We start from the raw sequence: 69,062 nt of genomic DNA, 5'->3' as shown, positions 1-69,062 counted from the left end.
GTCCGCGCTCTCTGCCCCCCCTCTTCCTCTGTCCCCCCTCTCTCTATGTCCTCCTCTCACTCTGTCACCCCCCTCTCTTCCCCCTTGCCACCCCTCTCTCTGACCCCCTCTCCCTCTGTCCCCTCTCTCTGTCCCTCTCTCTCTGTGCCCCCTCTCTCTGTCCCCCCCTCTCTGTCTCCCTCTCTCTCTGTCCCCCTCTCTCAGTCCCCCTCTCTCTCTGTCCCCCTCTCTCTATCCTCCTCTCTCTCTGTCGCCCCTCTCTCTGTCCCCCCTCTCCCTGTCTCCCCTCTCCCTGTCCCCCCTCTCTCTAACCCTCTCTCTGTGTCGCCCCTCTCTCTGTTCCCCCTCTCTCTGTCCCCCCTCTCTGCCCCCCCCTCTCCGTCACCCCTGTCTCTCCGTTCCCCTCTCTCTGTCCCCCCTCTTTCTATCCCCCCTCTTTCAATCCCCCTCTCTCTGTCCCCCCGTCCCCCTCCCTCTGTCAACCCCTCTGTCCCCCTCTCTCTGTCCCTCTCTCTCTGTCCCTCTCTCACGGTCCCCTCTCTCTCTCGCTCCTCTCTGTCCCCCTCTCTCAATCCCCCCGTCCCCCCTCTCTCTCTGTCCCCCTCTCCGTCACTCTCTCTCCGTCCCTCTCTCTCTGTCCCCCCCCCTCTCTCTGTCGCCATCTCTCTGTCCAACCCTCTCTCTGTCCCCCTCTCTCTGTCCCCCTCTCTCTCCGTTCCCCTCTCTCTGTCCCCCCCCTCCCCGTTCCCCTCTCTCTGTCCCCCTCTCTCTGTCACCCCTCTCTCTCTGTTCCCCTCTCTCTGTCCCCCTTCTCTGTCCCCCCTCTCTGTCCCCCCATCTCTGTCCCCACCCTCTCTGTCCCCCCTCTGCCCCCCTCTCTCTGTTCCCCCCTCTCTCTGTACCCCCTCTCTCTGCCCCCCCTCTCTGTGCCCACCCTCTTCCTGTTCCCCCCTCTCCCTGTCCCACTCTCCCTGTCTCCCCTCTCCCTGTCCCCCCTCTCTCTAATCCTCTCTCTCTGTCCCCCTCTCACTGACCCCTCTTTCTGTCCCCCTTTTTCCCCGACACCCCTCTCTCTGTCCCCCCTCTCTCTGTCCCTCTCTCTGTCACCCTCCTCTCTGTCCACCCCTCTCTCTGTACCCTCCTCTCCCTCTGTCCTCATCTCTCTGTCCACCCCCTCTCTCTGTCCCCACTCTCTCTCTGTACGCCTATCTCTGCCCCCCCTCTCTGTCCCCCTCTCTGTACCCCCAGCTCTGTCACCCTCCTCTCTTTCCCCACTCTCTTTGTCACCTTCTCACTCTGTCCCTCCCTCTCCCTCTGTCCCCATCTCTCTGTCCACCCCTCTCTCTCTGCACCCCTCTCTCTTTCCCCCTCTCTCTACCCCCTTCTCCCTCCCCTATCACTCCACCCTCTCTCTCCCCCCACTCTCTTGTCCCCGTCTCTGTCTGTCCCCCTCTCTCTCTGACCCCCTGTCTCTCTCTGACCGCCCCTCTCTGTCCCTCCCTCTCTCTGTCCCCACTCTCCCTGTCCGCCCCCTCTGTCCCCCTCTCTCTTTCCCCGCTCTTTCTTTCTTCCCTCTCTCTGTCCCCCTCTTTCTGTCCACCCCGCTCTCTGTACCCTCCTCTCCCTCTGTTCCCATCTCTCTGTCCAGCCCCCTCTCTCCGTCCCCCCCCTCTCTCTTTCTCCCCTCTCTCTGGCACTCCCTCTCTCTGTCCCCACTCTCTCTCTCTGTCCCCCTCTCTCTGTCCCCCTCTCTCTCTGTCCCCCTCTCTCTCTGTCACACCTCTCTCTTCGCCCTCTGCTCCCCTCTCTCTGACCCCCTCTGTCTCTGTTCCCTCCTCTCTCTGTCCCCCTCTCTCTGTCCCCTTCTCTCTGTCCCCCCCCTCTTTCCCCCCGCTCTCTGACCCTTCTCTGACCCCTCTCTCTCTGTCCCCCCGTCTCTGTTTGTCCCCCCTGTCTCTCTGTCCTCTCTCTCAGTCCTCTTCTCTCTGTACACCTCTCTCTGCGCCCTCTGCCACCCTCACTCTGTGACCCCCACTCTCTCTGTCACCCCTCTCTCTTCCCCCCTGCCCCCTCTCTCTGACACCCTCTGCCTCTGTTCCCTCCTCTCTCTGTGCCCCCCCTCTCGCTGTCTACCCGCTCTCTGTCCCCCTCTCTCTGTCCTCTCTCTCTCTGTACCCCCGTCTCTCCCTGTCCCCCTTGTCTCTCTGTCCTCTCTCTGTCCTTCTCTCTCTGCACATCTCTCTCTGCACCCTCTGCCGCCCTCACTCTGTGTCCCCCACTCTTTCTGACCCCCTCTGTCTCTCCCGCTCTCCGCCCCCCTCTCTCGGTGCCCCTCTCTCTCTGCCCCTCCTTCTTTCTGTCCCCCCGCTCTCAGTCCACCACCTCTGTCCCCTTCTCTCATTCCCCCTTTCTCTGTCCCCCCTCCGTCCCCCTACCCCACCTCTACTGCGCTCCCATCTCTCAGTCCCCCCTCTCTCACTGTCCTCACTCTCTCTGTCCCCCCTCTCTCTGTCCCTCCTTCTCCCTGTACCCACCTCTGTCCCCGCTCTCTCTGTCCCCCTCTCTCTGTACCACCTCTCTCTGTCCTCTCTCTCTCTCTGTCGCCCTCTATCCCCCCTCTTCCCCTGTCCCCTCTCTCTCTGTCCGCGCTCTCTGTCCCCCCTCTTCCTCTGTCCCCCCTCTCTCTATGTCCTCCTCTCACTCTGTCACCCCCCTCTCTTCCCCCTTGCCACCCCTCTCTCTGACCCCCTCTCCCTCTGTCCCCTCTCTCTGTCCCTCTCTCTCTGTCCCCCCTCTCTCTGTCCCCCCCTCTCTGTCTCCCTCTCTCTCTGTCCCCCTCTCTCAGTCCCCCTCTCTCTCTGTCCCCCTCTCTCTATCCTCCTCTCTCTCTGTCGCCCCTCTCTCTGTCCCCCCTCTCTCTGTCCCCCCTCTCTCTGTCCCTCCTACTCTCTGAACCCCCACCAGCTCTCAGCCTACCCACTCTGTATCACTCTCTCTGCAACCACTGTCCCCCTCACTCTGTCACCCCATCTCTCTTTCTCCCCCTCTCTGTCCCCCCTCACTGTTCCCCCTCTCTCTGTTCCCCTCTCTCTGTTCCCCGCTCTCTATATCCCTCTCTCTCTGTACCCTCTCTCTCTGTCCCCCTCTCCCTGTCCCCCCTCTCTCTCCGTTCACCTCTCTCCGTTCCCCTCTCTCCATTCCCCTCTCTCCGTTACCCTCTCTCTGTCCCCCTCTCTCTGTCACCCTCTCTGTGTCCCCCTCTCTCTCCATTCCCCTCTCTCTGTCCCCCTCTCTCTCCGTTCTCCTCTCTCTGTCCCCCTCTCTCTGTCACCCTCTCTGTGTTCCCCTCTCTCCGTTCCCCTCTCTCTGTCCCCCCTCAGTCTGTCCCCTCTCTCACTGCCCCACTCTCTCTGTCCCCCTGTCCCCACCTCTCTCTCTCCGTTCCCCTCTCTCTGTCTGTCCCCCACCTCTCTTTCCCCCTCTCTCTGTCCCTCCTTCTCCCTGTACCCCCCTCTGTTCCCCCTCTCTCTGTCCCCCTATCTCTGTACCACCTCTCTCTGTCCTCTCTCTCTCTGTCGCCCTCTCTATCCCCCCTCTTCCCCTGTCCCCCTCTCTCTGTCCGCGCTCTCTGTCCCCCCTCTTCCTCTGTCCCCCCTCTCACTGTCCCCCCTCTCTGTCCACATCTCTCTATGTCCTCCTCTCTCTCTGTCACCCCCTCTCTTCCCCCCTGCCACCCCTCTCTTCCCCCCTGCCACCCCTCTCTCTGACCCCCTCTCCCTCTGTTCCCTCCTCTCTCAGTCCCCCTCTCTCTCTGTCCCCCTCTCTATGTCCTCCTCTCTCTGTCACCCCTCTCTCTGCCCCCCCCTCTCTCTCTCCCCCCTCTCTGTGCCCCCTCTTCCTCTGTCCCACAATCTCTCTGTCCCTCCTACTCTCTGAACCCCCCCGCTCTCAGTCTACCCACTCTGTACCACTCTCTCTGCACCCCCTGCCCCCCTCACTCTGTCACCCCATCTCTCTTTCTCCCCCTCTCTGTCCCCCCTCACTGTTCCCCCTCTCTCTGTCCCCCTCTCTCTGTCCCCCCTCTCTCTCCGTTCACCTCTCTCCGTTCCCCTCTCTCCGTTCCCCTCTCTCCATTCCCCTCTCTCCGTTACCCTCTCTGTCCCCCTCTCTCTGTCACCCTCTCTGTGTCCCCCTCTCTCTCCATTCCCCTCTCTCTGTCCCCCTCTCTCTCCGTTCTCCTCTCTCTGTCCCCCTCTCTCTGTCACCCTCTCTGTGTTCCTCTCTCTCCGTTCCCCTCTCTCTGTCCCCCCTCAGTCTGTCCCCTCTCTCACTGCCCCACTCTCTCTGTCCCCCTGTCCCCACCTCTCTCTCTCCGTTCCCCTCTCTCTGTCTGTCCCCCACCTCTCTTTCCCCCTCTCTCTGTCCCTCCTTCTCCCTGTACCCCCCTCTGTTCCACCTCTCTCTGTCCCCCTATCTCTGTACCACCTCTCTCTGTCCTCTCTCTCTCTGTCGCCCTCTCTATCCCCCCTCTTCCCCTGTCCCCCTCTCTCTGTCCGCGCTCTCTGTCCCCCCTCTTCCTCTGTCCCCCCTCTCACTGTCCCCCCTCTCTGTCCACATCTCTCTATGTCCTCCTCTCTCTCTGTCACCCCCTCTCTTCCCCCCTGCCACCCCTCTCTTCCCCCCTGCCACCCCTCTCTCTGACCCCCTCTCCCTCTGTTCCCTCCTCTCTCAGTCCCCCTCTCACTCTGTCCCCCTCTCTATGTCCTCCTCTCTCTGTCACCCCTCTCTCTGTCCCCCTCTCTCTCTCTCCCCCCTCTCTGTGCCCCCTCTTCCTCTGTCCCACAATCTCTCTGTCCCTCCTACTCTCTGAACCCCCCCGCTCTCAGTCTACCCACTCTGTACCACTCTCTCTGCACCCCCTGCCCCCCTCACTCTGTCACCCCATCTCTCTTTCTCCCCCTCTCTGTCCCCCCTCACTGTTCCCCCTCTCTCTGTCCCCCTCTCTCTGTCCCCCCTCTCTCTCCGTTCACCTCTCTCCGTTCCCCTCTCTCCGTTCCCCTCTCTCCATTCCCCTCTCTCCGTTACCCTCTCTCTGTCCCCCTCTCTCTGTCACCCTCTCTGTGTCCCCCTCTCTCTCCATTCCCCTCTCTCTGTCCCCCTCTCTCTCCGTTCTCCTCTCTCTGTCCCCCTCTCTCTGTCACCCTCTCTGTGTTCCCCTCTCTCCGTTCCCCTCTCTCTGTCCCCCCTCAGTCTGTCCCCTCTCTCACTGCCCCACTCTCTCTGTCCCCCTGTCCCCACCTCTCTCTCTCCGTTCCCCTCTCTCTGTCTGTCCCCCACCTCTCTTTCCCCCTCTCTCTGTCCCTCCTTCTCCCTGTACCCCCCTCTGTTCCACCTCTCTCTGTCCCCCTATCTCTGTACCACCTCTCTCTGTCCTCTCTCTCTCTGTCGCCCTCTCTATCCCCCCTCTTCCCCTGTCCCCCTCTCTCTGTCCGCGCTCTCTGTCCCCCCTCTTCCTCTGTCCCCCCTCTCACTGTCCCCCCTCTCTGTTCCCATCTCTCTATGTCCTCCTCTCTCTCTGTCACCCCCTCTCTTCCCCCCTGCCACCCCTCTCTTCCCCCTGCCACCCCTCTCTCTGACCCCCTCTCCCTCTGTTCCCTCCTCTCTCAGTCCCCCTCTCTATGTCCTCCTCTCTCTGTCACCCCTCTCTCTGTCCCCCTCTCTCTCTCTCCCCCCTCTCTGTGCCCCCTCTTCCTCTGTCCACACTCTCTCTGTCCCTCCTACTCTCTGAACCCCCCCGCTCTCAGTCTATCCACTCTGTACCACTCTCTCTGTACCCCCTGCCCCCCTCACTCTGTCACCCCATTTCTCTTTCTCCCCCTCTCTGTCCCCCCTCACTGTTCCCCCTCTCTCTGTTCCCCTCTCTCTGTTCCCCCCTCTCTGTATCCCACTCTCTCTGTCCCCTCCCTCTCTATTGCCTCTCTCTCTGTCCCCCTCTCTCTGTCCCCCCTCTCTCTGTCCCCCCTCTCTCTGTCCCCCCTCTCTCTCCGTTCCCCTCTCTCCGTTCCCCTCTCTCCGTTCCCCTCTCTCCGTTACTCTCTCTCTGTCCCCCTCTCTGTGTCCCCCTCTCTCTCCATTCCCCTCTCTCTGTCCCCCTCCCTCCGTTCCCCTCTCTGTGTTCCCCCTCTCTGTATCCCCCCTCTCTCTGTCCCCCCTCTCTCTCTCCGTTCCCCTCTCTCTGTCCCCCTCTGTCTGTCCCCTCTCTCTCTGCCCCCCTCTCTCTGGCCACCCGTCCCCACCTCTCACTCTCTCCGTTCCCCTCTCTCTGTCCTCTCTCTGTCTGTCCCCCACCTCTCTGTACCCATCTCTCTGTCCCCCCCTCGCTCCGTCCCCCCTCTCTCTGTCCCCCCTCTCTGTCCCCCCTCTCTCTGCCCCCCCTCGCTCTGACCCCCTCTCTGTCCCCCCCTCTCCTTCACCCCTGTCTCTCGGTCCCCCCTCTCTCTGTCCCCCTCTTTCTATCCCCCTTCTTTCTATCCCCCTCTCTCTGCCCCCCCATACCCCTCCCTGTGTCACCCCCTCTGTCCCCCTCTCTCTCTGTCCCTCTCTCACTGTCCCCTCTCTCTCTCCCCTCTCTGTTCCCCTCTCTCAATCACCCCCGTCCCTCTTCTCTCTGTCCCCCTCTCCGTCACTCTCTCTCCGTCCCCCTCTCTCTGTCCCCATCTCTCGGTCCAACCCTCTCTCTGTCCCCCTCTCTCTGTCCCCCGTCTCTCTCCATTCCCCCTCTGTCTGTGCCCCGTCTCTCATCGTTCACCTCTCTCTGTCCACCCCCTCTCCGTTCACCTCTCTCTGTCCCCCCTCTCTCTGTCCCCCTCTCTCTGTTTCCCCCCTCCCCGTTCCCCTCTCTCTCTGACCCCCCTCTCTTTCCCCCCTCTCTGTACCCCCTCTCTGTGCCCCCATCTCTGTCCCCCACCTCTCCGTCCCCCTCTCTCTGTCCCCCTCCCTCTCCGTTCCTCTCTCACTGTCCCCCCTCGCTCCGTCCCCCCTCGCTCCGTCCCCCCTCTCTCTGTCCCCCTCTCTCTCGGTCCCCCCCTCTCTCTGCCCCCCTCTCTTGTCCCCCCTCTCTGTCCCCCCCTCTCCGTCACCCCTGTCTCTCCGTTCCCCTCTCTCTGTTCCCCCTCTTTCTATCCCCTCTCTCTGTCCCCCCGTCCCCCTCCTTCTGTCACCCCCTCTGTCCCCCTCTCTCTCTGTCCCTCTCTCACTGTCCCCTCTCACTCTCCACCCCCCCGTCCCCCTCTCTCAATCCTCCCGTCCCCCCTCTCTCTCTGTCCCCCTCTCCGTCACTCTCTCTCCGTCCCTCTCTCTCTGTCCCCCTCTCTCTGTCCCCCCTCTCTCTGTCACCCTCTCTCTGTCCCCATCTCTCGGTCCAACCCTCTCTCTGTCCCCCTCTCTCTCCGTTCACCTATCTCTGCCCCCCTCTCTCTGTCCCCCTCTCTCTGTCTACCCCCTCCCCGTTCCCCTCTCTCTCTGTCCCCCGTCTCTGTTCCCCCATCTCTGTCCCCACCCTCTCTGTCCCCCCCTCTGTCCCCCTCTCTCTGTACCCCCTCTCTCTGTGCCCCCTCTTTCTATCCCCCCTCTTTCTATCCCCCTATCTTTGTCCCCCGTCCCCCTCCTTCTGTCACCCCCTCTGTCCCCCTCTCTCTCTGTCCCTCTCTCACTGTCCTCTCTCTCCCCCCACCGTCCCCCTCTCTCAATATCCCGTCCCCCCTCTCTCTGTCCCCCTCTCCGTCACTCTCTCTCCGTCCCTCTCTCGCTCTCCCCCTCTCTCTGTCCCCATCTCTCGGTCCAACCCTCTCTGTGGCCGCCTCTCTCTCCGTTCCCCTCTCTCTTTCCCTCTCTCTCTGTTCCTCTCTCTCTCCGTTCACCTCTCTCTGTCCCCCCTCTCTCTCCGTTTACCTCTCTCTGACCCCCCTCTTTCTGTCCCCCTCTCTCTGTCTACCCCCTCCACGTTCCCCTCTCTCTCTGTCCCCCCTCTCTGTCCCCCTCTCTCTGTACCCCTGTCTCTGTACTCCCTCTCTCTGTACCCCCTCTCTCTGTCCCCCCTCTCTGTGTTCCCCCTCTTCCTGTCCCCCCTCTCCCTGTCTCCCCTCTCCCTGCCCCCCCTCTCTCTAACCCTCTCTCTCTGTCCCCGTCTCTCTGTCACCCCTCTCTCTGACCCCTCTTTCTGTTCCCCTTTCTCCCTGTCACCCCTCTCTCTGTCCCTCTCTCTGTCACCCTTCTCTCTGTCCACCCCTCTCTCTGTACCCTTCTCATCCCTCTGTCCTCATCTCTCTGTCCACCCCCCTCTCTGTCCCCACACTCTCTCTGTACCCCTATTTCTGCCCCCCTCTCTATAGCCCCCTCTCTGTACCCCCAGCTCTGTCACCCTCCTCTCTTTCCCCACTCTCTCTGTCACCTTCTCACTCTATCGCTCCCTCTCCCTCTGTCCCCATCTCTCTGTCCACCCCTCTCTCTCTGCACCCCTCTCTCTTTCCCCCCTCTCTGTTCCCCCTCTCTCTACCCCCCTCTCTCTCCCCCCCTCTCTCTCTCCCCATCACTCCACCCTCTCTCTCCCCCACTCTCTTGTCCACCTCTCTGTCTGTCCCCCTCTCTCTCTGACCCCCTCTCTCTGACCGCCCCTCTCTGTCCCTCCCTCTCTCTGTCCCCGCTCTCCCTGTCCGCCCCTCTGTCCCCCTCCCTCTTTCCCCCCTCTTTCTTTCCACCCGCTCTCTGTCCCCCTCTTTCTGTCCACCCCGCGCTCTGTACCGTCCTCTCCCTCTGTCCCCATCTCTCTGTCCACCCCCCTCTCTCCGTCCCCTCTCTCTCTCTTTCTCCCCTCTCTCTGGTACCCCCTCTCTCTGTCCCCACTCTCTCTGTCCACTCTCTCTGTCCCCACTCTCTCTGTCTCCCTCTCTCTGTCCCCCTCTCTCTTCCCCCTCTCTCTGTCCCCATCTCTCTCAGTTCCCCCGCTCTCTGTCCCCCTCTCTCTGTCCCCCCACTCTCTGTCCCCTCTCTCTCTGTCCCCCCGTCTCTCTCTGTCCCCCGTATCTCTGTCCACTCTCTCTGTCCTCCTCTCTCTGTACACCTCTCTCTGCCGCCTCTGCCGCCCTCACTCTGTGATCCCCACTCTCTCTGTCCCTCCTTCTGTCTCTCCCGCTCTCTGTCCCCCTCCTCGGTGCCCCTCTCTCTCTGCCCCTCCTTCTCTCTGTACCCCCGCTCTCAGTCCGCCCCCTCTGACCCCTCTCTCTTCCCCCTCTCTCTAACACCCCCTCCGTCCCCCTGTCCCCCCTCTACTGTGCCCCCTTCTCTCTGTCCCCCTCTCCCACTGTCCCCCTCTCTCTGTCCCCCTCTCTCTGTTCCCCTCTCTCTGTTCCCCTCTCTCTGTATCCCCCTATCTCTGTCCCCCTCTCTCTGTCCCCCTCTCGCTGTCTCCCCCCTCCCCGTTCCCCTCTCTCTGTCCCCCTCTCTCTCCGTTCCCCTCTCTCTGTCCCCCCTCTGTGCCCCCTCTCTGTCCCCCCTCTGTCCCCCCATCTCTGTCCCCACCCTCTCTGTCCCCCCTGTCCCCCTCTCTCTGTCCCCCTTCTCTCTGTACCCCCTCTCTGTGTACCCCATCTCTCTGTCCCCCTCTCTGTGTCCCCACTCTTCCTGTACCCCCTCTCCCTGTCCCCCCTCTCCCTGTCTCCCCTCTCCCTGTCCCCTCTCTCTCTAACCATCCCACTCTGCCCCCCCTCTCTGTTCCCCCTCTCTCTGACCCCTCTTTCTGTCCTCCTTTCTCCCCGTCACCCCTTTTTCTGTCCCCCCTCTCTCTGTCCCTCTCTCTGTCACCCTCCTCTCTGTCCACTCCTCTCTCTGTACCCTCCTCATCCCTCTGTCCACCCACTCTCTCTGTCCCCCTCTCTGTACCCCCAGCTCTGTCACCCTGCTCTCTTTCCCCACTCTCTCTGTCACCTTCTCACTCTGTTCCTCCCTCCCCCTCTCCCTCTGTCCCCATCTCTCTGTCCACCCCTCTCTCTCTGCACCCCTCTCTCTTCACCCTCTCTCTACCCCCCTCTCTCCCCTATCACTCCACCCTCTCTCTCCCCCCACTCTCTTGTCCCCCTCTCTGTTTGTGCCCCTCTCTCTCTAACCCCCTCTCTCTCTCTCTGACCGCCCCTCTCTGTCCCTCCCTCTCTGTCCCCACTCTCCCTGTCCACCTCCTCTCTCTATCCCCCCTCTTTCTTTCCACGCTCTCTCTGTCCCCCTCTTTCTGTCCACCCCGCTCTCTCCCTCTGTCGCCATCTCTCTGTCCACCCCCCTCTCTCCGTCCCCCTCTCTCTTTCTCCCCTCTCTCTGTCCCCCTCTCTCTCTGTCACCCCTCTCTCTTCCCCCTCTGCCCCCTCTCTCTGACCCTCTCTGCCTCTGTTCCCTCCTCTCTCTGTCCCCCTCTCTCTGTCCCCCTCTGTCTGTGCTCCCCTCTCTCTCTGTCCCCCCACTCTCTGTCCCCTCTCTCTCTGTCCCCCCATCTCTCTCTGTCCCCCCGTCTCTCTGTCCTCTCTCTCTGTACACCACTCTCTGCCCCCTCTGCCGTCCTCACTGTGACCCCCACTCTCTCTGCCCCTCCCTCTGTCTCTCCCACTCTCTGTCCCCCTTTCTCTGTGCACCTCTCTCTCTCTCTGCCCCTCCTTCTCTCTGTCCCCCCGCTCTCAGTCCGCCCCCTCAGTACCCCTCTCTCTGTCACCCACTCCGTCCCCCTGTCCCCCGTCTACTGTGCCCCCGTCTCTCTGTCCCCCCTCTCTCACTGTCCCCACTCTCTCTGGCCCCCCTATCTCTGTCCCTCCTTCTCCCTGTATCCCCCTCTGTTCCCACTCTCTCTGTCCCCCTCTCTCTGTACCACCTCTCTCTGTCCTCTCTCTCTCTGTCGCCCTCTCTCTATTCCCCCTCTTCCCCTGTCCCCCTCTCTCTCTGTCCGCGCTCTCTGTCCCCACTCTTCCTCTGTCCCCCCTCTCTCTGACCCCATCTCTGTATGTCCTCCTCTCACTCTGTCACCCCCCTCTCTTCCCCCTTGTCACCCCTCTCTCTGCCCCCTCCCTCTGTTCCCTCCTCTCTCTGCCCCCCTCTCTCTCTGTCCCCCTCACTCAGTCCCCCTCTCTCTCTGTCCCCCTCTCTCTCTGTCCCCCCTCTCTCTGTCCCCCCTCTCTCTATCCCCCCTCTCTCTGTGCCCTGTCTTCCTCTGTCCTCCTCTCTCTCTGTCCCTCCTTCTCTCTGAGCCCCCCGCTCTCAGTCTGCGCCCTCTGTACCACTCTCTCTGCTCCCCCTGTCCCCCTCACTCTGTCACCCCGTCTCTCTTTCTCCCCCTCTCTGTCCCCCTCACTGCTCCCCCTCTCTCTGCTCCCCTCTCTCTGTTCCCCCCTCTCTGTATCCCCCTCTCTCTGTCTCCTCTCTCTCTGTCCCCCTCTCTCTGTCCCCTCTTTCTCTGTCCCCCTCTCTCTGTCCCCTCTCTCTGTCCCCTCTCTCTCCATTCCCCCTCTGTGTCCCCCTCTCTCTGTCCCCCTCTCTCTCCATTCCCCTCTCTCTGTCCCCCCTCTCTCTCCGTTCCCCTCTTTGTGACCCCCCTCCCTGTGCCCTCCTCTCCATTCCCCTCTCTCTGTCCCCCATCTCTCACCGTTCCCCTCTGTCTGTCCCATCTCTCTCTGCCCCCCCTCTCTGTCCCCCCGTCCCCACCTCTCTCTCCGTTCCCCCCTCTCTGTCCTCTCTCTGTCCCCCCCTCTCTGTCCCCCCTCTCTCTGACCCCCTCTCTCTCCGTTCCCCTCTCATTGTCCCCCCCCGACCCCCTCTCTCTGTCCCCCCTCTCTCTGCTCCCCCTCTCTCTGTCCCCCCTCCGTACTCCCTCTCTCTCCATTCCCCTCTCTTTGTCCCCCCTCTTTCTATCCTCCCTCTCCCTGTCCCATCGTCCCCCCCTCTGTCCCCCCTTTGTCCCCCTCTCTCTGTCCCCCTCTCTCAATCCCCCGTCCCCTCTCTCTCTGTCCCCCTCTCCATCACTCTCTCTCCGTCCCTCTCTCTCTGTCCCCTCCTCTCTTTGTCCCCCATCTCTCTCCGTTCCCCTCTCTCTATCCCCATCTCTGTCCCCCCACTCTCTGTCCCCTCTCTCTCTCCGTTCCCCTCTCTCTGTACCCTCTCTTCCTATCCCCCCTCTCTGTCCCCCCTCTGTCCCTCTGTCTCTGTCCCCCCTCTCAGTCCTCCTCTCTCAATCCCCTCCGTCCCCCCTCTCTCTATCCCCCCTCTCCCTGTCCCCCCTCTCTCTGCCCCCCCTCTTCTCTATCCCCCTCTCTCTGTCCCCCTCTCTCTGTCCCCCTCTTTCCCTGACACCCCTCTGTCTGTCCCCCCTCTCTCTGTACTCTCCTCTCCGCTCCCTCTGTCCCCATCTCTCTGTCCACCCCTCTCTCTCTCTCTGTACCCCTCTCTCTGTCCCCCAACTCACTGCCCCTCTCTCTGTCCACCCTCATTTTCTTCCCCCTCTCTTTACCCCCCTCTCTCTCCCCATCTCTCCCCTACCTCTCTCCCCCCATTCTCTTGTCGCCCTCTCTCTCTGTCCCCTCCCTCTCTGACCGCTCCTCTCTCTGCCCCCCCTTTCAGTCCGCCCCCTCTGTCTTCCTCTCTCTTACCTTCCCTTTGTTTCCCCCACTCTCTCTGCCCCCTCTTTCTGTCCCCCCACTCTCTGCGCCCCCATCTCTCTTTCCCCTTCTCTCAATGTCCCCCTTCTCTCTGTCCCCACTCTCTCTGTCCCCCTCCCTCTGACCTCACTCTCTCTCTGTCCCCCCCTGTCTGTACCCCCTGCTCTCTCACCCTCCTCTCTGTCCCCACTCTCTCTGTCACCCTCTCACTCTGTCCCTCCCTCTCCCTCTGTCCCCATCTCTCTGTCCACCCCTCTCTCTTTGTCCCCCTCTCTCTCTGTCCCCCTCTTCCTCTGTCCCCCGCTCTCCCTGTCCTCTCCTCTTTCTGTCCCCCCTTCTGTACCCCCCTCTCTGTATCCTTTCTATCTGTCCCCCTTCCCTCTGACCCCCTCTCTCTGTCCCCCTCTATGTACGCCCTCTCTGTACTCCCCTCTCTGTCTCCCTTCTCCCTGTACCCCCTCCCTCTATTCCCCCCCTCTCTCTCTATCCAACCTCTATACCCCCTTCTGCCCCCCACCCTCTCTGCCCCCCTCTCTCTGTCCCCCTCTCTCGGTCCCCCTCTCTCTCTGCCCCTCATTCTCTCTGTCACCCTCTTCCTCTGTCCCCCTCACTCTCTGTCCCCCTTTATCTGTCCCCCTCTCTCTGTCCCCACTCTCTCTGTCCCCCTCTCTCTCTCTGTCCCCCTCTCTATCTGTCCCTCCTTCTCTCTGCCCCTCCGCTCTCAGTCTGCCCCCTCCGTACCACTCTCTCTGCTCCCCTCTGTCCCCCTCACTCTGTCACCCCATCTCTATTTCTCCCTCTCTCTGACACACCCCTCTCTGTCCACCTCTCACTGTCCCCCCTCTCTCTGTCCCCCTCTCTCTGTCCCCCTCTCTCTGTCCCCCTCTTCCTCTGTCCCCCTCTCTATCTCTGTCCCCTCTCTCTGACCCCCTCTTCCTCTGTCGCCCTCTCTCTCTGTCCCCCTCTCTCTGTCCCCCTCTCTCTCTGTCCCCCTCTCTCTCTCTGTCCCTTTCTTCCTCTGTCCTCCGCTCTCCCTGTCCCCTCCTCTTTCTGTCCCCCTTCCCTCTCTCCACCCCTCTGTCCCACTTCTCCTTGTCCCCTTTCTATCTGACGCCCTTCCCTCTCTCCCCCTCTGCCCCCTCTCTATCCCCCCTCTGCCCCCCTCTCTCTGTCCCCCTCTATGTACGCCCTCTCTGTACTCCCCTCTCTGTCTCCCTTCTCCCTGTACCCCCTCTTTCCCCCGTCTCTCTCTATCCAACCTCTGTCCCGCTCTCCCTGTTCCCTCCTCTATCTGTCCCCCCTTCTGTCACCCCTCTCTCTGAACCAGCTCTCTCTCTGTCCCCCTCTCTCTGTCCCCCCATTCCCCTCTCTCTACTGCACCCCTGTCTTTCTGTTCTCCCTTCTCCCAGTCCCCACCCTCCCTGTCCCCCTTCTCCCTGTCCCCCTCCTCTCTGTCCCCACTCTCTCTGTCCCCCTGTCCCCCCTCTCTCTGAACCACCCCTCTCTCTGTCTCCCTCTCTCTGTACCACTCTCTCTGCCCCCCCTCTATCTGACACCCTCTCTCTGTCCCCCCATTCCCCCATCTCTACTGCACCCCCGTCTCTCTGTCCCCCCTTCTCCCAGTCCCCACTCTCTCTGTTCCCCTTCTCCCTGTCCCCACCCTCTCGGTCCCCTTTCTCCCTGTCCCCACTCTCTCAGTTCCCCCTCTCTCTGTCCGCCTTCTCCGTCCCTACCCACTCAGGCCACACTCTCTCTCTGTCCCCATCCACTCTGCCCCCTCTCTCTGTCCCATCTTTCTCTCTCCCCTCTCTGACCCTCTCTCTGTACCCCTCTCTCTGTCACCTCTCTCTGTACAGCTATCTCTGCCGCCACTGCCCCTCCTCTCTCTCTGTCCCCCCGCTCTTAGTCTGCCCCCTCTGCCCCCCTCTCTCTTACCCCCCGCTCTCTGTCCCCTCTCTCTGTCCCCCTCTCTCTATCCCCCCTCTGCCCCCTCTCTCTGTACGACCTCTCTCTGTCCCCCCTCTCTCTGTACGACCTCTCTCTGTCCTCCCTCTCTCTCTGCCCCCTCTCTCTGTTCCCCCCTCTTCCTCTGTCCCCCCTCTCTCTGTCCCCTCTCTCTGTCCCCCTCGCTCTGTCCCCCTGTCTCTCTTTCCCCCTCTCTCTCTGTCCCTCCTTCTCTCTGCCCCTCCGCTCTCAGTCTGCCCCCTCCGTACCACTCAATCTGCTCCCCTCTGTCCCCCCTCACTCTGACACCCCATCTCTTTTTCTCTCCCTCTCTGACACCCCACACTCTGTCCACCTCTCACTGTCCACCCTCTCTCTGTCCCCCCTCTCTGTCCCCCCTCTTCCTCTTCCCCTCTCTCTCTGTCCCCCACTCTCTCTTCCCCATCTCTCTGCCCCCCACTCTCTCTTTCCCCATCTCTGTACCCCCCTCTCTGTACCCCCTCTCTCAGTCCCCCCTCTCTCTGTCCGCCCTCTATCCCATCTCTCTGTCCCCCCTCTCTATCCCCCCCTCTGGCCCCTCTCTCTGTCCCACTCTCTGTACCCCACTCTCTGTCCCACTTCTCCCTGTCCCCTTACTATCTGTCCCCCTTCCCTCTCTCCCCACCTCTGTCCCCATCTATGTACGCCCTCTCTGTACTCCCCTCTCTGTCTCCATCTCACTGTACCCCCTCCCTCCTACCCCCCTCTCTATCCAACCTCTGTCCCCCTCTCTCTGTCGCCCCTCTTCCTCTGTCCCCCTCTCTCTCTGTCCCCTCTCTCTGACCCCCTCTTTCTCTGTCCCCCTCTCTCTCTGTACCCACCTCTCTGTCCCCCTCTCTCTGTCCCCCTCTCTCTCTGTCCCCCTCTCTCTCTGTCCCCCTCTTCCTCTGTCCCCAGTTCTCCCTGTCCCCTCCTCTTTCTGTCCACCCTTCTGCCCCCCCTTCTGTCCCCCCCCCTCTGTCCCCCTCTCTCTGTCCCCCTCTCTCTGCCCCCCATTCTCTCTTCCCCGTCTCTGTTCCCCACTCTCTGTACCCCCCTCTCTCACTCCCCCCTCTCTCTGTCTGCCCTCTACCCCATCTCTCTGTCCCCCATCTCTATCCCCCCTCTGCCCCCTCTATCTGTCGCCCTCTCTGTACCCCACTCTATGTCCCACTTCTTCCTGTCCCCTTTCTATCTGTCCCCCTTCCCTCTCTACCCCCCTCTCTACCCCCCTCTGCCCCCCTCTATCTATGTACGCCCTCTCTGTACTCCCCTCTCTGTCTCCCATCTCCCTGTACCCCCTCCCTCTTCCCCTCCCTCTCTTCTATCCAACCTCTGTCCCGCTCTCCCTGTCCCCTCCTCTTTCTGTCCCCCCCTTCTGTCACCTCTCTCTCTGAACCACCTCTGTCTCTCTGTCCCCCTCTCTCTTTCCCCCATTCCCCCCTCCCTACTACACCCCCGTCTCTCTGGCCCCCTTCTCCCAGTCCCCACCCTCTCTGTCCCCCTTCTCCGTCCCTACCCTCTCAGGCCACACTCTCTCTCTGTCCCCCTCCACGCTGCCGCCTCTCTCTGTCCCCTCGCTCTCTATCCCCCCCGCCCCCTCTCCCTGTCCCCCCTCTCTCTGTACCACCTCTCTCTGTCCTCCCTCTCTCTCTGTCCCCCGTCTTCCTCTGTCCCCCTCTCTCTCTGTCCCCTCTCACTGTCCCACTCTTCCACTGTCCCCCTCTCTCTCTGCCCCCTCTCTCTGTCCCCCTCTCTCTGTACCACTCTCTCTGCCCCCTCTGGCCCTCCTCTCTCTCTGTCCCCCCGCACTCAGTCTGCTTCCTCTGTCCCCCTCTCTCTTTCCCCCCTCTCTCTTTCCCCCTCTCTCGGTCCGCCCCTATCTGTCCCCCTTCTCCTTGTCCCCTCCTCTCTGTCCCCACTCTCTCTGCCCCCCCCATCTGTCCCCCTCTCTCTGTCCCCCATTTCCCCCCCTCTACTGCACCCCCGTCTCTCTGTCCGCCCTTCTCCCAATCCCCACCCTCCCTGAGCCCGTTCTCCCTGTCCCCACCCTCTCTGCCCCCCTTCTCCCTGTCCCCACTCTCTCAGTTCCCCCTCACTCTGTCCCCATCTCCGTCCCTCCGCTCTCAGTCCACCCTCTCTCTTCGTCCCCCTCCACTCTGCCCCCTCTCTCTGTCCCCTCTCTCTCTATACCCCCTCTGCCCCCTCTCTCTGTCCTCCCTCTCTCTGTACCACCTCTCTCTGTCCTCCCTCTCTCTCTGTCACCCTCTCTCTGTCCCCCCTCTTCCTCTATCCCCCTCTCTCTGTACCCTCTCTCTGTCCCCCTCTTCTTCTGTCCCCCTCTCTCTCTGTCCCCCTCTCTCTGTACCACTCTCTCTGCACCCTCTGCCCCTCCTCTCTCTTTGTCACCCCGCTCTCAGTCTGCCCGCTCTGTCACCCTCTCTCTTTCCCCGCTCTCTCTTTCCCCCTCTCTCTGTCCCCCCTATCTGACCCCCTCTCTCTGTCCCCCCATTTCCCACTCTCTATTGCACCCCCGTCTCTCTGACCGCCCTTCTCCTAGTCCCCACCCTCTCTGAGCCCCATCTCCCTGTCCCCACCCTCTCTGCCCCCCTTCTCCCTGTCCCCACTCTCTCAGTTCCCCCTCTCTCTGTCCCCATCTCCGTCCCTCCCCTCTCAGGCCACCCTCTCTCTTCGTCCCCCTCTGCTCTGCCCCCTCTCTCTGCCCCCTCCCTCTGCACCACCTCTCTCTGTCCTCCCTCTCTCTCTGCCCCCTCTCTCTGTCCCCCCTCTTCCTCTGTCCCCCTCTTCCTCTGTCCCCCTCTCTCTCTGTCCCCTCTCTCTGTCCCCCTCCCTGTGTCCCCCCTCTCTCTGTCCCCCCTCTCTCTGTCCCCCCTCTCTCTGTCCCCCCCTCTCTGTCTCCCTCTCTCTCTGTCCCTCTCTCTATGTCCCCCTCTTCCTCTGTCCCCCTCTCTCTCTGTCCCTCCTTCTCTCTGACCCTCCGCTCTCAGTCTGCCCCCTCCGTACCACTCACTCTGCTCCCCTCTGTCCACCCTCACTCTGTCACCCCATCTCTTTTTCTCTCTCTCTCTGACACCCCACTCTCTGTCCACCTCTCACTGTCCACCCTCTCTCTGTCCTCCTCTTTCTGTCCCCCCTCTTCCTCTGTCCCCTCTCTCTCTGTCCCCCTCCCTCTCTGTCCCCCTCTCTCTCTGTCCCCCTCTCTCTCTGTCCCCCACTCTCTCTTCCCCCTCTCTCTGACCCCACTCTCTCTTCCCCGTCTCTGTTCCCCCCTCTCTGTACCGCCCTCTCTCAGTCCCCCCCTCTCTATCCGCCCTCTACCCCATCTCTCTGTCTCCCCTCTCTATCCCCCTCTGCCCCCTCTCTCCATCCCCCTCTCTGTACCCCACTCTCTGTCCCACTTCTCCCTGTCCCCTTTCTCTCTGTCCCCCTTCCCTCTCACCCCCCTCTGCCCCCTCTCTCTGTCCCCCTCTATGTACGCCGTCTCTGTACTCCCCTCTCTGTCTCCCTTCTCCCTGTACCCCCTCCCTCTGTCCCCCCTCTCTCTCTATCCAACCTCTTTCCCCCTCTCTCTGTCCCCCCTTCCTCTGTCCCCCTCTCTCTGTCCCCTCTCTCTGACCCCCTCTTTCTCTGTCCCACTCTCTCTCTGTCCCCCTCTCTCTGTCCCCCTCTCTCTGTCCCCCTCTCTCTCTACCCCCCACTCTGATCCCCTCTCTCTGTCCCTCTCTCTCTGTCCCCCTCTTCCTCTGTCCCCCGCTCTCCCTGTCCCCTCCTCTTTCTCTCCCCCCCTTCTGTCCCCCCTTCTGTCCCCCCTCTCTGTCCCCCTCTCTCTGTCCCCCACTCTCTCTCTGCCCCCCACTCTCTCTTCCCCATCTCTGTTCCCCACTCTCTGTACCCCCTGTCTCAGTTCCCCCTCTCTCTATCTGCCCTCTACCCCAACTCTCTGTCCCCCCTCTCTATCCCCCCTCTGCCCCCTCTCTCTATCGCCCTCTCTGTACCCCACTCTCTGTCCCACTTCTCCCTGTCCCCTTTCTATACGTCCCCCTTCCCTCTCTCCCCCCTCTGCCCCCTCTCTCTGTCCCCCTCTATGTACACCCTCTCTGTACTCCCCTCTCTGTCTCCCGTCTCCATGTACCCCCTCCCTCTTTCCCCCCTCTCTCTCTATCCAACCTCTGTCCCGCTCTCCCTGTCCCCTCCTCTTTCTGTCCCACCCTTCTGTCACCCCTCTCTCTTAATCACCTCTCTCTCTGTTCCCCTCTCTCTGTCCCCCCATTCCCCCCTCTCTACTGCACCCCCATCTCTGTCCTCCCTTCTCCCAGTCCCCACCCTCTCTGTACCCCTTCTCCCTGTCCCCCTCCTCTCTGTCCCCACTGTCTCTGTCCCCCTCTCTCTCTGAACCACCTCTCTCTCTGTCCTCCTCTCTCTGTACCCCTCTCTCTGCCCCACTCTCTCTGTCCCCCTCTCTCTGTACCACTCTCTCTGCCCCCTCTGCCCCTCCTCTGTCTGTCCCCCCGCTCTCAGTCCGCCCCCTCTGCCCCCTTCTCTCTTTCCCCCCTCACGTACCCTCCTCTCTCTGTCCCCCTCTCTCTGTCCCCCCATTCCTCCCTCTCTACTGCACCCCCGTCTCTCTGTCCCCCCTTCTCCCTGTCCCCACCCTCTCTGTCCCCCTTCTTTATTTCTCTGTCCCCCTCTCTCTGTACCCCTCTCTCTGTCCTCTCTCCCAATTCCCCCTCCCTCTGTCCCCATCTCCGTCCCTCCACTCTCAGTCCACCTTCTTTCTCTGTCCCCCTCCACTCTGCCCCCTCTGTCTGTCCCCTCTCTCTCTATCCCCCGTCTGCCCCCTCTCTCTGTCCCCCTCTCTCTCTGTCCCCCCTCTTCCTCTGTCCCCCTCTCTCTCTGTCCCCTCTCTCTTTCCCCCTCTCTTTGTCCCTCTCTATCTGTCCTCCTCTCTCTCTGTTTCCCTCTCTCTCTGTCTCCCTCTTTCTCTGTCCCCCTCTCTCTGTCCCCTCTTCCTCTGCCCCCCTCTCTCTCTGTCCCCCTCTCTCTGTACCCCTCTCTCTCTGTCCCCCTCTCTCTGTCCCCCTCTCTCTGTCCCCCTCTTCTTCTGTCCCCCTCTCTCTCTGTCCCCTCTCTCTGTCCCCCTCTTCTTCTGTCCCCCTCTCTCTCTGTCCCCTCTCTCTGTCCCCCTCTTCCTCTGTCCCCCTCTCTCTGTCCCCCTCTTTCTCTGTCCCCCTCTCTCTATCCCCCCTCGCTCCTCTGTCCTCCTCTCTCTCTGTCCCTTCTTCTCTCTGCCTCTCCACTCTCAGTCTGCCCCCTCTGTACCACTCTCTCTGCTCCCCTCTGTCCCCCTCACTCTGTCACCCCATCTCTCTTTCTCCCCCTCTCTGACACCCCTCTCACTGTCCCCCTCTCACTGTCCCCGTCTCTCTGTCCCCGTCTCTCTGCCCCCACTCTGCCCCCTCTCTCTGTTCCCCACTCTGTGTACCCCCCTCTCTCAGTCCCCGCGCTCTCTGTCCACTCTCTGCCCCCTCTCTCTGTCCTCTCTGTACCCCACTCTCTGTCCCACTTCTCCCTGTCCCCTTTCTATCTGTCCCCCTTCCCTGTCTCCCCACATCTGTCCCCCCCTCTCTATCCCCCCTCTGCCCGCCTCTATGTACCCTCCTCTCTGTACTCCCCTCTCTGTCTCCCTTCTCCCTGTACCCTCTCTGCCAGTAACCCCTCCCTCTGTCCCCCCTCTCTCTATCCAACCTCTGTCCCCCTCTCCCTGTCCCCCCCTCTTTCTGTCCCCCCTCTTTCTGTCCCCCCTTTCTGTCCCCCTCCTCTCTGTCCCCACTCTCTCTGTCCCCCTTCTCTCTGTCCCTTTCTCTCTGTCCCCCTCTCTCTGCACCCCTCTCTCTGCCCCCTCTGCCCCTCCTCTCTCTGTCCCCCTCTCTCTGTACCACACTCTCTGCCCCCTCTGCGCCTCCGCTCTCTCTGTCTCCCCGCTATCAGTCCGCCCCCTCTGTCCCCCTCCCTCTTTCCCCCTCTCTCTTTCCCCTCTCTTTGTCCCTCCTCTATCTGACCCCTCTCTCTGTCCCCCCTTGTCCCTGTCTCCACCCTCTCTGTCCTCCTTCTCCCTGTCCCCACTCTCTCTGTTCCCACTCTCTCTGAACCCCTCTCTCTCTGTCCCCCTCTCTCTGTCCCCCATCTCCGTGCCTCCCCTCTGTGTTCATCCTCTCTCTCTGTCCCCCTCCACTCTACCCCCTCTCTCTGTCCCCCCCTCTCTGCCTCTCTCTCTCTCTCCCCTCTCTCTCTCTCTCCCTCTCTCTGTCCACTCTCTCTCTCTCCCCCTCTCTCTGTCCCCTCTCACTCTATTCCCCCCCTCTGCCCCATCTCTCTGTCCCCTCTCTCTCTTTCCCCTCTCTCTCTGTCCCCCTTCTCCATCTGTCGCCTCTCTCTGTCCCCCTCTGTCTGTTACCCTCTCTCTGTCCCTCCCGGTCTCTGTCCCCCTCTCTCTTTGTCCCCCCCTCTCTCTGTCCCCGTCTCCATCTGACCCCGTCTCTCTTTACCCCTCTCTCTGACCCCCCTCTCTGTTTCCCCCCCCCCCCCGTCCCGCCTTCTCTGTCCCAGCCCTCTCTCTGTCCCCTCACTCTCTTTGTCCCCCTCTCTCTCTCTCTATCCCTCTCTCTCTATCCCTCTCTCTCTGACCCCCCTCTCCCTATCCCCCTCTCTGTCCCGCCTTATTGGTCTCAGCCCTCTCTCTGTACCCCCTCTCTGTGTGTCCCCCTCTCTCTGTCCCCCTCTCTCACTGTCCCCACTCTCTCTGTCCCCCTTTGTCTATCCGCCCTCTCTGTCTCCCCCCCCATCCCGCTTTCTCCGTCCCAGCCCTCTCTATGTACCCCCTCTCTCTGTCCCCTCACTCTTTCTGTCCCCCCTCTCTCTATCCCTCTCTCTCTGTCGCCCCTCTCTCTGTCCCCCACTCTCTGTCCCCCACTCTCTGACCCTCTCTCATTATGTCCTCACCTATTTCTCTCTCTCTCCCTCACCTTATCTCTCCATTGCCCCTCTCTCTCTCTCTCTCTCTCTCTCTCTCCCTGCTCCTTCACTCTGTCTCCACCTTCTCTCACTCTCGATCCGCCTACCTCGGTCTCTCTTTCTCCCCACCTCCCTCTGTTTCTCTCTGACTAAATCTTTCTCCCTCCTGCCCCTCCCTACCTCTTTGACGCAGTCTGTCTCCCTGACGCGTCCCTCTCCCTCTGATCCAGAGACTGGGGAGGGGGGTAGTGGTTGGTGCTGTGGCTGCATGTGGTTGGAGGGGTGGTCGTGAGATGATAGAGAAATGTGGGAGGTGAAAGGATGGGTAAAAATGGAGTAGAGACGGAATTCCGGGAGGGAGGGAGACGGCAGGAGAGAGAGAGAGAGAGTGCAGGGGATGGGGGAGAGGAAAGAGTGGAGGCAGGTGGAGAGAGTGGGGGAGAGGAAATGGGGAGGTCAGGTTGGAGTGGGGGGGGGGTGACAGAGGGAGTTAAACCCAGCTGCTGAGCTCAGGGCGCGGTGCCCTCCACTTCCCTGAGGACCAGGACTTGGGGCTGAGTCTGTCTCTCTCCAGCTCAGCTTCTCCAACACAAAGACACACAACAACATCGGTCACTCTGCTGCTCGGCACGCTTTAATCAAAATTTTTATTGGTTACAAATGGAAGTGATGGGTACAGTCAGTGGGATGGTGCCTTTTCTCCCTGGCCTTTGAGTTGTGAGAAACATTGAAATGTTTCCCTGTAACCCCCCTGAGGGGTAAGGATGGACAAACCAGCGCTACCCTCAGTCTGTTACCATAGCGACAGGCTGCTCCATCCCTGAAACACTGAACTGAAATGAGAAAATCCCGGATGGATTGATTAATGAAGGAATTTGATGGATGGATGGATTTGGGTGAAGGGATATTTCAGCACATTCTTCAGCTGCTGCCTGAACTTAGTCTGGGTCACAGCATAAATCGCGGTGTTTGTGCAGCAACTGAGGAGCTGCAGCATGAAGCCCAATTCCCGCACAAAGGAATGGAGAGACACAGACTTATACCCAATCGACCACATCCGTCTCCATATAGAATACAGCATTAACGTTGACCATAACAGGATGAAATTGGCCGAGATCACAAACAGTAAAATGATGGATTTTTTTCGGTTTCTCATTTCAGTGTCAGACTGAGCGTCCCCATTGGTGTGAGTGCGGAGTCTCCTGCGGGCTCTGCTGGTCACTACAATGTGTCTGACGGTGAGAACATTGAGCAGCAGAATCAGGAGAAATTGGACACACGGAGTTAGAATGTGGTGGAGGGACTCGATTGTGACCCAGACAATGGAGACTACAACAGCGCCTGTTACATCACAAAACCAGGGGGCGTTCCTCAGCCGATACTGAGCCATGAGCATAAAATACCAGGAAATGTTCTTTAAACAGCTCAGCACAGTCACTGCTCCCAGAACCACAGCCGCCGTTTTCTCACTGCAATATTTACTTTTCAGCTTCTGGCAACAAATGGCCACAAACCGATCAAAGGTGAAAGTCACGGTGAACCAGACAGAGCAGTCAGTGGCTGCATAAACCAGGACGGCGTGGATATTACACACGGGGACGAAGTCCTTCAGGAAATAAAACTGTTGCCGATAAACAATGGGAATGTGTCTCAGGGTCAGGTCGAGGATAATGACCAGGAGATCCGCCACTGCCATGGCCTCCAGGTAACGTCTGACACATGGAGACAATCCACAATCTTTATAAAGCAGGACGTAGATGGTCACTACGTTAACTGTGAGGAAGGAAAACAAACTGTGAGGAAGGAAAACAAACCCTCCCAAACCCTCCCTCCCATTTACCTCTCAGCCCACCGGCCCACAATCCTCATTCCTGAAAATGGGATTATGCCCGAAACGTTCATTCCCCTGCTCCTCGGATGCTGCCTGACCTGCTGTGCTTTTCCAGCACCACCCTCCCAGTCAGGAAACAGTCTGACACCGGCATACTCACGGGATCAGGCCTGATGGGTCATGTTTCATGAAGCCCCATCACCATCCCTGGGTATAGCCTGTCCCACCGGCAGGACAGACCCACCAGCGATGGGGACTCCCTGGGATACAGTCAGGGAAGGAGTTACCCTGCAATTCCCCAACATTGATTCCAGAACCCAGGAAGGCACATGGTAACAGGTCACCCTGGTCAAGGAAATCGCCTGAGGATGGATATCTCCTGCCCCTCACCTGTCCTCTCGGTGATAAATCAGTTCCCCTCTATGTTGAAACAAATCAGAGGAAGCACTGAGGGTGACAAGGACACAGACCGTCCTCTGGGTGTGGGACTTAAACGTCCATCGCCAAGAGTGTCCCCACAGGCCCCCACTGACTGAGCAGGGAGAGACTTCACATACACAGCAGCCAGACTGGGGCAAGTGATGGGGGAACCAACAAGAGGTAAACATTCTTACCAAATCCCTTCTCCCAGATGGATCTGTCTCTAACAGTATCTGTCGGAACAGCCAGCACACAGTCCTGGTGGAGGGCAGGTCTCAGCCTGATATTGAAGACCCTGCCCATTGTGTTATGTGGCACTCCCTCCTGTGAAGTAGGACATGCTTCTAAAGGAGAAAGTGAAGACTGCAGATGCTGGAGATCAGAGCTGAAAATGTGTTGCTGGAAAAGCGCAGCAGGTCAGGCAGCATCCAAGGAGCAGGAGAATCGACGTTTCGGGCATGAGCCCTTCTTCAGGAATGCTCATGCCCGAAACGTCGATTCTCCTGCTCCTTGGATGCTGCCTGACCTGCTGCGCTTTTCCAGCAACACATTTTCAGCTCATGCTTTTAAAGGACCGAGCACATGGAAACTGGCCATCCATGAGGCACTGTGGGCTAGCAACAACTGCAGCATCAATGGCCTTCCCTCCAAAGTAAAGTCAGAAGTGGGCTGTTACTGATGGTTCCAAAACGTTCTGCACCATTCCCAACTACACCTATACTGAAGCAGGCTATTCAGCCCATCAAGAGTTTTGTACACGACAACATCCACCTGGTCCGGGACCTGATCCATTTCTGTCGACGGGCTGGTCTGCCGAGCGCCTTTCTGTGTCTCGACCAGTTCGTCGCCTGAATCCAACTTTTATACGCCACCGCAGTGTCTGGTTAAAGTTAACGGGTCCCTGATGGGGCCCCTTCGTTTCGGGAGAGGAGTACGTCAAGGCTGCCCCTTGTCTGGCCAGATGTATTCCCTGTTCGTGGAGCATTTCCTGCGCCTCTTGCGGAGGAGTTTGTCAGGACTGGTTCTGCGCGGCGCGGGCACAGGGTTGGTCCACTCGGCCTATGCCGACGACGTGCTCCTCACTTTCACTGACCCGGCTGACCTGGGGAGGATGCGTGAGTGCCAGGCCATGTACTCGGTAGCGTCTTCCGCCAGGATCAACTGGGCCAAATGTTCCGGACTACTGGTCGGTCCGTGGCGGGTGGACTCTCAGCTAGAGGAGTTACGGGGGTTCAGCTGGAGTACCACCCATCTCCTCTACCTGGGGGTCTACCTCAGCCCGGCTGAGGAGTCCTGGCCGGCCAACTGGCAGGAGCTGGAGGCCAAAGTCTCAGCTCGCCTGGGCCGATGGACAGGACTGCTCTGAGTGCTATGTTACAGGAGTCGAGTGCTGGTCATTAACCAGCTTGTGTCCGCCATGGAACATGGTCGAATCACATCGCGCCTACCCTCCGGCAGGACTAGCAGCTGTCATCAGGGAGCCGTTGCTCAGGAATCCGCATCTCCGTACTCGCGGGTTCGAGTGGCTGTTGGAGGGGAGGGCCGTGACAGCGAGGGTGACCAGGGTCGGGGACGTGCTGGGTGCCGGGGGCCTGGGCTGGACGCTGCTGCAGGACATAGCGAGCAGGGCAGCGGTAGATGTCCGGTACGTGGCCACCTCCATCCGACGCCTTAAACGGCGGTGCTCGGACCCGACGTAGTGCACCAGTTGGAGGACGCTCAGGTGTGCGGTGGGATCCCGTCCGCCTCACCCCAGCCTGGACGGAATTTCACATTGGCCCCAAGATACCATACTTCCAGCGGAAGCCTGTGTCCCACAACCTGGACCGCCTCCGGAATTGTAATTTTGTCCCTTTTAAGGACGTAAAAAGGCGGGCTCTGTATCGACTGCTGCTGCACACCTCCTCTTCTTCATCCACTGTCCAGACACGCCTTGGAGTGCCCATTTGCCACCGGGCGTGGGGAACCCCAGTGGAGGGTTCTCTATGCGGGAGTCCCCACCCCTTTCTCTCGGGGATCTGGGGTGGAGGGTGCTGCACGCAGCAGTCCCCTGCAACCACAGATTCCGGTGGTTCATGGACTCCCAGCCCAACTGCTTGTTCTGTGGCGCTGTGGAGTCCGTGGACCACGTGTATATTGGGTGTGGGCGTTTGCACTCCCTTTATGATTTTCTCAAAAATCTCCTCCTCTGCTTTTGGTTGCACTTCAGTCCCACGCTCCTGATCTTCGGGCACCCGGTACGGAGGAGGGGGAGCAGTTCTGAAGACCACTTCGTTGGTCTGCTCCTGGGCATGGACAAACTGGCCCTAAACCGGTCCAGACCGTGGAGGGGGTCGTTAGGGCCGACTGCCTGACCCTCTTCCGCGGTTATGTTCGAGCCCGGATGTCTCTGGAGAAGGAGCACGCGGTGTCCACAAACACCCTGGAGTTGTTCAGGGAGATGTGAGCACCGCAAGGAGTGGAATGCATGATTTTCCCCCTCCAACTCTATTTTGATTTAATCCCTGCCCTCCCCTTCATTGTTTGATCACACAGCATTGCCCTTTGATGTGAAGGGCACTGCTTGTCACTGGCCACTCGGGTGTTTCTTTCCTTCCTGGTGGCGAAAACTGAATAAAGATTCATGCACCTTGTGTCTTTCACTGTGTCTCACACCTGCATACACACAGCATGGAAGCTGGGGAAAAGTAAGGACTAAAAAAAAATAAACTGAAGTGTGAGGCATCATGTTCACTAAAAAAAACAAGAGTTTTAAACAGGAACAGAATGAGGCCATTCGGCCATTTGAGGCTGTTACTCAGCAATTGGAGCAGATCTTTTAATCTCTCAGACTGCTTACACAGGAAATGGAGGGAAGATACAGCCTTTCAAAGCTGCTACACAGGAATAAGGGGAGGGCGGGTTACTGAGCGAGAAGCAGGAATAAATTAGGGAGAAATCAGTCTCTATCAGTTTAACACAAATTAACGACTGCAATGACACAGTGACCAGTGCTGGGACCTCAACTATTTGCAAACTATATCAATGGTTTCCAGCAATGGAACAAACATGTTCGAATTAAATTTAAAATGTCAGTAAGATCGAGAGGAACTGAAGTTATCAAGGGGAGGCAGAGAATCTGTAAATGGATAAGTAATGGACAACTTGGTAAATCGAATATAATGTGGGGAACTGTGAACCTGTGATTTTTTTTCAGGGAGAATAGCAGACTGTGTATTACAGAAATAGAGAGGGATTACAGGACTTAGTGATACCATGTGTACTGGAGGTTCACTCTGACCTGTCCAGACATGGGAAGTGTGGCCCCATCTCTCTGATGGTCTGCTTCCTGATGTTCCCAGTGGCCCCTATACTCTCAGTACACCGGATATTTTGATGTGGTTGGTTGGTGGTGGGACTGGGTGAGGGGGAGGATGTTTTGACCCCTGTACCAATGGGACAGTCTTTATCTGAAAGGCGATCATTCCTTTCTCCTTGGAGACCCGAGAACAATGTGAATGGCTGCCTGTTTCTGAATGAAGAGGCTGTGGCTGCTGCCAGGACAGTGGGTATTCACCAACATGATGTACTGTGTCTGGACACACTGTAACATTAATGGGGTGAGACACGGAGGGTCCAATCTCAGGAATGGGAACTGAAGGCATTGCCAGATCAGCTGAAAGGGTCAGATATAGCACATCCTCAATCCACCTCACAGAACCAGCCCAGATACCATCAACCCAGAGGAGATATCTATTCACCGTGGAACACTGTGCAGACCAGGCCAGTGTCCTGCTCAGTACAACCCAGCAATCTGTCCAGATTCATCCATTGAACTGGTCAATACAGCACAGCAATCTGTCCAGAGTGGAACACTGCACAGATCATGTCAGAGCATTTATCTTTAAACCATGTGTCGAGTATGGGAAGCTGTGTTAGAGACAAAAAACTGCAGATGCTGGAATCCAAAGTAGACAGGCAGGAGGCTGGAAGAACACAGCAAACCAGGCAGCATCAGGAGGTGGGGAAGTTGTCGTTTCGGGTGTAACCTTTCTGCAGGAGTCCTGAAGAAGGGTTACACCAGAAATGTCAAATTGCACACCTCCTGATGCTGCCTTTCTTGCTGTGTTCCTCCAGCCTCCTGCCTGTTCAGTGTGGGATGAAGTGGAGACCACACCCATGCATTGATTGGTAAACCCGGATTAGATATCTGTCCAGCACCAGGAGTTGTGCAGTGATCACAAATTTGTAACCTGTAGCAGTTACCCTCCCAACATGTAGGACTGTGTACACCACCCCAGCGCATTTATCTGTAACCCAGGAGCAGTAACCCTCCCAGCATGTAGGACTGTGTGCACCACCCCAGTGCATTGATCTGTAACCCAGGAGCAGTTACCCTCCCAGCATGTAGGACTGTGTCCTCCACCCCAGTACATTTCTCAGTAACACTGTGTTAGATCACTGCCCAGTGTGGGGAAACCTGCAGCCCATGCTCACAGTGACAGGATGTGCAGCTCCCATCCATTTCACAGCTCCATATCTCCATTGTGCCATGACTGTGGGTGTGAAACTCACTGCTAGAGAGAGAGAGAGATGGTGGGAGAATCAGTTTAAATAATAACAAATGGGAGTGGTATGGGAATTAGACAGAGAGGGGGAGACTGAGAGACAGTGTCATGGAAGGATGTGTTCCCAGGTTTCAGAATGCTGAAATGAAAACATTTTGACAGAATCCTGTGACATGAGCCAGTGTTTCCAGGACTGATGGGTGAACAGGATATCAGTAGGAGTTCAGATGATGAAGTGTATTGGTTGGGTATTTGTTCTGCAGCTTTGTATCTGGGAGTACGGTCAGCAGAGTCTTTGACTCATTGAGTTGAATCTAACAATAAGTTGTCTCAGTGACATTTTCATTGAGTGTGACAGTGGGATTGTCTGCACAAGGCTGAACTACTTTCCTGGTGCTATCTTATCGAACTCACCTCATTAACTACCCACCCCACTCCATGGTGCCTCTCTCATTCAATAGCAGCCTGATTCTCCCACCCATCATGGCTGGAGGTACTCACCATTGCCCGGATGTCCCTGGATATTCCGTGATCCCTGGCATTGGTGCCATCTTTAAAAGGCCAATGGGCACACGGTTGAGCTTTCTCAGTTCGGCGCTGCCCTGCACAGTTTACCCCGAGCATGGCAGATAAGGGACAATTACACCACGGTTTGTCGACAGCAGCACGGAGGTCCTGGTGGATGGGCTAGTACAGAGGGGGCCATTCTCTTCCCAGAGGGAGCCACACCACCAGACCCACCGAGCATGGTCTGAGCTCACCACCCAGCTCAGTTCAATATCTGGGGTCTGAAGAAATGTCCAGCAATACAGGACAAGCATCAATAACCTTCCCCGCTGTGTCAGGATAAGGGTCACCGTATTTTGTCTCCTCCCTCACACTCACTGTATATCTGTTATAGCACCGACCCACCGAACAAGGCTCACTCTCACTACTGCATGCAGCACCTTCCCCCCACTCCCATCTCTCTCTCTCTCTCTCTCTGTCATCCCTTCCGATACACTAATGACACTGCCTGGATACAACACTGTGGACTGACTCCCTCCGGACACCTCACCATGAACCTTTCCCCCACCTACACCAGCACGAACAGCAAAGCCACCCACTCTCACAGCCCCCCCCCCCACCCCCCACCCCCGCCCTCCCCTTCTCCCATTCCAGGAGAAACATCCTGGAATAGGACAGAAAGGGCCTATCTGGGTGGTGGAGTGCCCGATATCCGTTCCCTCCCCCCCTCCCCCCGCCATGTGGGGAGGACCCTGGTACGAGCCGGAGAGGACTGGGACGCCTCGTGTGGAGATTCTGAAACATCCACGTCCCACCGACCGAGTAATGAGCAATTTTCAGTGAAGGACAATTCTCACTTTAAGCCCACTGGCAGTTCCGTTTCCCCCCGGCACAACTTAGAAGCCGTGCCCCTGATGCCATCTTCCTTTTGAGCCGAGATGGTACAAATGGAATCCTCATGGTCTTGGTGTGCAGAAGGCTGGGCTCACATCACATCGTCTCCATCACATCCCAGGATGGGAGTACGAAGGCTCCCTCCTACACCTCCTCCTGTAAACAGCTCAGATACTGAAACTAATCTGTGATAATAACTGCTCTCCCCACTTGTCCTGACATCTTCAATAATCAGTGCTCATATACATCCAACGCCCTCTGCTCCTGCACCCCCATTATAAAGGTGCACCCTGTTTCAAACTGTCCTTTATTGTCTTTCCTACCAAAATGCATCACCTCACACAGCTCTGCACTGATCCCCATCTGCCATACACCTGAACAATACACCGACGTCTCACTTACCTGTTACAGTTCCACACTCTCCTCCATAGACTTCAGAGTTCTTCCAGGTTCGGTGCCATCAACAAACACTGAGATTGTTATATCGTCAAAGTCCCCATGAAACAACTGAAATCGTGCCCCACACTCATGAGTGTGAACAAGTGAAATACTGATATATTCCCACGAATGGAGTTGAATAATGACATGCTGTCAATGGAGCAACACAAATCCTGACACATACGAGACGGAGTGGATGAAATATTGAAAAACCACAGAGCAAGAGAAATCCGGATAGGTTCCACTTATCTGTATTCATCAGGGTATAATGTGATGAAGTTGAAATGTGTATACTGTAACTTTAAGAGAGGGTGAATGCTGTTCTGAACTGAGAGCTTACAAGCACCTGTGATATGAGAGGATGGCAGACCCAGAAACAGTATATTGCTATAGAGCTGGAGTCGGGTAATAAGCAGTTAAGAGAGAGGGTATCTTTCAGTTCACTTTCAGTGTTAAAAAATACATTGTTCTTTGTATCTAAAAGTAAATTTGGGAGTTATCTGTCACTCATATTTTCGCGAGCCGAATTGAGCATTTATTTATGTTTAGTTTAAGTTACCAGATGAGCTTCATGCCGTGTCCTAAGAATTGCTGTATGTGTATCTGTGTGTCTCTGTGTGAGGCAGGTCTGGAAGTCTCTGTGGTGCTTAAAGTGATGAAATGCCACCCTCTGCTGGCCTCCACACGCCACTGTAAAGGCATTGGCAGAGGGTGAAAATCAACAGGGATACAAGTCAGAGAGGGGGAGGGAGAGGGCAGCTGCTCACAGCAGCATCCAAACCGTTGTCTTATCCATTTACTGATCTAAATGTCCTTTAAACGTTTTAATGGTCCCTGCTTTAACCACTTCCTCTGGAAGTTCATTCCACACACAAGCCAGCTTCTGTCTAAAATAATTACCTTTCCTGACTTTTGTAAATCTTTTTCCCTCACACCTTAAAATATCCCTCAGTTTTGAATCCCCAACTCTAGGGAAAAGACGTCACCCCTTCAGCTTATCTGTAACCCTCATTATTTTATAAACCTCTGTAAAGTTACCCCTTAATGTCATAATCTCCAGAGAAAAAAGTCCCATCCTATCCAGCCTCTCCTTATAGCTCACTCCCTCCATTCCCAGCAACATCCAGGTTAATCTCTTCTGAACCCTCTCCAGCTTAATAATATCAAGATAAATAATATCAAAGTGAATAGTTTCTGGGTCTAAGGGTAGGGGAGACCAAAACTAGAGGGCAAATGTTTAAGGTGAGAGGAGAAACATTTAAAAGTGACCGAAGGGGCAGCTTTTTCACCCAGAGGGCGGTGTGCCTATGGAATGAGCGGGCAGGGTGACCTGACTGGACACAGTATTCCAGAAGGGGCCTCACCAATGTCCTGTACAACCACAACATGACATCCCAATTCCAATACTCAAAGGTCTGTCCAATGAAGACAAGTGTGCGAAACACCTTCTTAACCACACTATTTATATCAGATGCAAATTTTGAAGAATTATGCTGACGGCCTAGATCTCTGTTCTACAACACTGCCAAAGGCGCTACTTTTAATTTTATAGGCCCTACTCTTGTTTGATTTACCAAATCCAATATCTCGCATTAATCCAAACTAACTCCATCAGCCCAGTGAGTGTTATTACCACTTCCTCACCTTCCCCGTTTAATTTTAAATTTCCTTCCCCCTCTCTAGGAGGTCTGTACACTCTGGCCTTGATTTTCACAAAGACCCTGAGCTTGGTTTGCCTTGTGTGGTTAGGGGGAAGAGGGACAGATTGAAGACACAGTCAGCGGGGAGGAGAGGCTGGACAGTAATCAGGAGCCAGGTATCATTTCATGGTTTTAGGAAGAGGGCAGTCGCACCTGAGAGTTCGGTAATACCGCTCGGTGCTTTGGGGCCAGAAATTATGCTCTTTCTCCGTCTCTGGTGTTCAATAATAAATATCTATTCAAGACCCTTCATTGGGCAGAGTGGGTCTGCAGGATTTCTTTCCCTAATATTGCACATTACAGATAATAGCAATTAAAGATGGTCATAGTAAATTTCAATGGCACAGCACGTGCACTCAACATCCTACAGTTGAGGCAAATATTTTGTACCTGTTTCACAATACAAAGTGTTTTGTGTGGTTCAGTAATGGTAACCTGATTATAATCAATCCACACCAAGCTGAAAGCTGTCACTTGAAATATGACCGAAAATCTGGGTATGTTAGTGTAGTGGGTAGTGTCCCATAGCTCTGAATTTGAGTCCAATTCCTGATCTTGTGTGGTAATGTTCCTAGCTCTGGACTTGAAGGTCTGGATTCAAGTCCTGCCTGTTGCAGAGGTATGTCACAGCATGTCAGAACAGGCTGATGAACAAACACACAGGAGAATAATGTTACAGCTTTGTGGGTATTGCCGAGTGGTGCTGGTGTCCCCAACTCCGGGCACAAAAGTCTCGGTGTAAATCCCACCGAAGTGTCTTATAATACATCTGAACAAACTGATTAAAACGGATTTATAAAACACAGCCATTCGTGTTGATTGGAGTCGCATTTCGTAGCAGGACAAGTTTATAAAGTCAGAATGGTCATGGATAGGGTGAGCAGTCAGGGGTTTTCTCCAGGCTAGGGGCGTTCAAATCTAGACAGCGTTGGTTGAAAGAAAGAGGGTAAAGGTTTTGATGAGGCCTAAAGGGCACCATTTCATGCAGAAGGTGGTGTGCATATGGAATGAGCTGCCAGAGTGTGGGATATAAATGAATTAATGTTATTTCTGCAAGTATAAATTCTGATACAGAATAGGAATGAGAAAATACATATTCAGCAAAAAGAAAGCATGAGACGTGAATACAGAACAATGGTGGATATATGGGCAAACAGGAAAGCATCTGTTTCCCCCTTACACGGGGACACAGGAACAAACCCTAATCAAAGAGGTCAAAGTAGCCTCTGGATGGAAATAGATGCTGATAGAAGAAAAGATATGCCTAATCAATAATCTATAATAGACTGACGTCAAACACCCTTATGGGAGTCAGAGATAAGAGTTTGTCACGGACAAAACAGGATAAACAGAAGTTGTGGGATAAGTCTTAAGGAAATGAGTGACGTAAGCGAAGCAGGGAACAAACAATGGAATAAGGAAAAATATGGGGATTCAAACTGTATAAATTTCGAGAGTTTGTTGGATTTGGTGTGCATTTTGTCATTACCTTACCTGGTAATGAGACAGGGCACCCACCTATAGGTGTATAAATAAATGGCTGATTCAGATATTTGTCTCGAACTGAAATTATTAAAGTGAGTGAGCTTTTGTTTCTCACAATTGGGGGCTCGTGTCCGGGATTTTCTTCCATCACCGGGGGGAGTGGCTGGCCTTGGACACTGGGAAGACGCGTCCCGTTCCCCATTGAGGAGCGGTCTCGTGTCCCGGTTTGGTCTGCTCCCTTGGGTGACTGATGTGAATCCTATAAGAGAGACATCTGAATCAGACAGTGATAGGAGCTCGATAGAAAATACGGTGACAAAAGGGGCCAGGCAACTCTGTGCACAGACCAAGGTAAGAAAATTGACTTTTAAGTATTGCCTTGGTGGCCGGGATTGAGTTTTAGTAGTTAATAAGGGACTAACGAAGGAACTCAATATGGCTTGTGCTTTGGGTAAGAAAAAAGCCTCCGGGGAAACAAAGTAAGGAAAAGACAATGGAAATGGAGGCGGGGTCCCTTACAACATTCCTCCGGAAAGTCCTTTGGGCAGGATGTTGTGGAAATTGGCAAAATAATACTTGTGCAAGGGAGAAAGATGATTAAATATTGTTGCTTTGTATGGACTAAGGACTCCATTCTTCGTCCCGCTGTCTTCTGGCCAAAGTACAGATCGGACGAAGACTGGGTTTGTGAATATCTGAGTTTATATGTCAATGTGCGAGAGAGAGAGAGAGAATGAAAAGAGCTGTACAGCTGGTAGGAAGTTTAACCCTTTGTGATTTGGTTTGAGTGAACATTTGTTTGTTGGTGATTGAATGTTTGTGTTTTATTCCCTGGAGCTTGTGTTCCAGGACTGTTTTGAATCTGATTTTTGTTATGGAAATTTAACATGATTTCTTTTAAGGTTAAGGATTCTATTGTGATTATGAAGAAAAAAAAAAGGAATGATAACTCCTGTTCTTTTTACAGATCATGACTGCCTTACTATCAGTTTCTAACTAATCTCTTTTATCTTTACATAAAAGCGATTTATGGAGGACAGTTGAAGTTTCAGTTCAACATTAGATTGTAGTAAAAGCAAACTTCTATGGTTAATATCTGTGACCTTGGATTCAGCCATTGTTCATGCATTAGAAGTTTTTTTTTAAAAAACTTGAGTAGACAAATTCTTTTAAGGCAAGCTCTGATTATTTTACGACTTATAGTATTGAAATTGAGCAATGATTGGTCAGGACTATTTAAGGAAACTAATTCTGGATCTAAATTAAAGGACTAAAACTGGGTAATTACAGTGAATTGCAAAATTGGGAACTGTATGCATTTTGCATTTTGACTATTAAATACTGAAGAAATGAACGTAAATATATATAAATATATTTATAAGTTAGGAACAGGCTTTGAAGGTTAGTCAAGCATGAATTGATGAATTGGTGTTTGAAGTTATGGGGAGCTAGAAATATTGCAATATTTCTTTAAAAAAAAGAAAAAGGGGAAGAACGTAACGACTTATCCCCTTTGGGAGGTACCCATAGGGACAAAGAGATTGGGTTTGTAAGTGCCCCCCTCACCAGTGGGGAGGTCAGAACATTTAAAAAGGAAATGGAGGTCCTGGTTGAGGATCCGGTGGGGTTGTCTGAACAAATTGATCAATTTTTGGGGCCCAGTCTGTATACCTGGGCTGAATTAATGTCTATTTTGAATATATTATTTACTGGGGAGGAAAGGGGACTTGTACGAGGAACTGCCATTAAAATATGGGACAGGGAACACCCGATTGGAGATGGGGATGCTGGACAGGGAGACGTGAAGTTTCCCCTCAGAGACCCCCAGTGGGAAAACCAAAACCCGGAGCATAGAGAAGAAATGAGGGAATTGAAAGACCTGATTCTAAAAGGAATAAGGGAGGCAGTTCCGAAGTCACAGAATTTGATTAAAGCCTTTGAAATTAGACAGGAGAAAGATGAGACTCCCTCAGCTTTCTTGCAAAGATTAAGGGACTCAATGCGGAAATACTCTGGAATGAACCCTGAGGACCCAGTGGCACAGGGTCTTTTGAAAGTACATTTTGTGACAAGAGCATGGCCAGACATACAGAGAAAGATACAGAAGATAGAAGGATGGAGTGAAAAACCATTAGATGAATTGTTGAGAGAGGCACAGAAAGTGTTTGTAAAGAGGGAGAGGACAAGGGGGAACATTTGATAGAGGGTTTGAGCGACAGGGGCAGAGATGGAAGTCGCTACAGGCAGGATGCTATTATTGTGGAAAGATAGGGCATTTTAAGCGGGAGTATCCTGATCTACAAAGGGAAGAAAAGGCAATTCCGCTTATGAATTATGATGAAGAATAGGGGTGTCAGGGGTTCCTGCCCTCAGGGGCCCACCAGGAACCCTTGATAAACTTGAAGGTGGGACCGTGTAGGGAGGAGGTAATCTTCCTAGTAGATACGAGGCAGCACGGTCATCGCCGAATTTTAAACCAAAGAAAGTAGAAATGTTAACATGGTCAATTACTGTTTCGGGGGTGAAAGGGGAAGGATTTACTGTTCCAGTATTTGAACCTATGATGATAGAAGGTCCTAAGGATAGGATCACAGGGGAACTGCTGTATATCCCTGATATAGGAAGTAACTTACTGGGGAGAGATTTAATTATCCTTTTAGGACTGGAGATTGGAATTCAGGAAGAAGAATTAGTTGTACAACTGGCAATATTGACAGAGAATGCAGAGAGAGAGATAGACCCTATTGTATGGGCTAGAGAAGGGAATCGTGGAAAACTACAGATCCCTCCCCTTACAATAAATTTAAAACGGAAAGGGGACGTTGTCTGTGAACGACAATATCCTATTTCCATAGAAGGTAAACGGGGACTGCAGCCAGTAATTGAGGGACTGATTAGAGATGGTTTGTTGGAGCCATGTATGTCTCCTTATAATACCCCAATTCTACCAGTGCGGAAATCTGATGGAACTTATCGATTGGTGCAGGATTTGAGAACATTAAATCGAATAGTACAGATCAGGCACCCAGTGGTGCCAAACCCCTACACGTTATTAAGTAAGATCCCTCATGATCACAAATGGTTTAGTGTGATAGATTTAAAGGATGTCTTTTGGGCTTGTCCCTTGGCGGAGGAAAGATTTGGGACTATCCCCCTATGAAATCTTATTTGAATTACCTTATCTGGGAACACAGGGAGAATTGCCAATTCCCGAAACTAAAGATTTGTTATTAAAGAAGTATATACTGGGCTTGTCCTCCTCTTTATCTTTCCTCAGAAAACAGGGTCTATTGGCACAGACTCCGCCCCTTGAATTTGCTGTTCATCCCATCCGGCCAGGAGATTGGGTCTTAATAAAATCATGGACAGAGACTAAGCTGCAGCCAGACTGGGAAGGGCCGTACCAGGCTCTTTTGACTACCGAAACGGCAATAAGGACGGTGGAGAAAGGCTGGACTCACTACATTCGGATCAAAGGGCCAGTGGACCCTCCAGTTGATGAAGAAGTCTGGACAGCCGAATCAACACAAGACCCGCTGAAACTCAGACTAAAGAGACTTTGAGTAATTGACTATACAGTGGCGATGCGGGCGCGGGATTATTTCTGTAAGATTGTATATTAAGCCTTTTTGTGTTTTAGCATAATGATCAGAATACTGGGAATGCTTAGAGTTATGATGCTAGCCCTCTTGGTATTAGGATTTTGTCACATATCATTTTCATATGTATTATTAATGGTTCCTGAGTCTGATAATCCACAAGTAATAGACACTGATGTATGTAGCTTAGTAAATTGTGGGAATGTAGCTAATCAGAGACAATAACGCAACTCAGAGATACATCTTAAGTCCTATGCGGATGGCCTCGGGGATGGTACCTGGTATAATGGTCTTGTCGCAATACACCGGGCCCCCTTCCGACCAGCACGTGATTGTCCCAATAAAAAGTGTAACCCCATATATTTAACGATAAGAAAAACCACATGGCAGGGAGCGGTTTTGGGAGGTGGCACTTATGAGGTACAATTAAATGAAACATTTGGGATTGAAATGAAAGCAAATAGGAAGGAGTTTGTGGGCTGTTGTTTTCGAATTAGCATAGGACAGGGAAAATGGGTAGAATTACTGGGTAATGAGATACAACCTTTCACTCCTCCCAATGATCCTACAGTAGTAAAAATGATAGAGGTAAAGGATTTGAAACAGACCATCGAGATAGAGACTGGGTACGGGGATACAAATGCCTGGGTTGAATGAGTAAAGTATACTGTAAAAAGTCTGAACAAAAGCAATTGCTATGCATGTGCCTCCGGTAGGCCAGTGGCCCAGGTGGTTCCCTTTCCGCTCGGGTGGAAGCGAGACAGGAAGGGCATGAAATGTATGATAGCCCTGTATCAGGATGAGACTGCATGGAATGATAGGAATTGTACCTCCCTATCTCTGATGTTCCCTCCCTTGGAGGAGAAAGATGCAAAAGTTCCCCCCACATTTTCCGCCGCAGTTGGAAATCACACGTCGTGTTTGCACAGGCGAGGTACGAGTCGGTCGAGACATTTGGGGGAGCTGAAATTATGTACAGAGATTAAGAATGTTACCGAAACGGAGAAGGGAGGGAACTACTCAGCATTAAAGGTTCCCCGAGCGGATCCGTGGTGGTACTGTGGAGGAGAAATATTGAGACCCACCCTACCTCCGGATTGGAGAGGGATATGTGCAATTGTACAATTGGCAATTCCATTTACCCTGGCATTTGAGAAGGAAAAGATAGTAGGGAAAAAGGGAAGGGGTAAGAGATTACTGTTAGATACTTCTTTTGATGACAGGATTTATCTTGATTCGGTAGGAGTCCCTAGGGGAGTACCTGAATTCAAAGCTCGTAACCAGATTGCAGCAGGCTTTGAGTCAGCTCTCTTTTGGTGGGCAACAATTAATAAAAATGTAGACTGGATAAATTACATTTTTTATAATCAACAGCGATTTATAAAATTATACAAGAAAGGCGGTTAAAGGAATATCAGAACAGCTTGATGCGACAAGTAGGATGGCATGGGAAAACAGAATGGCCCTTGATATGATTTTAGCAGACAAACGGGGTGGTGGTTTCTATCCTTACTTCCCTGATAGTAGTAGTCGGGGTATTGGTGGCCATTGGCTGTTGTGTCATACCCTGTATACGAGGGCTTACCCAGAGGCTGATTGAAACAGCCTTGGTGAAACGAATGCCCCTGAGGGGAATCAGACAGAGGAACTTTATCAGCTAAATAATAAGGAGATGAGTGAGACTAAGATGGATGAAATCTCTGAAATGATGCTTGCGAATTTTGGGAACAATGTTTAAAAAAGAAAGAGACAAAAATGCAGAAGATAACAGATTGTAATGAAAAGAAAAAGGGGAAATTGTGGGATATAAATGAATTAATGTTATTTCTGCAAGTATAAATTCTGATACAGAATAGGAATGAGAAAATACATATTCAGCAAAAAGAAAGCATGAGACGTGAATACAGAACAATGGTGGATATATGGGCAAACAGGAAAGCATCTGTTTCCCCCTTACACGGGGACACAGGAACAAACCCTAATCAAAGAGGTCAAAGTGGCCTCTGGATGGAAATAGATGCTGATAGAAGAAAAGATATGCCTAATCAATAATCTACGGTAGACTGACGTCAAACACCCTTATGGGAGTCAGAGATAAGAGTTTGTCACGGACAAGACAGGATAAACAGAAGTTGTGGGATAAGTCTTAAGGAAATGAGTGACGTAAGCGAAGCAGGGAACAGACAATGGAATAAGGAAAAATATGGGGATTCAAACTGTATAAATTTCGAGAGTTTGTTGGATTTAGTGTGCATTTTGTCATTACCTTACCTGGTAATGAGACAGGGCACCCACCTATAGGTGTATAAATAAATGGCGGATTCAGATATTTGTCTCGGACTGAAATTATTAAAGTGAGTGAGCTTTTGTTTCTCACACACAGGTCACTGCAAACTTAAAATAATTAGAAATCTCATATTGTAATATGTAAAAATGAATATCAATTATTGGAGTCTAAAGCAATCAGAATTATCTTCATTTATAAGGCTGGATATTAAAGCAATGATTTCTGTGAACATTCAAATGAGAAGGTATCAGATATTTCCTGTGAGTGCTGGATGAGGAATCATTGCTTTGTTCGTGGTTGTGTTGACCTGTAATAGAAGATCCATTTTTCTTTGTGAAATTGGAATTAAGAAATAATGGTTTAATTTGAAATGTGAATCTCACGTTATTTGTTACAAATCCTAAACTGAATTATTGTGTGATTGTTGGAATAACCATCAATTGGTAATCTATTTTAGAACGCTGAAGCATTCAGTGATTCAATATTTCCAAACGAGTTTGCTCTGGTATTGATTACATAATAATTAGTATTGGCGAACTGAGCATTAGAACGCCGGCATGATGGTTTGGAAAATGCATTCGATATGCAGTGATTATTGATCAGAACTGTTTTCTCATTCAACATTCTCAGATAGCCCCGAATTCGGCACTTGCTGTCTCAGCTTTTCTTCTGTAGAAGTACAATATATAATCCATGCAACTTTTAATGTCATCAATATTCAGACATTTGTGTCAGCATTACAAAGAAAATAAATCAATCAGGAACATGGTATCATAGCAAAATACAGTCAACAGCATTTATAGAGGACATTTTTAAACATTGTCTCTGAGTAAACACATGAAAAAGTTTAATGGAGGTGTGTTCACAATGTACTCAGCCACAATTACATTTTTATCATGATGCCTGGGGCGAACCTATCAGAAAACTCGCCTATAATTAGGAATTCCGTCATCTCAATACATGTTAGTATCAGCATATTCCAGATTATAGTAATCGCATGGTCAGGAAGAACATTTGTGAGAAGATTTGTAGCTCGGGTGCTCGTTGTTGTGGTTCTGTTCGCCGAGCTGGGAATTTGTGTTGCAGTTGTTTCGTCCCCTGTCTAGGTGACATCCTCAGTGATTGGGAGCCTCCTGTGAAGCGCTTCTGTGATGTTTCCTCCGGCATTTATAGTGATTTGTATCTGCCGCTTCCGGTTGTCAGTTCCAGCTGTCCACTGTACTGGTCTGTATATTGGGTCCAGGTCGATGTGTTTGTTGATAGAATCTGTGGATATTTGCCACGCCTCTAGGAATTCCCTGGCTGTTCTCTGTTTGGCTTGCCCTATAATAGTAGTGTTGTCCCAGTCAAATTCATGTTGCTTATCATCCGCGTGTGTGGCTACTAAGGATAGCTGGTCGTGTCGTTTCGTGGCTAGTTGGTGTTCATGGACACGGATCGTTAGCTGTCTTCCTGTTTGTCCTATGAAGTGTTTTGTGCAGTCCTTGCATGGGATTTTGTACACCACATTGGTTTTGCTCATGCTGGGTATCGGGTCCTTCGTTCTGGTGAGTTGTTGTCTGAGTGTGGCTGTTGGTTTGTGTGCTGTTATGAGTCCCAGTGGTCGCAGTAGTCTGGCTGTCAGTTCAGAAATGCTCTTGATGTATGGCAACTTGGCTAGTGCTTTAGGTTGTGGCATGTTCTCATTCCGTTGTCTTTCCCTTAGTCATCTGTTGATGAAATTGTGCGGGTATCCGTTTTCGGTGAATACATTGTATAGGTGTTCTTCTCCCTCTTTTTGCAGTGCTAATGTGCTGCCCTTTTGTGGCTACAATACACTGCAGCACACCAGAATTGCATTAAAGAAGAAGAAGAACACCTATACACTGTATTTGCCAAAAACGGATATCCGCGCATTTTCATTAACAGATGCCTAAGGGAAAGACAACGGAATAAGGACATGCCACAACCCAAAGCACTAACAACGTTGCCATACATAAAGGACATTTCTGAACTGACAGCCAGATAAATATGACCACTCCGACTCATAACAGCACTCTCTCCCTGTCTTGCTCTCTCCCCTCTTTTACTCTCTCTTCCTCTCTCTCCCTCTCTCTGCTCTCTATCCCTCTTTTGCCCTCTCTCCCTCACTCACCCTCTCTCCCTCTCTCTCCCTCTCTCTCCCCCTCTCCCTCTCGCCTTCTATTCCTCTCTCGCCCTCTCTCCCTCTTTCGCCCTCTCTTCCACTATCCCTCTCTATCCCTCTTTCACCCTCTCTCCCTCTCTCGCCCTCTCTCCTTCTCTCACCCTCTCTCCCTCTCGCTACCTCTCTCCATCTTTTGCCCTCTCTTCCTCTTTCGCCCTCTCTCCATCTCTCGTGGTCACACCCTCTCTAGCCCTCTATCCCCTCTCGCCCTCTCTCCCTCTCTCCCTCTCTCGCCCTCACTCCATCTCTCACACTCTCTCCCTATCTCGCTCTCTCTCTCGTCCTCCCTCCCTCTCTCTCCCTCTCTCGCCCTCTCTCACTCTCTCTCCCTCTCTCGCCCTCTTTCCGTCTCTCACCATCTCTCCCTCTCACTCTCAACCTCTCTCGCACTCTCTCCCTCTCTCGCCCTCTCTCCCTCTCTTGCCCACTCTCCCTCTCTCGCCCTCTCTCCCTCTCTCCCCTCTCCCTTTCTCGCACTCTCTCCCTCACGACCCCTCTCCCTCTCTCGCCCTCTCACCCTCTCTCCCTCTCTCCCTCTCTCCCACTCTCGCCCTCTCTCCCTCTCTTGCCCTCTCTCCCTCTCTTGCCCGCTCTCCGTCTCGCCCTCGCTCTCTCTCTCGCTCTCTCACTCTCTCGCCCTGTTTCATCCTCTCTGCCTCTCTCGCTTTCTCTCCCTCTCTCTCCCTCACTCCCTCACTCGCGTTCTCCTGCTCTCTCCCTCTCCTGCCCTCTCGCCATCGCTTGCCCTCTCTCCCTCTCTCCCTCTCTCCCTCTCTCGCCCTCTCTTGCTCTCTCTCCCTCTTTCGCCCTCTCTCTCGCTCTCATCTTCTCTCCCTCTCCCGCCCTCTCTCCCTCTCTCGCCCTCTTGCGCTGACTCCATCTCTCGCCATCTCTCTCGATCTTGCCCTCTCTCCTTCACTCGCCCTCTCTCCCTCTCTCTCCCTCTCTAGTTTTATCACCGTCCTGCCCTCTCTCTCTCGCCCTCGCTCCCTCTCGCCCTCTCCCTCCCTCTCTCACCCTCTCTGCCTCTGTCACTCTCTCGCCCTGTCTCGCCCTCTCCGCCTCTCTCATCTTCTCTCTCTCTCGGCCTCTCTCCCTCTCTCGCCCTCTCTCTCGCCCTCTCCGCCTCTCTCGCCTTCTCTCTCTCTCACCCTCTCTCCCTCTCTCGCCCTCTCTTCCTCTCTCTCCCTCTCTAGCCCTCTCTCCCTGTCGCCCTCTTTCCCTCTCTATGTCTCTCCCTCTCTCGCCCTCTCTTCCTCTGTCCTTCTATTCCTCTCTCACTCTCTCACTTTGTCGTCCGCTCTCGCCCTCTCACCCTCTCTCACTCTCTCGCCCTCTCTCCCTCTCTCACCCTTTCTATCTCACCAACTTCTCACATTCTCTCGCCATCTCACCCTCTCTCCCTCACTCCCCCTCTCTTCCTTCTCTCACCGTCTCTCCCTCTTTCGCCCTCTCTCCCTCTCTCCCTCGCTCACCATCTCGCCCTCTCTCCCTCACTCCCTCGTTCCATTTCTCCCTCTATTCTTCTTTCGCCCTCTCTCCCTCTCTCGCACTCTCTCCCTCTCTCTTCCTCGCTCGCCTTCTCTCTCTCTCTCTTGCCATCTCACCCTCTCTCTTCCTCTCTCGACTTCTCTACCTCTCTCACCCTCTCTCATTCTCTCTGCCCTCTATACCTCTTTCGCCCTCTCTCCCGCTCTTGCCCTCTCTCTACCTCTCTCGCCCCTTCTCCCTCTCTCTCCCTCTCACCCTCTCTCCCTCTCTCTCTCTCGCCCTCTGGGTGAAAGAGGGAGAGAGGGAGAGAGAGGGAGAGAGAGTGAGAGAGGGTGAGAGAGCGAGAGAGAGAGAGGGGGGAGTGAGGGAGAGAGGGGGAGAGAGAGGGGGAGAGGGCGAGAGGGCCAGAGAGGGAGAGGGGGAGAGAGGATGAGAGAGGGAGAGAGGGCGAGAGAGGGAGAGAGGGCGAGAGAGGGAGAGAGATTGAGAGAGGGAGAAAGAGGCAGAGAGTGCAAGAGAGAGCGAGAGGGCGAGAGAGGGAGAGAGGGCATGAGAGGGAGAATGGGCGAGAGAGGAAGAGAGGGCGAGAGAGGGAGAGAGGGAGATAGGGAGAGAAGGTGAGAGAGGGAGAGAGGGCGTTAGGGGGAGAGAGGACGAAGGAGGGAGGGAGGGCAAGAGGGTGCGAGAGGGCAAGAGAGGGAGAGAGAGCGAAAGTATCTCACCCTCTCTCCTCCTCTCTCCCTCTCTCCCTCTCTCTCACCCTCTCTCACACTTTCACCCTCTCTCCCTCACTCCCCATCTCGCCACCTCTCCCTCTCTCTCCCTCTCACTCTCTCTCTACATCTCTCCCTATCTCCCTCTCTCCCTCTCTCGCACTCTCTCTCCCTCTCTCCCTCTCTCGCCCTTTCTCCCTCTCTCGGCCTCTCTCCCTCTCTCTCGCCCTCTCTCCCACTTTCGCCCTCTCTCCCTCACTCCCCCCTCTCTCCCTCTCTCGCTCTCTCGCCCTCTCTCACCCTCTCTCCCAGTTTCACCCTCTCTCCCTCACTCCCCATCTCGCCCTCTCTCCCTCTCTCTATCTCGCTCCCTCTCTTGCTCTCTCTCCCTCTCTTGCCCTCCCTCTCTTGCCCTCCCTACCTCCTTCACCCTCTCTCACCCTCACGCCCTCTCTCCCTCTCTTGCCCTCTCTCCCTCTCTCACCCTCTCTTCCTCTCACACCCTCTCTCCCCCTCTCCCTCTCTCGCTCTCTTTCCCGCTCTCGCACTCTCTCCATATCTCACCCTCTCTCCCTCTCTCCCAACCCCCTCTCCCACTTTCGCCCTCTCTCCCTCTCTCACCATCACTCCCTCATGCACCCTCTCATCCCCTCTCGCCCTCTCTCCCTCTCTCACCTTCTCTCCATCTTTCGTACTCTCTCCCTCTCTCTCCCTCTCTCCCTATATCCCACTTTCCCTGTCTCTACCTCTCAAGCTCTTCCACCCTCTCTCCCTCTCTCGCGCTCTTTCGCCCTCTTTCCCCCTCTCGCCCTCTCTCCCTCACTCGCCCGCTCTCACCCTCTCGCCTTCTCTCACTCACTCGCCCTCTCTCCCTCTTTCACCCTCTCTCCCTCTCTCGCACTCTCTCCCTCTCTTGCCTTCTCTCTCTCTCACCCTCTCACACTCTCTCGGTCTCGCCTGTTCTCCCTGTCTCACCCTCTTTCTACCTAACTCCCTCTTTCGCCCTCGCATCCTCTCTCGCACTCTCTCCCTCTTTCGCATTCTTTTCCTCTTTCACCCTCTCTCCCTCTCTCGCCCTCACTCCCTCTCTTGCCTTTTCTCCCTCTCTCGCCCGCTCGCCCTCTCTCACCCTCTTGCCCACTCGCCCCCTCTCTGTCTCGCCCTATCTTCATCTGTTACCCTCTCTCCACCTCTTTCCACCTCTCGCCCTCTCTCCCACTCTCGCACTCTCTCCCGCTCTCACCCTCTTTCCCACTCTCGCCCTCTCTCCCTCTCGCCCTCTCTCCCACACTCGCCCTTTCTCCATCTCTCGCTGTCTTGCCCTCTCTCCCTCTCTCGCCCTCTCTCCTTCTCCCGCCCTCTCCCTCTCTCTCCCTCTATCCCTTTCTCCCGCTATTCCTCTTTTGCACTCTCTCCCTCTCTCGCCCTCTCTTCCTCTCTCTTCTTCTCTCGCCTTCTCTCTCTCTCTCGCTCTCTCCCTCTCTACCTCTCTCGCCTTCTCGCCCTCTCTCGACCTCTCGTCCTCTCAACCTCTCACACCCTGTCTCCCTCTCTCACCCTGTCTCCCTCTCGCCCTCTCCCCCCTTTCACCCTCTCTTCCTCACTCGCCCTCTCTCCCTCTCTTGCCTTCTCTCTCTCTCTCTCACCTTCTCGCCCTCTTTCCCTCTCTCTGTCTCGCCCTCTCTCCCTCTATCGCCCTCTCTCCCTCTCTCTACCTCTCTCCCTCTCTCACCCTCTCTCCCTCTCTCTACCTCTCTCCCTCTTTCACCCTCTTTTCCTCTTTTGCCCTCTCTCCCTATCTCGCCGTCACTCCCTCCCTCGCCTTTTCTCGCTGTCTCGCCCTGTCTCTTGCCCTCTCACCCTCTCTATGTCTCGCCCGTTCTCCCTGCTTCGCCGTCTTTCTACCTCTCTCCCTCTCTCACCCTCACTCCCTCTCTCGCCTTTTCTTCCTCTCTCGCCCGCTCGCCCTCTCTCGCCCTCTCTCCCTCTCTCTCTCCCTCTCTCCCTCTCTCCCTCTCTCGCTCTATCTCCCTCTCTCTTCCTCTCTCGCCTTTTCGCTCTCTCTCGCCCTCTCTCCCTCTGTCCCCCTCTCTCGCCCTCTCTACCTCACTCGCCCTCTCTCCCTCTCTCAGCCCTCTATCCCTCTTTCGCCCTCTCTCCCTCTCTCTCCCTCTCTCCCTCTCTCTACTTCTCTCGTCCTTTCTCCCTCTCACTCCCTCTCTCGCCGTCTCTCCTAATTTCGCCTTCACTCCCTCTCTCGCCCTCTTTCCCTCTCTCTACCTCTCTTCTCTTTCACCTTCTCTCCCTCTCGCGTGCTCTCTCCCTCTCTCGCCTTACCTTACTCTCTCGCCCTCTCACACTCTTGCCCTCTCTCTGTCTCCCCCTCTCTCACTCTCTTGCCCCCTCTCCCGCTCTCTACCTCTCAAGCTCTTCCACCCTCTCTCCCTCTCTCGCCCTCTCTCCCTCACTCGCCCGCTCTCACCCTCTCGCCTTCTCTCACTCACTCGCCCTCTCCCCCTCTCTGTAAATCTCTCCCTCTTTTGCCCTCTCTCCCTCTCTCGCCCTCTCTCCTTCTCTCACCCACTCTCCCTCTCTCGCACTCTCTCACTCTCTTGCCTTCTCTCTCTCTCGCCCTCTCACCCTCTCCCTGCCTCACCCTCTTTCTACCTAACTCCCTCTTTTGCCCTCGCATCCTCTCTCTCGCACTCTCTCCCTCTTTCGCATTCTTTTCCTCTTTCGCCCTCTCTCCCTCTCTCGCCCTCACTCCCTTTCTTGCCTTTTCTCCCTCTCTCGCCCGCTCGCCCTCTCTCGTCCTCTTGCCCATTCGCCCCCTCTCTGTCTCGCCCGATCTTCATCTGTTACCCTCTCTCCACCTCTTTCCCCCTCTCGCCCTCTCTCCTTCTCTCGCCCTCTCTCCCGCTCTCACCCTCTTTCCCACTCTCGCCCTCTCTCCCTCTCGCCCTCTCTCTCACACTCACCCTTTCTCCATTTCTCGCTCTCTTGCCCTCTCTCCCTCTCTCACCCTCTCTCCCTCTCTCGCCCTCTCCCCTTCTTTCACCCTCTCTCCCTCACTCGCCCTCTCTCACTCTCTTGCCTTCTCTTTCTCTCTCACCTTCTCGCCCTCTCTCCCTCTCTCTGTCTTGCCCTCTCTCCCTCTCTCTACCTCTCTCCCTCTCTGCCCTCCCTCCCTCTCTCTACCTCTCTCCCCCTTTCGCCCTCGTTACCTCTTTTGCCCTCTCTCCCTATCTCGCCGTCACTCTCTCCCTCGCCTTTTCTCGCTGTCTCGCCCTCTCGCCCTCTCTCTGTCGTGCCCACTCTCCCTCTCTGGGACTTTCTCCCTCTCTCGCCCTCTCTCTCCCTCTTTCGCCCTCTCTCACTCTCTCGCCCTCTCTTTCTCTCGCCTACTCCCCCTCTTTTGCCCTCTCAGCCTCTCGCCCTCTCTCACCCTCTCTCTCTCTCTCACCTTCTCTTGCCCTCTATCTCCCTCGCCCTCTCTCCCTCTCTTTCGCTCTCTCTTCCTCTCTCGCCCTCTCTCCTTCTTTGGCCCTCGCTCACTCTCTCTCGCCCTCTCTCCCACTTTCGTCCTCTCTCCCTCACTCCCCCTCTCTCCCTCTCTCGCCCTCCCTCCCTCTCACTCCCTCTCTCGCCCTCTCTCCCTCTTTCACCCTGTCTCCCTCTTTCGTCCTCTCCCCCCCTCTCTCCCTCTCTTCCTCTCTCTCACCCTATCTCCCTCTCTCGCCCTCTCTCCCTCTCTCTCCCTCTCTCCCTCTTTCGCCCTCTCTCCCTCTCTCTCCCGCTCTCGCCCTCTCTCCCTCTCTCCCCCTCTCTCTTTTTCTCCCTCTCTCAAACTCTCGCCCTCTCTCCATTTATCACCCAAGCCCCCTATCTCGCCCTCTTTCCCACTCTCACCCTCTCGGCCTCTCTCCCTCTCCCGCACCCCACTCCCACTCTCGCCCTCTCTCCCTCTCGCCCTCTCTCTGACTCTCTTGCCGTCTCAACCGTCCTCACTCTCTCGTTATTTCCCGCCCTAATGCCCTCTCTCGCCTTCTCACACTCTCTCTCGCCCTCTTTAACTCTCTCTCTCCCTCTATCGCCCTCTCTCCCACTTTCACCCTCTCTCCAACTCTCCCTCTCTCGCCCTCTCTCCCTCTCTCTCCCTCTCTCTCTCTTTCGCCCTCTGCCCCCTCTCTCCCGCTCTCACCGTCTCTCCCTCTCTCCCCCTCTCTCCCTTTCTCCCTCTCTCAAACTCTCGCCCTCTCTCCTTATATCGCCCAAGCACCCTCTCTCGCCCTCTCTCCCTCTCTCGCCCTCTCCCCCTCTATTGCCATCTCGCCCTCTCTCGCCCTCTCCCACTCACTCTCTGTCTCTCGCCCTCACTCCCACTCTCTCTCGCCATCTGGCCCTCTCACCCTGTCTCGCCCTCTCTCCATCTCACGCCCTCTTCCCTCTCTCACTCTCTCGCCCTCTCATCCTCTCTCGCCGTCTCTCGCCCTCTCTCTCACTCTCTCCCTCTCTCGCTCTCTCTCCCTCTCTCGCCCTCTCTCACCCTCATTCCCACTCTCGCCCTCTCTCCCACTCTCGCCCTCACTCTCTCTCTCGCCCTCACTCCCTCTTTCGCCCTCGCTCCCTCTCTCCTCCTCTCGCAGTCTTTCGCCCTCTCACCTTACGTCCCTCTCTCGCCCTCTGTCATGATCTCTCCCTCTTTTGCACTCTCTCCCTGTCTCGCCCTCTCGCCTTCTCTCGCCGTCACTCGCCCTCTCTCACTCTCTCGCACACTCTCCCTCCCTCTCGTTCACTTCCTCTCTCCCCCTCTCTCCCTCTCTCGCTATTTCTCACCCTCACGCGCTGTCTCTCTCTCGCCCTCTTTAACTCTCTCTCTCGTCCTCTCTCCTTATCGCCCTCTCTCTCTCGCCCTCTCTCACCCTGTCGCCCTCTCTCCCTCTCTCACCCTCACTCTCCCTCTCTCGCCCTCACTCCCTCTCTCTCTCGCCATCTAGCCCTCTCGCCCTCTCTACCTCTCTGACCCTCTCGCCCTCTCTCCCTCTCTCACACTCTCTGCCTGTTTCACCATCTCTCCCTCTCTCCCACTTGCTCGCTCTCTCTCCCTCTCTCTCAACCTCTCTCCCACTCTCGCCCTCTCTCTCTCTCTCCCTCTCTCCCTCTCTCTCGACCTCTCTCCCACTTTCGCCCTCTCTCCCTCTTTCCCCCACTCGCCCTCTTTTGCATTTTCTCCCTCTCTCGCCCTCTCTCGCACTCTCACCATCTTCCTCTCTCACGGTCTCTCCCTATTTTGCCCTCTGTCCCTCTCTCGCCCTCTCTCCCTCTCTCCCTCTCTCGTTCTCTCTCGCCCTCTCTCCCTTTCTCGACCACTCTCCCTCTCTCGCCCTCTCAAGCCCTCTCGTCCTCTCGCCCTCTCTCCCTCTCTCGCCCACTCTCCCTCTCTCGCCCACTCTCCCTCTCTCGCCCTCTCTTTCTCACTCGTCCTCTCTCCCTCTCTCACACTCTCTGCCTCTTTGGCCCTCTTTCCCTCTTTCGCCCTCTCTCCCTCTCTCTCCCTCTCTCACACTCTCGCCCTCACTCCTTCTCTCTGCCTCTCTCTCCCTCTCTCGCCCTCTTTCACGCTCTTGCCATCTCTACCCCTCTCGGCCTCTCTCCCACTCTCGCCCTCTCTCCCTCTTTTGCCCTCTCTCCCTCTATCACCCACTCTTCCTCTCTGGCCCACCCCCACTCTCTCGCTCTCACTCTCTCCCTCTCTCACCAAAACCTTTTCTCTCGCCCTCTCTCCCTCTCTCCCCCTCTCTGCCTGTCTCCCTTTCTCACTCACTCTTGCCCCACACCCTCTCTCACTCCCTCGCCCATGCCCCCTCTCTCGCCCTCTCTCCCACTCTCGCCCTCTCTCTCTCCCCCTCTCTCGCCTTCTTTCGCCTTTACTCCCTCTCACGCCCTCTCACCATCTTCCTCTCTCACCCTCAATCCCTCTTTTGCCCTCTCTTGCACTCTCCCCCTCTCTCGCCCACACTCACACTTTTATACTCTCGCCCTCTCTCGTCTCGACCTCTCTCTCTCTCCCTCTCTCGCCCTCTTTCCCGCTCTCGCTCTCTCTCCCTCTCTCACCCTCTCTTCCTCTCTCTCGATCTCTCTCCCTCTTTCGCCCTCACTCCATCTCTTCCCCTCTCACCATCTCTCCCTCTTTCCCCCACTCACCCTCTTTCACCGTTTCTCCCTCTCTCCCCCTCTCTTGCCCTCTCACCCTCTTCCTCTCTCACCCTCTTTCCCTCTCTCGCCCACTCTCCCTCTCTCCCCCACTCTCCCTCTCTCGTCCTCTCGCCCGCTCTCACACTCTCTGCCGATTTGACCCTCTCTCTCTCTTTCGCCCTCTCTCTCTCTCTCCCTCTCTCCCTCTCTCGCCCTCTATACACTTCTCGCCCTCTCTCCCTCTCTCGCCGTCTCTCCCTCTTTTGTCCTCTCTCCCTCTATCACCCTCTCTGGCCCACCCCCACTCTCGCATGCTCACTCTCTTCGTCTGTCGACCATCCTCTTTCTCTCGCCCTCTCTCCCTCTCTCCCTCTCTCACACTCTCTCACCTTCTAGCCCTCTCTCACTCCCTCCCCCCTCCCTCTCATGCCCTCTCTCTCTCTCCACCACTCTCTCTATCTCACTCAACCCGTCTCGCCCTTTCGACCACTCTCCCTCGCTTGCCCTCTCTCGCACTATCGCCCTCTCTCCCTCCCTCGCCCTCACTCCCACCTTCGCCTTCTCTCCCCCTCACACCCTCTCTCCCTCTCTTGCTTTCTCTCCGTCTTTCGTACTCTCTCCACCTCTCGCCCTCTCTCCCTCTCTCCATCTCTCGCTCTCTCTCGCCGTCTCTCCCTCACTCACCCTTTCTCCCCCTCTCTCTCTCTTTCTTGCCCTCTTCCCTGCTCTCACCCTCTCTCCCTCTCTCAACCTCTCTCCCCCTCTCAGCCTCTCTCCCTCTCTCGCCCTCACTCCCTCTCTGGCCCACTCCCACTCTCTCGCTCTCTCTCTCACCCTCTCACGCCCAAAGCCTTTCTCTCGCCCTCTCTGCCTCTCTCCCTCTCGCCCTCTCTCTGTCTCTCTCCTTCTCTCGCCCTCTCTCCCTCTCTCCCCCTCTCTCCCTCTCTCCCTCTCTCCCTCTCACACCCTCTATCGAACTCTCGCCGTCTCTCCTTATCACGCCCAAGCCCCCTCTCTCGCCCTCTTTCCCTCTCTCACCCTCTCGGCCTCTCTCCCTCTCCCGCTCCCCACTCCCGCTCTCGCCCTCTCTCCCTCTCGCCCTCTCTCTGACTCTCTCGCCATCTCACTCGCACTCGCCCTCTCATTATTTATTGCCCTCTCTCGCCTGCTCACTCTCTCTCTTGCCGTCTTTAACTCTCTCTCTCCCTCTCTTCTTCTCGCCCTCTCTTCCTCTCTTGCCCTATCTCCCTCTCTTGCCCTCTCGCCCTCTCTCGCCCTCTCGCACTCACTCTCCCTCTCCCGCCCTCTTCCCTCTCTCGCTCTCTCGCCCTCTCTCGCCCTCTCGCCCTCTCTCCCTCTCTCGCCCTCACTCTCCGTCTCTCGCCCTCACTCCATCTCTCTCTCGCCATCTAGCCCTCTCGCCCTCTCTCCCTCTCTCGCCCTCTATCCCTCTCTCTGACTGTCTCGCCCTCTCGCACTCTCTCACACTCTCTGCCTGTTTCGCCATCTCTCCCTCTTTCACCCTCTCTCCCTCTCTCGCCCTCTCTCCCTCTCTCCCCCTCTCTCCCCCACTCTCCCTCTTTCCGTCTCTCACCCTCTCTCGCCCTCCCGGCCTCTCTGCCTATCACACCCACGCCACCTCTCTCGCCCTCTTTCCCTCTCTCACCCTCTCTCCTTCTCCTGCCCCCACTCCCTCTCTCACCCTCTCTCTCTCTCTCCCACTTTCTCTCACGCTCTCACCCTTTCGCCCTCACTGACTCTCTCGCCGTCTAAACCGTCCACGCCATCTCACTGTTTCTCACCCTCATGCCCTCTCTCGCCTTCTCTCCCTCTCGCCCTCGTTAATTCTCTCTCTTGTCCTCTCTCCTTCTCGCCCTCTCTACCTTTCTCGCCCTTTCTCCCTCTATCGCCCTCTCTTGCCCTATCGCACACACTCTCCCTCTCTCGGCCTCACTTCTTTTCTCTCTTACCCTCTCTCGCCCTCTCACTCTCCTGCCCTATTCCTTCTCGCCCTCTCTCCCTCTCTCGCTGTCTCATCCTCTCTCGCCATCTCTCACCCTCTCTCTCTCTCCCCCTCTCTCCCCCTCTCCTTCTCTCTCACTCTTTCGCCCTCTCGCCCTCTGTCCCTCTCTCGCCCTCTCGCCCTCTCTCGCCGTCTTTTGCCCTCACTAACGCTCTCTCCCTCACTCGCCCTCTCTCCCTCTCTCGCACACTCTCCTTGCCTCTCCTTCACTCCCTCTCTCCGCCTCTCTCCCTCTCTCGCCCACGCCCCCTCTCTCGCCCTCTTTCCCTCTCTCACCCTCTTTCCCTCTCTCAACCTCTAGGCCTCTCTCCCTCTCCTGCCCCCACTCCCTCTCTTGCCCACTCTCTCTCTCTCACCCTGTCTCGCCCTTTAGCCCTCTCTCGCCCTCTCTCGCCCTCTCTCCCTCTCTCTGACTCCCTCGCCGTCTCAACCGTCTTCACCCTCTCGCTATTTCTCGCCATCACGCCCTCTCTCGCCCTCTTTAACTCTCTCTCTCGTCCTCTCTCCTTCTCGCCCTCTCTCCCTATCTCCCTCGCAATCAGCCACCTCGCCCTCTCTCCCTCTCTCGCCCTCTCTCTCTCTCTGGCCATCTTGCCCACTCTCCCTCTCTCGCTCTCTCACCCTCTCTCCCTCTTTCATCCTCTCTCCCTCTCTCGCACTCCATCCCTCTCTCACCATCTCACCCTCTCTCGCCCTCTCTCCAACACTCTCTCTATCTCGCCCTCTCTCCCTCTTTCGCCCGCTCGCCCTCTCCCCCTCTCTCACCCTCTCTCACCCACTCTCTCTCTCTCTCGCTCACTCTCTCATATCGCCCTTTCTCTCCCTCACTCTCACCCTCTCTCTTCCTCTCTCTCTCTCTCTCTCCCCCGGTCTTGCCCTCTCGCGCTCTCTGGCCCTCTCTCCCACTCTCGCCCTCTCTCTCCCTCTTTCACCCTCTCTCCCTCTGTCACCCTCTCTCACTCTTTCGCACTGTCGGCCTCTCACCCTCTCTCAGTCTCTCTCCCTCTCTCACCTTCTCTTGACCTCTCTCCTTCTTTTGCACTCTATCCATCTCTTTCACCCTCTCTCCCTCTCTCGCCCTCTCTCCCTCACTCCCTCTCTCACACTTGCTCGCCCTCTCTCCCACTCTTTCACCCTCACTCGCCCACTCTCTCTCTCTCTCTCGCTCCCTCTCTCATATCGCCCTCACTCTCTCTCTCCCTATCTTGCCCTCTCGCCCTCTCTCACCCTCACTAACCCTCTCTCCCTCACTCGCCATCTCTCCCTCTCTCACACACTCTCCCTCTCTCTCCTTCACTCCCTCTCTCCCTCTGTCTCCCTCTCTCGCCCACACCCCGTCTCTCGCCCACCCCCCCTCTCTCGCCCTCTCTCCCTTTTTCGCCCTCTTGCCCTATCTCAACCTCTCTCGTCCTCTCTCCCTCTCTCGCACTCCATCCCTCTCTCACCCTCTTACCCTCTCTCCAATACTCTCTCTCTCACCCTCTCTCACTCTTTCGCCCGCTCGCCCTCTCCCCCTCTCTCCCCCTCTCTCACCTTCTCTCCCCCATTCTCTCTCTCTCGCTCCCTCTCTCATATCGCCCTCTCTCCCTCTCCCTCACTCTCTCCCTCTCTCTTCCTCTCTCCCTCTCTCTCCCGGTCTTCCCCTCTCGGGCTCTCTGGCCCTCTCGCCCACTCTTGCCCTCTCTCTCACCCTCTCTCGCTCTGTCGCCCTCTCTCACTCCTTCGCACTGTCGGCCTCTCACCCTCTCTCAGTCTCTCTCCCTCTCTCGCCTTCTCTTGACTTCTCTCCTTCTCTTGCACTCTATCCATCTCTTTCACCCTCTCTCCCTCTCTCGCCCTCTCTCCCTCGCTCCCTCTCTCACATTTGCTCGCCCTCTCTCCCACTCTGGCACTCTCTCCCACTCTTTCACCCTTTCTCGCCCACTCTCTCTCTCTCGCTCCCTCTCTCCTATCGCCTTCTATCCCTCTCTCCCTGTATGGCCCTCTCTCCCACTCTCGCCCTCTATCTCACTCTCTCGCCCTCTCTCTTTCTGTCGCCGTCTCTCTTTCTGTCGCCCTCTCTCACTCCTTCGCACTGTGGGCCTTTCGCCCTCTCTCAGTCTCTCTCCCTCTCTCGCCCTCTCTCCTTCTCTTGCCCTCTCTCCATCTCTCTCGCCCTCTCTCACTCTCTCGCCCTCTCTCACACTTGCTCGCCCTCTCTCCCTCTTTCGCCCTCTCTCCCTCTCTCTCCCGCTCTCGCCCACTCTCCCAAAATCCCCCTCTCTCCCTTTCTTCCTCTCTCAAACTCTCGCCCTCTCTCCTTATATCGCCCAAACCACCTCTCTCGCCCTCTCTCCCTCTCTCGCCCTCTCCCTCTCTCTTGCCCACTCGCCCTCTCTCGCCCTCTCGCACTCACTCTCTGTCTCTCGCCCTCACGCCCTCTCTCTCTCGCCATCTGGCCCTCTCACCCTCTCTCGCCCTCTCTCCCTCTCACGCACTCTTCCCTCTCTCCCTCTCTCGCCCTCTCATCCTCTCTCGCCGTCTCTCGCCCTCTCTCTCACTCTCTCCCTCTCGCTCTCTCTCCCTCTCTCACCCTCTCTCACCCTCATTCCCTCTCTCGCCCTCTCTCCCTCTTTCGCCCTCTCTCTCTCTCTCGCCTCACTCCCTCTTTCACTCTCTCTCCCTCTCTCCTCCTCTCTCACTCTTTCGCCCTCTCACTTTACGTCCCTCTCACACCCTCTGTCATGATCTCTCCCTCTTTCGCACTCTCTCCCTGTCTCGCCCTCTCGCCCTCTCTCGCCGTCACTCGCCCTCTCTCCCTCTCTCGCACACTCTCCCTCCCTCTCCTTCACTTCCTCTCTCCCCCTCGCTCCCTCTCTCGCAATTTCTCGCCCTCACGCGCTGTCTCTCTTTCTCTCGCCCTCTTTAACTCACTCTCTCGTCCTCTCTCCTTCTCGCCCTCTCTCTCTCTCTCGCCCTCTCTCGCCCTCTCGCCCTCTCGCCCTCTCTCCCTCTCTCACCCTCACTCTCCCCCTCTCGCCCTCACTCCCTCTCTCTCTCGCCATCTAGCCCTCTCGCCCTCTCTACCTCTCTGACCGTCTCGCCCTCTCTCCCTCTCTAACACTCTCTGCCTGTTTCACCATCTCTCCCTCTCTCCCACTCTCGCCCTCTCTCTCTCTCTCACTCCCTCTCTCTCGGCCTCTCTCCCACTTTCGCCCTCTCTCCCTCTTTTGCCCTCTCTCCCTCTATCACCCACTCTTCCTCTCTGGCCCATCCCCACACTCTCGCTATCACTCTCTCCCTCACTCACCAAAACCTTTTCTCTCGCCCTCTCTCCCTCTCTTCCCCTCTCTGCCTGTCTCCCTCTCTCACCCACTCTCGCCCTCATGCCCTCTCTCCCTCCCTCTCCCTCTCTCTCGCCCTCTTTCTCCCTTACTCCCTCTCTCGCCATCTCACCCTCAATCCCTCTTTTGCTCTCTCTTTCCCTCTCTCCTTCTCTCGCCCACACTCACACTTTTATACTCACACCCTCTCTCATCTCGCCCTCTCTCTCTCTCTCTCCCTCTCTCGCCCTCTTTCCCGCTCTCGCTCTCTCTCCCTCTCTCACCCTCTCTTCCTCTCTCTCGATCTCTCTCCCTCTTTCGCCCTCTCTCCATCTCTTCCCCTCTCACCATCTCTCCCTCTTTCCCCCACTCACCCTCTTTCATCGTTTCTCCCTCTCTCCCCCTCTCTTGCTCTCTCACCCTCTTCCTCTCTCACCCTCTCTCGCCCACTCTCGCACTTTCATACTCTCTCCATCGCTCGCTCTCTCTCGCCCTCTCTCCCTCTCTTGTCCTCACGCCCGCTCTCACACTCTCTGCCTATTTGGCCCTCTCTCCCTCTTTCGTCCTCTCTCCCTCTCTCTCCCTCTCTCCCTGTCTCGCTCTCTCTACACTTCTCGCCCTCTCTCCCTCACTCGCCCTCTCTCCCTCTTTTGCCCTCTCTCCCTCTATCACCCTCTCTCCCTCTCTGGCCCACCCCCACTCTCGCATGCTCACTCTCTCCGTCTCTCGACCATCCTCTTTCTCTCGCCCTCTCTCCCTCTCTCCCTCTCTCACACTCTCTCACCTTCTCGCCCTCTCTCACTCTCTCGCTCCCTCTCACTCTCACGCCCTCTCTCTCCACGACTTTCTCTCTATCTCACTCACCCCGTCTCGCCCTTTCGACCACTCTCCCTCGCTTGCCCTCTCTCGCACTATTGCCCTCTCTCCCTCTCACGCCCTAACTCCCTCCATTGTCCTCGCTCCCCCTCACACCCTCTCTCCCTCTCTCGCTTTCTCTCCGTCTTTCGTACTCTCTACCTCTCTCGCCCTCTCTCCCTCTCTTCATCTCTCGCTCTCTCTCGCCGTCTCTCCATCTCTCACCCTTTCTCCCCCCCTCTCTCTCTCTCGCCCTCTTTCCTGCTCTCACCCTCTCTCCCTCTCTCAACCTCGCACCCCCTCTCAGTCTCTCTCCCTCTCTCGCCCTCACTCCCTCTCTGGCCCACTCCCACTCTCTCGCTCTCTCTCTCACCCTCTCACGCCCAACGCCTTTCTCTCACCCTCACTCCCTCTCTCCCCCTCGACCTCTCTCGCACTCTCGCTCTCTCACGCTCTCTCCCTCTCGCCCTCTCTCTGACTCTCTTGCCTCTCGCCCTGTCTCAAACTCTCTCCCTCTCTCGCCTCTCTCCCCCTCTCTCCCTCTTACACCCTCTATCGAACTCTCGCTGTCTCTCCTTACCACGCCCAAACCTCCTCTCTCGCCCTCTTTCCCTCTCTCACCCTCTCGGCCTCTCTCCCTCTCCCGCTCCCAACTCCCGCTCTTGCCCTCTCTCCCTCTCGCCCTCTCTCTGACTCTCTCGCCGTCTCAATCGTCCTCGCCCTCTCATTATTTCTCGCCCTAACGCCCTCTCTCGCCTTCTCACTCTCTCTCTTGCCCTCTTTATCTCTCTCTCTCCCTCTCTCCTTCTCACCCTCTCTTCCTCTCTCGCCCTCTCTCCCTCTCTTGCCCTCTCGCCCTCTCTCGCGCTCTCGCACTCTCTCTCCATCTCTCGCCCTCACTCCCTCTCTCTCTCGCCATCTGGCCCTCTCTCCCTCTCTTGTCCTCTTCCCTCTCCCGCCCTCTTTCCTCTCTCCCTCTCTCGTCCTCTCTCGCCCTCTCGCCCTCTCGCCCTCTCTCCCTCTCTCACACTCTCTGCCTGTTTCGCCATCTCTCCCTCTTTCGCCCTCTAGCCCTCTCTCACCCTCTCTCCCCCTCTCTCCCTCTCTTCCCGTCTCTCCCTCTCTCCCCCTCTCTCCCTCTCTACGTCTCTCACCCTCTCTTGCCCTCCCTGCCTGTCTCCCTATCACACCCACGCCCCCTCTCTCGCCCTCTTTCCCTCTCACCCTCTCTCCCTCTCCTGCCCCCACTCCCTCTCTCATCCTCTCTCTCTCTCTCTCCCACTTTCTCTCTCGCTCTCACCCTTTCGCCCTCTCTGCCTCTCTCGCCCTCTCTCCCTCTCTCACCCTCTCGGCCTCTCTCCCTCTCCTGCTCCCCACTCTCGCTCTCGCCCTCTCTCCCTCTCTACCTCTCTCCTCGCTCTCTTGTTATTTCTCGCCCTAATGCCCTCTCTCGCCTTCTCACTCTCTCTCTCGTCCTCTCTCCTTCTCGCCCTCTCTCCCTATCTCCCTCGCAATCAGCCACCTCGCCCTCTCTCCCTCTCTCGCCCTCTCTCTCTCTCTCTGGCCATCTCGCCCACTCTCCCTCTCTCGCTCTCTCACCCTCTCTCCCTCTTTCATCCTCTCTCCCTCTCTCGCACTACATCCCTCTCTCACCATCTCACCCTCTCTCGCCCTCTCTCCAACACTCTCTCTATCTCGCCCTCTCTCCCTCTTTCGCCCGCTCGCCCTCTCCCCCTCTCTCACCCTCTCTCACCCACTCTCTCTCTCTCTCGCTCACTCTCTCATATCACCCTCTCTCTCCCTCACTCTCACCCTCTCTCTTCCTCTCTCTCTCTCTCTCTCCCCCGCTCTTGCCCTCTCGCGCTCTCTGGCCCTCTCTCCCACTCTCGCCCTCTCTCTCCCTCTTTCACCCTCTCTCCCTCTGTCACCCTCTCTCACTCTTTCGCACTGTCGGCCTCTCACCCTCTCTCAGTCTCTCTCCCTCTCTCACCTTCTCTTGACCTCTCTCCTTCTTTTGCACTCTATCCATCTCTTTCACCCTCTCTCCCTCTCTCGCCCTCTCTCCCTCACTCCCTCTCTCACATTTGCTCGCCCTCTCTCCCACTCTTTCACCCTCACTCGCCCACTCTCTCTCTCTCTCTCGCTCCCTCTCTCATATCGCCCTCACTCTCTCTCTCCCTATCTTGCCCTCTCGTCCTCTCTCACCCTCACTAACCCTCTCTCCCTCACTCGCCATCTCTCCCTCTCTCACACACTCTCCCTCTCTCTCCTTCACTCCCTCTCTCCCTCTGTCTCCCTCTCTCGCCCACACCCCGTCTCTCGCCCACCCCCCCTCTCTCGCCCTCTCTCCCTTTTTCGCCCTCTTGCCCTATCTCAACCTCTCTCGTCCTCTCTCCCTCTCTCGCACTCCATCCCTCTCTCACCCTCTTACCCTCTCTCCAATACTCTCTCTCTCACCCTCTCTCACTCTTTCGCCCGCTCGCCCTCTCCCCCTCTCTCCCCCTCTCTCACCTTCTCTCCCCCATTCTCTCTCTCTCGCTCCCTCTCTCATATCGCCCTCTCTCCCTCTCCCTCACTCTCTCCCTCTCTCTTCCTCTCTCCCTCTCTCTCCTGGTCTTCCCCTCTCGCGCTCTCTGGCCCTCTCGCCCACTCTTGCCCTCTCTCTCACCCTCTCTCGCTCTGTCGCCCTCTCTCACTCCTTCGCACTGTCGGCCTCTCACCCTCTCTCAGTCTCTCTCCCTCTCTCGCCTTCTCTTGACTTCTCTCCTTCTCTTGCACTCTATCCATCTCTTTCACCCTCTCTCCCTCTCTCGCCCTCTCTCCCTCGCTCCCTCTCTCACATTTGCTCGCCCTCTCTCCCACTCTGGCACTCTCTCCCACTCTTTCACCCTTTCTCGCCCACTCTCTCTCTCTCGCTCCCTCTCTCCTATCGCCTTCTATCCCTCTCTCGCTCTATGGCCCTCTCTCCCACTCTCGCCCTCTATCTCACTCTCTCGCCCTCTCTCTTTCTGTCGCCGTCTCTCTTTCTGTCGCCCTCTCTCACTCCTTCGCATTGTGGGCCTTTCGCCCTCTCTCAGTCTCTCTCCCTCTCTCGCCCTCTCTCCTTCTCTTGCCCTCTCTCCATCTCTCTCGCCCTCTCTCCCTCTCTCGCCCTCTCTCCTTCTCTTGCCCTCTCTCCATCTCTTTCGCCCTCTCTCACTCTCTCGCCCTCTCTCACACTTGCTCGCCCTCTCTCCCTCTTTCGCCCTCTCTCCCTCTCTCTCCCGCTCTCGCCCACTCTCCCAAAATCCCCCTCTCTCCCTTTCTTCCTCTCTCAAACTCTCACCCTCTCTCCTTATATCGCCCAAGCCACCTCTCTCGCCCTCTCTCCCTCTCTCGCCCTCTCCCTCTCTCTTGCCCACTCGCCCTCTCTCGCCCTCTCGCACTCACTCTCTGTCTCTCGCCCTCACGCCCTCTCTCTCTCGCCATCTGGCCCTCTCACCCTGTCTCGCCCTCTCTCCCTCTCACGCACTCTTCCCTCTCTCCCTCTCTCGCCCTCTCATCCTCTCTCGCCGTCTCTCGCCCTCTCTCTCACTCTCTCCCTCTCGCTCTCTCTCCCTCTCTCACCCTCTCTCACCCTCATTCCCTCTCTCGCCCTCTCTCCCTCTTTCGCCCTCTCTCTCTCTCTCGCCTCACTCCCTCTTTCACTCTCTCTCCCTCTCTCCTCCTCTCTCACTCTTTCGCCCTCTCACTTTACGTCCCTCTCTCACCCTCTGTCATGATCTCTCCCTCTTTCGCACTCTCTCCCTGTCTCGCCCTCTCGCCCTCTCTCGCCGTCACTCGCCCTCTCTCCCTCTCTCGCACACTCTCCCTCCCTCTCCTTCACTTCCTCTCTCCCCCTCGCTCCCTCTCTCGCAATTTCTCGCCCTCACGCGCTGTCTCTCTTTCTCTCGCCCTCTTTAACTCACTCTCTCGTCCTCTCTCCTTCTCGCCCTCTCTCTCTCTCTCGCCCTCTCTCGCCCTCTCGCCCTCTCGCCCTCTCTCCCTCTCTCACCCTCACTCTCCCCCTCTCGCCCTCACTCCCTCTCTCTCTCGCCATCTAGCCCTCTCGCCCTCTCAACCTCTCTGACCGTCTCGCCCTCTCTCCCTCTCTAACACTCTCTGCCTGTTTCACCATCTCTCCCTCTCTCCCACTCTCGCCCTCTCTCTCTCTCTCACTCCCTCTCTCTCGGCCTCTCTCCCACTTTCGCCCTCTCTCCCTCTTTTGCCCTCTCTCCCTCTATCACCCACTCTTCCTCTCTGGCCCACCCCCACACTCTCGCTATCACTCTCTCCCTCACTCACCAAAACCTTTTCTCTCGCCCTCTCTCCCTCTCTTCCCCTCTCTGCCTGTCTCCCTCTCTCACCCACTCTCGCCCTCATGCCCTCTCTCCCTCCCTCTCCCTCTCTCTCGCCCTCTTTCTCCCTTACTCCCTCTCTCGCCATCTCACCCTCAATCCCTCTTTTGCCCTCTCTTTCCCTCTCTCCTTCTCTCGCCCACACTCACACTTTTATACTCTCACCCTCTCTGATCTCGCCCTCTCTCTCTCTCCCTCTCTCACCCATTTCCCGCTCTCGCTCTCTCTCCCTCTCTCACCCTCTCTTCCTCTCTCTTGATCTCTCTCCCTCTTTCGCCCTCTCTCCATCTCTTCCCCTCTCACCATCTCTCCCCCACTCACCCTCTTTCATCGTTTCTCCCTCTCTCCCCCTCTCTTGCTCTCTCACCCTCTTCCTCTCTCACCCTCTCTCCCTATCTCGCCCACTCTCGCACTTTCATACTCTCTCCATCGCTCGCTCTCTCTCGCCCTCTCTCCCTCTCTTGTCCTCACGCCCGCTCTCACACTCTCTGCCTATTTGGCCCTCTCTCCCTCTTTCGTCCTCTCTCCCTCTCTCTCCCTCTCTCCCTGTCTCGCTCTCTCTACACTTCTCGCCCTCTCTCCCTCACTCGCCCTCTCTCCCTCTTTTGCCCTCTCTCCCTCTATCACCCTCTCTCCCTCTCTGGCCCACCCCCACTCTCGCATGCTCACTCTCTCCGTCTCTCGACCATCCTCTTTCTCTCGCCCTCTCTCCCTCTCTCCCTCTCTCACACTCTCTCACCTTCTCGCCCTCTCTCACTCTCTCGCTCCCTCTCACTCTCACGCCCTCTCTCTCCACGACTTTCTCTCTATTTCACTCACCCCGTCTCGCCCTTTCGACCACTCTCCCTCGCTTGCCCTCTCTCGCACTATTGCCCTCTCTCCCTCTCACGCCCTAACTCCCTCCATTGTCCTCGCTCCCCCTCACACCCTCTCTCCCTCTCTCGCTTTCTCTCCGTCTTTCGTACTCTCTACCTCTCTCGCCCTCTCTCCCTCTCTTCATCTCTCGCTCTCTCTCGCCGTCTCTCCATCTCTCACCCTTTCTCCCCCCTCTCTCTCTCTCGCCCTCTTTCCTGCTCTCACCCTCTCTCCCTCTCTCAACCTCGCACCCCCTCTCAGTCTCTCTCCCTCTCTCGCCCTCACTCCCTCTCTGGCCCACTCCCACTCTCTCGCTCTCTCTCTCACCCTCTCACGCCCAACGCCTTTCTCTCGCCCTCACTCCCTCTCTCCCCCTCGACCTCTCTCGCACTCTCGCTCTCTCACGCTCTCTCCCTCTCGCCCTCTCTCTGACTCTCTTGCCTCTCGCCCTCTCTCAAACTCTCTCCCTCTCTCGCTACTCTCCCCCTCTCTCCCTCTTACACCCTCTATTGAACTCTCGCTGTCTCTCCTTACCACGCCCAAGCCCCCTCTCTCGCCCTCTTTCCCTCTCTCACCCTCTCGGCCTCTCTCCCTCTCCCGCTCCCCACTCCCGCTCTTGCCCTCTCTCCCTCTCGTCCTCTCTCTGACTCTCTCGCCGTCTCAATCGTCCTCGCCCTCTCATTATTTCTCGCCCTAACGCCCTCTCTCGCCTTCTCACTCTCTCTCTTGCCCTCTTTATCTCTCTCTCTCCCTCTCTCCTTTTCGCTCTCTCTTCCTCTCTCACCCTCTCTCCCTCTCTTGCCCTCTCGCCCTCTCTCGCGCTCTCGCACTCTCTCTCCATCTCTCGCCCTCACTCCCTCTCTCTCTCGCCATCTGGCCCTCTCTCCCTCTCTTGTCCTCTCTCCCTCTCCCGCCCTCTCTCGCCCTCTCGCCCTCTCGCCCTCTCTCCCTCTCTCACACTCTCTGCCTGTTTCGCCATCTCTCCCTCTTTCGCCCTCTAGCCCTCTCTCACCCTCTCTCGCCCTCTCTCACTCTCTCCCCCTCTCTCCCTCTCTTCCCGTCTCTCCCTCTCTCCCCCTCTCTCCCTCTCTACGTCTCTCACCCTCTCTTGCCCTCCCTGCCTGTCTCCCTATCACACCCACGCCCCCTCTCTCGCCCTCTTTCCCTCTCACCCTCTCTCCCTCTCCTGCCCCCACTCCCTCTCTCATCCTCTCTCTCTCTCTCTCTCTCCCACTTTCTCTCTCGCTCTCACCCTTTCGCCCTCTCTGCCTCTCTCGCCCTCTCTCCCTCTCTCACCCTCTCGGCCTCTCTCCCTCTCCTGCTCCCCACTCTCGCTCTCGCCCTCTCTCCCTCTTTACCTCTCTCCTCGCTCTCTCGTTATTTCTCGCCCTAATGCCCTCTCTCGCCTTCTCACTCTCTCTCTCGCCCTCTTTAACTCTCTCTCTCCCTCTCTCCTTCTCGCCCTCTCCCCCTCTCTTGCCCACTCACCCTCTCTCGCCCTCTCGCACTCACTCTCTGTCTCTCGCCCTCACTCACTCTCTCTCTCTCGCCATCTGGCCCTCTCACCCTCTCATTCTCTCTCGCTGTCTCTCGCCCTCTCTCTCACTCTCTCGCTCTCTCTCCCTCTCTCGCCCTTTCTCACCTTCATTCCCTCTCTCGTCCACTCTCCCTCTCTCACCCGCCCTCACTCCCTCTTTCGCCCTCACTCCCTCTCTCCTCCTCCCTACTATTCTCTCACTCTTTCACCCTCTCACCTTACGTCACTCTCTTGCCCTCTGTCATGATCTCTCCCTCTTTCGCTCTCTCTCCCTGTCTCGCCCTCTCGCCATCTCTCGCCGTCACTCACCGTCTCTCGCGCACTCTCCCTCCCTCTCCTTCACTTCCTCTCTCCCCCTCTCTCCCTCTCTCGCTATTTCTAGCCCTCACACGCTGTCTCTCTCTCTCTCGCCCTCTTTAACTCTCTCTCTCGTCCTCTCTCCTTCACGCTCTCTCTCGCCCTCTCACTCTCTCTCCCTCTCTCACCCTCACTCTCCCTCTCTCGCCCTCACTCCCTCTCTCTCTCGCCTTCTAGCCCTCTCGCCCTCTCTACCTCTCTGACCCTCTCGCCCTCTCTCCCTCTCTCATACTCTCTGCCTGTTTCGCCATCTCTCCCTCTCTCCCACTTGCTCGCCCTCTCTCCCTCTCTCGTCCTCTCTCCCACTCTCGCCCTCTCTCTCAACCTCTCTTTCGCCCTCTCTCCCTCTTTCCCCAACTCGCCCTCTTTTACCCTTTCTCCCTCTCTTGCACTCTCACCCTCTTCCTCTCTCAACCTCTCTCCCTATTTTGCCCTCTGTCCCTCTCTCGCCCTCTCTCCCTCTCTCCCTCTCTCGCTCTCTCTCGCCCTCTCTCCCTTTCTCGACCACTCTCCCTCTCTCACCCTCTCAAGCTCTCTCGTCCTCTCGCCCTCTCTCCCTCTCTCGCCCACTCTCCCTCTCTCGTCCACTCTCCCTCTCTCACCCTCTCTTCCTCGCTCGTCCTCTCGCCCTCTCTAACACTCTCTGCCTCTTTGGCTCTCTTTCCCTCTTTCGCCCTCTCTCCCTCTCTCACACTCTCGCCCTCGCTCCTTCTCTCTGCCTCTCTCTCCCTCTCTCGCCCTCTTTCACGCTCTTGCCATCTCTACCCCTCTCGGCCTCTCTCCCACTTTCGCCCTCTCTCCTTCTTTTGCCCTCTCTCCCTCTATCACCCACTCTTCCTCTCTGGCCCACCCCCACTCTCTTGCTCTCACTCTCTCCCTCTCTCGCCAAAACCTTTTCTCTCGCCCTCTCTCCCTCTCTCCCCCTCTCTGCCTGTCTCCCTCTCTCACCCACTCTCACCCTCACGCCCTCTCTCCCTCCCTCGCCCACACCCTCTCTCTCGCCCTCTCTCCCACTCTCGCCCTCTCTCTCTCCCACTGTCATGCCTTCTCTCCCACTCTCTCGCCCTCTTTCGCCATTACTCCCTCGCTCGCCCTCTCACCATCTTCCTCTCTCACCCTCAATCCGTCTTTTGCCCTCTCTCTCCCTCTCTCGCCCACACTCACACTTTCCTACTCTCACCCTCTCTCGTCTCGCCCCCTCTCTATCTCTCGCCCTCTCTCTCTCCCCCTCTCTCACCTTCTTTCGCCCTTACTCCCTCTCACGCCCTCTCACCATCTTTCTCTCTCACCCTCAATCCCTCTTTTGCCCTCTCTTGCCCTCTCCCCCTCTCTCGCCCACACTCACACTTTTATACTCTCGCCCTCTCTCGTCTCACCCTCTCTCTCTCTCCCTCTCTCGCCCTCTTTCCCGCTCTCGCTCTCTCTCCCTCTCTCACCCTCTCTTCCTCTCTCTCGATCTCTCTCCCTCTTTCGCCCTCACTCCATCTCTTCCCCTCTCACCATCTCTCCCTCTTTCCCCCACTCACCCTCTTTCACCGTTTCTCCCTCTCTCCCCTCTCTTGCCCTCTCACCCTCTTCCTCTCTCACCCTCTCTCCCTCTCTCACCCACTCTCGCACTTTCATGCTCTCTCCATCTCTCGCTCTCTCTTGCCCTCTTTCCCTCTCTTGCCCACTCTCCCTCTCTCGTCCTCCCGCCCGCACTCACACTCTCTGCCTATTTGGCCCTCTCTCTCTCTCTCGCCCTCTCTCCCTCTCTCCATCTCTCGCTCTCTCTCGCCGTCTCTTCCCTGCTCTCACCCTTTCTCCCCCTCTCTCTCACTCTCGCCCTCTTTCCTGCTCTCACCCTCTCTCCCTCTCTCAACCTCTCTCCCCCTCTCAGTCTCTCTCCCTCTCTCGCCCTCACTCCCTCTCTGGCCCACTCCCACTCTCTCGCTCTCTCTCTCACCCTCGCTCGCCCTCTCTCCCTCTCTGCCCCCCGACCTCACTCGCACTCTCGCGCACTCTCGCTCTCTCACGCTCTCTCCCTCTCTCTGACTCTCTTGCCTCTCGCCTTCTCTCAAACTCTCTCCCTCTCTCCCTCGCTCCCCCTCTCTCCCTCTCCCCCTCTCACACCCTCTATCAAACTCTCGCCGTCTCTCCTTATCACGCGCAAGACTCCTCTCTCGCCCTCTTTCCCTCTCTCACCCTCTCCGCCTCTCTCCCTCTCCTGCTCCCCAATCCCGCTCTCGCCCTCTCTCCCTCTCACCCTCTCTCTGACTCTCTCGCCGTCTGAATCGTCCTCGCCCTCTCATTATTTCTCGCCCTAACGCCCTCTCTCGCCTTCTCACTCTCTCTCTTGCCCTCTTTATCTCTCTCTCTCCCTCTCTCCTTCTCGCCCTCTCTGCCACTCTCGCCCTCTCTTCCTCTCTTGCCCTCTCGCCCTCTCTCGCACTCACTCTCCATTACTCGCCCTCACTCCCTCTCTCTCGCCATCTGGCCCTCTCTCCCTCTCCCGACCTCTTCCCTCTCTCCCTCTCTCACTCTGTCTCCCTCTCTCTCGCCCTCACTCTCCGTCTCTCGCCCTCACTCCCTCTCTCTCTCGCCATCTAGACCTCTCGCCCTCTATCCCACTCTCGCCCTCTCTCCCATTCTTTCACCCTCTCTCGCCCACTCTCTCTCTCTCCCTCTCTCATATCGCCCTCTCTCTCTCTCTTCCTGTCTTGCCCTCTCGCCATCTCTCACCCTCACTAACCCTTTATCCCTCACTCGCCCTCTCTCCCTCTCTCGCACACTCTCCCTCCCTCTCCTTCATTCCCTCTTTCCCTCTCTCGCCCACACCCCCTCTCTCGCCCACGCCCCCTCTCTCACCCTCTTTCCCTCTCTCACCCTCTCGGCCTCTCTTCCTCTCCTGCCCCCGCTCCCTCTCTTGCCCACTCTCTCTCTCTCTCTCGCCCATTCGTCCTCTCTCGCTCTCTCGCCCTCTCTCCCTCTCTCTGACTCCCTCGCCGTCTCAACCGTCCTCGCCCTCTCGCTATTTCTCGCCTTCATGCCCTCTCTCGCCCTCTTTAACTCTCTCTCTCGTCCTCTCTCCTTCTAACCCTGTCTCCCTATCTCTCTCGCCATCAGCCATCTCGCCTTCTCTCCCTCTCTCTCCCTCTCTCCCTCTCTCACCCACTCTCCCTCCCTCTCCTTCTCTCCATCTCTTGCCCTCTCTCTCTCTCTCTGGCCCTCTCGCCCACTCTCGCTCTCTCACCCTCTCTCCCTTTTTCGCCCTCTTGCCCTATCTCACCCTCTCTCTCTCTCTCGCCCTCTCTCACCCTCTTCTTCTCCCTCACTCTTTCGCCCTCTCGCCCTCTGTCCCACTCTTGCCCTCTCTCATGATCTCTTCCTCTTTCGCCCTCTCTCCCTCTCTCGCACACTCTCCCTCCATCTCCTTCACTTCCTCTCTCCACCTCTCTCCATCTCTCGCCCTCTTTCCCTCTCTCACCCTCTTTTCCTGTCTCACACTCTCTCCCTCTCCTGCCCCCACTCCCTCTCTTGCCCACTCTCTCTCTCTTGCCCTCTCTCACTCTCTCGCCCTCACTCTGACTCCCCTGCCGTCTCAACCGTCCTCGCCCTCTCACTATTTCTCGCCCTCACGCCCTCTTTAACTCTCTCTCTCGTCCTCTCTCCTTCTCGCCCTCTCTCCCTATCTCCCTCGCCATCAGCCATCTCGGCTTCTCTCCCTCTCTCGCCATCTCTCCCTCTTCGCCCACTCTCCCTCTCTCGCTCTCTCACCCTCTCTCCCTCTCTCGCACTCCAACCCTCTCTCACCATCTCACCCTCTCTCGCCCTCTCTCCAACTCTCTCTCTCTCTCGCCCTCTCTCCCTCTTTCGCCCGCTCGCCCTCTCCCCCTCTCTCACCCTCTCTCACTTACTCTCTCTATCTCTCTCTCGCGCTCCCTCTCTCATATCGCCCTCTCTCCCTCTCCCTCACTCTCAACCTCTCTCTTCGTCTCTCTATCTCTCTCTCCCGGTCTTGCCCTCTTGCGCTCTCTGGCCGTCTCTCCCACTCTCGCCCTCTCTCTCCCTCTTTCACCCTCTCTCCCTCTGTCACCCTCTCTCACTCCTTCGCACTGTCGGCCTCTCACCCTCTCTCAGTCTCTCTCCCTCTCTCACCTTCTCTTGACCTCTCTCCTTCTCTTGCACTCTATCCATCTCTTTCACCCTCTCTCCCTCTCTCGCCCTCTCTCCCTCGCTCCCTCTCTCACACTTGCTCGCCCTCTCTCCCACTCTCGCCCTCTCTCCCATTCTTTCACCCTCTCTCACCCACTCTCTCTCTCTCTCGCTCCCTCTCTCATATCGCCCTCTCTCTCTCTGTCTTGCCTTCTCGCCCTCTCTCACCCTCACTAACCCTCTCTCCCTCACTCGCCCTCTCTCCTCTCGCACACTCTCCCTCCCTCTCCTTCATTCCCTCTCTCCCCCTCTCTCCCTCTCTCGCCCACACCCCCTCTCTCGCCCACACCCCCTCTCTCGCCCACGCCCCCTCTCTCGCCCTCTTTCCCTCTCTCACCCTCTCGGCCTCTCTTCCTCTCCTGCCCCCACTCCCTCTCTTGCCCACTCTCTCTCTCTCTCTCTCACCCAGTCTCGCCCATTCGTCCTCTCTCGCCCTCTCGCGCTCTCTCCCTCTCTCTGACTCCATCGCCGTCTCATCCGTCCTCGCCCTCTCGCTATTTCTCACCCTCACGCCCTCTCTCGCCCTCTTTAACTCTCTCTCTCGTATTCTCTCCTTCTCACCCTGTCTCCCTATCTCTCTCGCCATCAGCCATCTCGCCTTCTCTCCCTCTCTCGCCCTCTCTCCCTCTCTCGCCCACTCTCCCTCCCTCTCCTTCTCTCCATCTCTCGCCCTCTCTGGCCCTCTCTCCCTTTTTCGCCCTCTTGCCCTTTCAACCTCTCTCATCCTCTCGCCCTCTCTCGCACTCCATCCCTTTCTCACCCTCTTACCCTCTCTCCAACACTCTCTCTCTCGCCCTCTCTCCCTCTTTCGCCCGCTCGCCCTCTCCCCCTCTCTGCCCCTCTCTCACCTTCTCTCCCCCATTCTCTCTCTCTCGCTCCCTCTCTCTTCCTCTCTCCCTCTCTCTCCCTGTCTTCCCCTCTCGCGCTCTCTGGCCCTCTCTCCCACTCTCGCCCTCTCTCTCACCCTCTCTCGCTCTGTCGCCCTCTCTCACTCCTTCGCTCTGTCGGCCTCTCACCCACTCTCAGTCTCTCTCCCTCTCTCGCCTTCTCTTGACCTCTCTCCTTCTCTTGCACTCTCTACATCTCTTTCGCCCTCTCTCCCTCTGTCACACTCTCTCCCTCGCTTCCTCTCTCACATTTGCTCGCCCTCTCTCCCACTCTCGCCCTCTCTCCCACTCTTTCACCCTCTCTCGCCCACTCTCTCTCTCTCTCTCGCTCCCTCTCCCCTATTGCCCTCTCTCCCTGTCTTGCCCTCTCTGCCCTCCCTCCCACTCTTGCCCTCTATCTCACTCTCTCGACCTCTCTTTTTCTGTCGCATTCTCTCTTTCTGTCGGCCTCTCTCACTGCTTCGCACTGTGGGCCTTTCGCCCTCTCTCAGTCTCGCTCCCTCTCTCACCCTCTCTCCTCCTCTTGCCCTCTCTCCATCTCTTCCGCCCTCTCTCCCTCTCTCGCCCTCTCTCCCTCTTGCTCGCCCGCTCGCCCTCTCTCTCTCTCTCTCACCGTCTCTCCCTCTCTCGCCTTCTCTCGCCCTCTCTCCCACTCTCGCCCTCCCTCCCTCTCCCTCTCTCTCGCACTTGCTCGCCCTCTCTCCCTC

Source organism: Chiloscyllium plagiosum, unplaced genomic scaffold, assembly GCF_037043375.1.
Source record: "Chiloscyllium plagiosum isolate Xiang-an unplaced genomic scaffold, Cpla_swu_hap1 HiC_scaffold_36, whole genome shotgun sequence".
Classification (NCBI taxonomy): Eukaryota; Metazoa; Chordata; class Chondrichthyes; order Orectolobiformes; family Hemiscylliidae; genus Chiloscyllium; species Chiloscyllium plagiosum.
Note: the sequence above shows the minus strand (reverse complement) of the source record.